The sequence below is a fragment of the Salvelinus namaycush genome, chromosome 1 (assembly GCF_016432855.1).
Source record: "Salvelinus namaycush isolate Seneca chromosome 1, SaNama_1.0, whole genome shotgun sequence".
Lineage (NCBI taxonomy): Eukaryota > Metazoa > Chordata > Actinopteri > Salmoniformes > Salmonidae > Salvelinus > Salvelinus namaycush.
This window is the reverse complement of record NC_052307.1, coordinates 44,981,651-45,053,739: the sequence shown is the minus strand read 5'-3', so window position 1 is coordinate 45,053,739 and position 72,089 is coordinate 44,981,651. Positions and strand designations below refer to the sequence as shown.

General features: G+C 40.8%; 3 protein-coding genes across 9 annotated transcripts; 2 read left to right on the top strand and 1 right to left on the bottom strand.

Annotated features, from left to right (window-relative positions):
* Positions 1–20,113: 20,113 nt before the first annotated feature.
* LOC120044651 (endothelial differentiation-related factor 1 homolog) lies at positions 20,114–24,209 on the top strand. Of its 2 annotated transcripts, none has more exons than XM_038989336.1 (6): positions 20,114–20,310; positions 21,047–21,138; positions 21,594–21,645; positions 22,621–22,781; positions 22,952–23,045; positions 23,264–24,209. In XM_038989336.1, exons 2-6 carry the CDS (start codon positions 21,061–21,063, stop codon positions 23,323–23,325), a joined length of 447 nt encoding a protein of 148 aa, XP_038845264.1. In that variant the 5' UTR covers positions 20,114–20,310; positions 21,047–21,060; the 3' UTR covers positions 23,326–24,209. The 2 variants fall into 2 exon arrangements, with proteins under 2 accessions (XP_038845264.1, XP_038845257.1); XM_038989329.1 differs by lacking the exon at positions 20,114–20,310 and adding an exon at positions 20,640–20,927.
* Positions 24,210–25,202: 993 nt separating this feature from the next.
* Positions 25,203–26,500, top strand: LOC120055584 (putative uncharacterized protein BRD3OS). Its single transcript, XM_039003468.1, has one exon. The coding sequence runs from the start codon at positions 25,950–25,952 to the stop codon at positions 26,208–26,210; it is 261 nt and encodes an 86-aa protein (XP_038859396.1). The 5' UTR covers positions 25,203–25,949; the 3' UTR covers positions 26,211–26,500.
* A 3,805-nt stretch (positions 26,501–30,305) lies between these two features.
* LOC120044610 (bromodomain-containing protein 3-like) lies at positions 30,306–70,080 on the bottom strand. Of its 6 annotated transcripts, none has more exons than XM_038989299.1 (12): positions 69,952–70,080; positions 67,402–67,728; positions 63,996–64,133; positions 63,508–63,655; positions 63,209–63,399; positions 57,409–57,780; positions 57,020–57,148; positions 56,740–56,937; positions 56,293–56,361; positions 52,478–52,689; positions 51,879–52,168; positions 30,306–31,705 (listed from the first exon to the last, which is right to left on the bottom strand). In XM_038989299.1, the coding sequence occupies exons 2-12, from the start codon at positions 67,591–67,593 to the stop codon at positions 31,587–31,589; spliced, it is 2,058 nt and encodes a 685-aa protein (XP_038845227.1). In that variant the 5' UTR covers positions 67,594–67,728; positions 69,952–70,080; the 3' UTR covers positions 30,306–31,586. The 6 variants fall into 6 exon arrangements, with proteins under 6 accessions (XP_038845227.1, XP_038845212.1, XP_038845233.1 ...); XM_038989284.1 differs by having other exon boundaries at positions 69,895–70,077; XM_038989305.1 differs by having other exon boundaries at positions 56,755–56,937; positions 69,895–70,077.
* Between the last annotated feature and the right edge of the window lie 2,009 nt (positions 70,081–72,089).

Below are 72,089 nucleotides of genomic sequence, written 5' to 3'. Positions count from 1 at the left end.
GTAGTCTATGACAAGAGATTGCTTTTACCTGATGGGACCACCTTGCCCTTTGGTTACTCACTTATGTTACAGGCCCCGTGTGTCTTAATTTCTCTAGGGTAGGGGGCAGCATTCGGAATTTTGGATGAAAAGCATGCCCAAATTAAACTGCCTGCTACTCGGGCCCAGAAGATCTGATATGCATATAACTATTTGGATAGAAAACACTCTAAAGTTTCTAAAACTGTTTGAATGATGTCTGTGAGTATAACAGAACTCATATGGCAGGCGAAAACCTGAGAAAAATTCAACCAGGAAGTGGGAAATCTGAGGTTTGTAGTTTTTCAACTCATTGCCTATCCAATATACAGTGTCTATGGGGTCATGTTGCACTTCCTAAGGCTTCCACTAGATGTCAACAGTCTTTAGAACCTTGTTTCAGGCTTTTACTGTGAAGGGGGAGCGAATAAGAGCTGTTTCAATCATGTGTCTGGCAGAAGGCCATGAGCTGGTCATGCGCGTGGCTGTGAGAGCGACCTGCGTTCCATTACATTTCTAAAGACAAAGGAATTGTCCGCTTGAAACATTATTGAAGATTTATGATAAAAACATCCTAAAGATTGATATTATACATCGTTTGACATGTTTCTACGAACTGTAATATAACTTTTTGGACTTTTCATCTGGACTTAGTGCTCGCGCCTTGTGCATTTGGATTACTGGACTAAACGCGCAAACTTAAAGGAGGTATTTGGACATAATGCAGTTTATCATAGTGCCATCCGTTTTGTTACTAAAACACATTATACCACCCACCACTGCGACCTGTATGCTCTAGTCGGCTGGCCCTCGCTACATATTCGTCGCCAGACCCACTGGCGCTCCAGGTCATCTATAAGTCCATGCTAGGTAAAGCTCCGCCATATCTCAGTTCACTGGTCACGATAACAACACCCACCCGTAGCACGCGCTCCAGCAGGTATATCTCACTGATCATCCCAAAAGCCAACACCTCATTTGGCCGCCTTTCCTTCCAGTTCTCTGCTGCCTGTGACTGGAACGAATTGCAAAAATCGCTGAAGTTGGAGACTTTTATTTCCCTCACCAACTTTAAACATTTGCTATCTGAGCAGCTAACCGATCGCTGCAGCTGTACATAGTCCATCTGTAAACAGCCCACCCAATTTACCTACCTCATCCCCTTACTGTTTTTATTTATTTACTTTTCTGCTCTTTTGCACACCAGTATCTCTACTTGCACATAATCATCTGATGATTTATCACTCCAGTGTTAATCTGCTAAATTGTAATTATTCGCTCCTATGGCCTATTTATTGCCTACCTCCTCATGCCTTTTGCACACAATGTATATAGACTCATTTTTTTCCTACTGTGTTATTGACTTGTTTATTGTTTACTCCATGTGTAACTCTGTGTTGTCTGTTCACACTGCTATGCTTTATCTTAGCCAGGTCGCAGTTGTAAATGAGAACTTGTTCTCAACTAGCCTACCTGGTAAGGTGAAATAAAAAAATAAAAAAAATAAAAAAAATGAGTAGCAGGCTGTTTACTCTGGGCACGCTTTTCATCCGAACGTGAAAATAGCGCCTCCAGCCATAAGAAGTTAAGGTTAAAATTAACCAGGGCCAAGGATGAGTTTTGTCTGATGTTTTCCCAAGACGGTAACTTTAGTTTAAAAGTTTTTTTTTTTTTTTTACCTCTATTGGGATCGGTGTCCCCCCATGGCACGCTTGAGCTAACGTAAGCTTATGTGATTAGCATGAGGTTGTAAGTAACCCCAAACTTTGCAGATACACTGCTGCCATCTAGTGGCCAACATCTAAATTGCTCCTGGGCTGGAATAATACATTATGACCTTTCACTTGCATTTCAAAGATGATGGTACACAAAATCTAATGTGTTATATTCTCCTACATTAATTTCACATTTCCACAAATTTCAAAGTGTTTCTTTTCAAATGGTATCAAGAATATGCATATCCTTGCTTCAGGTCCTGAGCTACAGGCAGTTAGATTTGGGTATGTCATTTTAGGCAAAAAATTGAAAAAAAGGGTTGGATCCTTAAGAGGTTTTTAAGCTACCCTCAACCCCTTCCATCTATCTCTGAAGACCATCCAGTTTTGATTTCTAATTGCCATATATTTTTCCACTGTCCTGTGATGTTTAATAAAAGTTCTGAACCTTTCTAGTCTGGAGGCGTTTGAGGTGGAAGAAGCATGGCATATTTATTATATATTCGTTTTAAATCAACTTACTTAAATTTCCATGTGTCAATCCATCGTATTGCTTCCCGAAGGAAATTCAGTTTGAAGCTGTTCTCTTGTCTGAGAGCCCTCCTCCATGGACTTATTTCCCTGCAAGATCTAGAAGTAAAAAGCTTGTGTTGGTTTGATAGTGATGTATATGTGCAAGGTTTTCTACGGTGTAATACACCCTGTACTGATTGCATTTACATTTGATTAAACATACCTGGAGTTCAGAACGTGAAAATAACTTGTTCATTTTTAGGCAGTTTTCCTAGCTGCATCATAGTTTGAATTCCTTGAGTAAGTAAAGTATTCATTAGTATTAATACATCATTTTTACTACATTATGTTTTATGATGTTCCATCTTTTCATGCCAACATTTATTAATATTTGTATAGTTGTGTGGTAATCTTTTCAAGCCATAAAAGGTTAGTGTAGTGTCTTGAATGTATAATGTGTATGAATTTGTAAACTATTGTCGATATTTTCAGATTGTTACGTTCCCTAGTTTCTGTGTTGTTGTGGGTTTGTATGTATGTGTATGTATTTCAGGAAATGGCTCCCTGGATTCCCCCAAGCAGCTGATTGGTCGGCCCCATTGCAGATTGGAGCTGACCCCGCCCTCTCGTCAGGGGATACAGCTGTCTGCAATTACAGAGTCCTTCTCCAGCTGTATAAAAGCCAGTGTTCCTTTTCTCAGAGAGAGAGCTTATTGGTATGTCCTGTGTTGGTTGTTGCTCAGAGGGTGCGTATTGGTATGTCCTGTGTTGGTTGTTGCTCAGAGGGTGCTTATTGGTATGTCCTGTGTTGGTTGTTGCTCAGAGGGAGCTTATTGGTATGTCCTGTGTTGGTTGTTGCTCAGACAGTTTTTGTGAAGTATTTTGTAGCTGGTCCTGCTGAGGTATGTTTTTGTCACAAGGACTGTGTTTTGATTATTGAAATTGTTCACGTTACATTAGTATTCTGTTTTTTGTTCCCGAAGGGGAAGGCACCTTGGGAGTGCTTAGGCAAAAGGCCTGCGGGCATACATATACCCGTAGTATGTACTGTCTATGCACACTGGGTAAGACCTGGGCGGACCATCCCCTGTGTTTTGGTTAGTGCACCAGGTGGTGTTAGTAAGGTAGGAGAGGGGGCTCTTTAACTTTAACTTTCTTTGCTTTGGTTCCGTCCAGTACACATTTCTTTCTGTTGTGCTCATATTTCTGACCAGCAGTTCTGTTCTCGATGACAGTCAATGAATCTGGGCTTCAAAATATTAATTAATACGGTATTTTAGATCTCTTCTGAAAACATGCAGTCCAACAAATGAATTCTCTTGTAAGAGCAAAATGCAATATTTATTCTTACAGAAAATAAACCAATGGTGGGGGCAAGGTAGGGATGAAGGGTACTTATGGATGGCAGGATATTTTTGTTTCTGTGGTGGTACAGCTGAATTCCAAGTTGTTTTATCTCAACAGAGAACCTCCGCCCTCTTATTTCTCTACACACTGCCCTGTAGTTTGAAGAAGTTCTTTAGATGTGGAGTTAGCGACTCCATGGCCTCCAACATTATCTTTAGTTCTACAAATTATAAAGAGGATAGATGCATGATGATAAAATCACTATATAATTAATCCTAATGTCTATTAGAAGTCAACGTGTTATTCCAATCTATAAGACGTTGACATACTTGGTTTTGATGGCGTTCCGTCTTGTGGTAGGCCTTGTTTGTGTGACTGACAGCTTATTTTGCAGGAACGGTATTCTCTGAAAAGTAACATCTGTATGAAATTTGTAATAAGGTGATAAAAACATTTTTTATTCCAATGTGTGCGCAATCACTCACTGTGGGTGTATTGTTATTATACTATAGACCTCTTTCAATTGGATGATGGCCTCCTCCTGCATGACACCTGTGCTACATGCTGCTTCCTCTGACACCTGAGCTTCCTGAATGCTCGTGAGGATGCCTCCTTCTGCCACCGCTGTCACTTGAGCCTCCTCCTGTATGCTTATGAGGATGCCTCCTGCCACCTCTGTTACCTGACAGACCTGCATCTCCTCCTGCAGACCACCTGAACTACATTTTTAAAATTTAACCTTAGCTGACTTGTCGAGTTAAATAAAGAACAAATTCTTATTTACAATGACGGCCGACCAGAAGGCAAAATTCCTCCTACGGGGATGGGGGCTGGGATAATAAATAATATATATTTATATATAGAACAAAACACACATGACAGGACAACAACAGCATGGCAGCAACATATGAAAACACAGCATGGTAGCAACACAACATGACAACAGCATGGTAATGACACAACATGGTACAAACATTATTGAGCACAGAGAACAGCACAAAGGGCAAGAAGATATAGACAACAATACATCACGCGAAGCAGCCACAACTGTCAGTAAGTGTCCATGATTGAGTTTGAATGAAGACTGTTTTTTGCAGCTCGTTCCAGACGCTAGCTGCAGCGAACTGAAAAGAGGAACGACCCAGGGATGTGTGTGCTTTGGGGACCTTTAACAGAATGTGACTGGCAGAACGGGTGTTGTATGTGGAGGATGAGGGCTGCAGTAGATATCGCAGATAGGCTGGAATGAGGCCTAAGAGGGTTTTATAAATAAGCATCAACCAGTGGATCTTGCGACAGGTATACAGAAATGAGCAGTTCACAGAGTAGTACAGTGATGTGTCCTATAAGGAGCATTGGTGGTAAATCTGATGGACGAATGGTAAAGAACATCTAGCTGCTCGAGAGCACCCTTACCTGCCAATCTATAAATTACGTCTCCGTAATCTAACATGGGTAGGATGGTCATTTGAATAAGGGTTAGTTTGACAGCTGTGGTGAAAGAGGAGCGATTACGATAGAGGAAACCAAGTCTAGATTTAACCTTAGCCTAAAGCTTTGATATGTGCTGAGAGAAGGACAGTGTACCGTCTAGCCATGCTCCCAGGTACTTGTATGAGGTGACTACCTCAAGCTCTAAACCCTCAGAGGTAGTAATCACACCGGTGGGGAGAGGGGCATTGTTCTTACCAAACCACATGACATTTGTTTTGGAAGGTGTTCAGAACAAGGTTAAGGGCAGATAAAGCTCAGGGGAGGGGCCAGCTGAGTATGAGACTGTATCATCTACATATAAACGGATGAGAGAGCTTCCTACTGCTTGAGCTATGTTGTTGATGTAAATTGAGAAAAGTGTGGGGACTAGGATCGAGCCTTGGGGTACTCCCTTGGTGACAGGCAGTGGCTGAGACAGCAGATGTTTTGACTTTATACACTGCACTCTTTGAAAGAGGTAGTTAGCAATCCAGGCCAAAGACCCCTCAGAGACACCAATACTACTTGGCCGGCCCACAAGAATGGAATGGTCTACCGTATCAAAAGCTTTGGCCAAGTCAATAAAAATAGCAGCACAACATTGCTTAGAATCAGGGGCAATGGTGACATCATTTAAGGCCTTTAAGGTTGCAGTGACACATCCATAACCTGAGCGGAAATCAGATTGCGTACCCGAGAGAATACTATAGACATCAAGAAAGCCAGTCAGTTGATTATTGACAAGTTTTTCCAACACTTTGATAAACAGGGCAAAATAGAAATTGGCCTATAACAGTTAGGATCAGTTTGATCTCCCCCTTTAAATAAAGGACATACTGCCTTCCAAGCAATGGGAACCTCCCCAGAGAGGAGAGACAGGTTAAAAAGGTCAGAGATGGGGCAGCATCATTAAAGAAGAAAGGGTCTAAACTATCTGACCCAGATGTTTTTTGGGGTCAAGTTTAATGAGCTCCTTTAACACCTCGGACTCAGTGACTGCCTTCAGGGAGAAACTTTGTAGCGGGGGAAAAATAGGAAGGAGCATCGGGGATAGTCGCATTAGAAGTGGTGGGAGATTAGGAAATGTTGGACAGGCAAGGAGGCATGGCTGAGTCAAATAGGAATCCTGACTTAATGAAGTGGTGATTAAAGAGCTCAGCCATGTGCTACTTGTCAGTAACAACCACATCATCAACATTGAGGGACATGGGCAGCTGTGAGGAGGAGGGTTTAATCTCCAGGTCTTGAACCGTTTTCCAGAACTTCTTGGGGTTAGACCCACAGAGAGAGAACTGCTCCTTACAGTAACTAACTTTGGCCTTCCGGATAGCCTGAGTGAACTTATTTCTAATTTGCCTGAGTATGCATGTGCCGAGTGATTTGCCAAATGGAATTCATGAGGTGGAGTAATAATCTGAGCCAGATCAGTCGAACCAGAGGCTAATTCTGTTTTTAATTCAAATTTTCTTTATGGACGTGTATTTGTTAACGATACCATGAATATTTCAAAAACGAAGGTCCAAGCATCTTCGACAGAGGGGATCAAGCTGATTCTATACCAATTTATAGAGGCCAGGTCATGAAGGAAGGCTTGATCATTAAAGTGTTTTTGCAGGCGTCTATGACAAATCAGGACGGGTCGTTTCACTGAGCAGCCGTTACGAACACAGGCTGTGAAAGAGTGATCACTAAGGTCATTACAGAAAACACCAGACTGATACCTATCAGAATTATTTATAAGGATAACATCAAGGAGAGTAGCCTTTTCTGGGTGTTTGAAGTCATATCTTGTGGGATTGGTAATAATCTGAGAAAGATTTAAGGAGTCCCATTGCTTTTGGACTTGGTCAGGTGGTTTAAGCATGTCCCAGTTTAGGTCACCTAGCAGGACAAATTCAGACTTAGTGTGAGGGGCCAGGAGAGAGCTTAGGGCATTTAGGGTACAGGCCGGTGCTGATGGTAGCCGATAACACCCAGCAACAGTAAACAAAGAGTTATTTGAATGTTTAATGCGTAAAACCAGCAAATCAAATTGTTTGGGGACAGACTTGATGGAGACAACCGAGCACTGAAGGTGTTCCTTGGTAAAGATTGTCACTCCACCACCTTTGGAAGATCTGTCTTGCCGAAAAAGGTTCAAAACATTCTTTCTTAACCACGTCTCAGTAATGACCAACACATCTGGATTGGAGCTGTGAAGCCACACTTTCAATTGATCAATTTTAGGTAATAAGCTTCTAGTGTTAATGTGCAGAAAACCCAGGCTTTTACGAGAGCAGAAATCAGTGAAGCAGATATCAGAGCACAAATCAGAATTGGGGCTAGCAACAGTAGATGGGCCTGGATGATGTTATCCTTACTGCTGATTATATCTGGAAATGTGCATGTACACCCTGGCCCATCTACTGTTGCTAGCCCCAAGAGAGCTAATATTAATAATATGCATGTCAGTCTCTCAAAGTGGAGGAGAGCTTGACTTCATCACTGCTTGTATTTGCAAGAGGTATTGGCATGTTGAATGATAAGCTGTCTGTTTGAACTACTGGTTTGGAAATTGCTCCCAGGGATGAACCAGACTTGTGGAGGTCTACAATTTTTCTGAGGTCTTGGCTGCTTTCTTTTGATTTTCCCATAATGTCAAGCAAAGAGGCACTGAGTTTGAAGGTAGGCCTTGAAATACATCAACAGGTACACCTCCAATTGACTAAAATGATGTCAATTAGCCTATCAGAAGCTTCTAAAGCCATGACATCATGTTCTGGAATTGTCCAAGCTGTTTAAAGGCACAGTCAATTTTGTGTATGTAAACTTCTGACCCACTGGAATTGTGATACAGTGAATTATAAGTGAAATAATCTGTCTATAAACAATTGTTGGAAAAATTACTTGTGTCATGCACAAAGTAGATGTCCTAACCGACTTGCCAAAACTATAGTTTGTTAACAAGAAATTTGTGGAGTGGTTGAAAAACGATTTTTAATGACTCCAACCTAAGTGTATGTAAACTTTTGACTTCAACTGTATGTGTTAGTGGTGGAGTAGGGGCCTGAGGGCACACAGTTTGTGAATGTATTGTAATGTTTTTAAAATTGTATAAACTGCCTTAATTTTCCTGGACCCCAGGAAGAGTAGTTGCTGCCTTGGCAGCAGTTAATGGGGATCCGTAATAAGTACTACAGTCCCTGGTTCGAATCCAGGCTGTATCACATCCGGCTGTAATTAGGAGTCCCATAGGGTGGTGCACAATTGGCCCAGCGTCATCCGGGTTTGGCCGGGTTAGGCCGTCATTGTAAATAAGAATTTGTTCTTAACTGACTTGCCTAGTTAAATAAAGGTAAAAATAACTAAAACAATTATAATAATACAATCAGGGCACAGCAGAGGAGAGGGAGAACTCTGCAGTGTTGATTTATAACATTTGAATGTGCATTAGATGACAACAAGATCATATTGTACAGGTAACATGAATACAAAGCCGGCGAGAGGTGAGTAGAATAGAATGGGAGGCCAAGAGTCCGTGTAACCAATAGAGAGTAAGTGTCCCGAGTGTGGGAACACACACAGACTGTCCCACGGTTGGGTAAACAAGCAAGTTAATTGTCAACAAAGCACACAGGAATCATGAGGCAAATGGCATAAAGCACAAGAGAAAAATATATCAACTTGGGGCTAGCCATTGTTAGTTCAGAGTCACTTGCCCCAACAGTGCACATGTGCTGGAGGCGAGCGAACGCTCGGGAGCGAGGGGGGAGTGTGACGGGGTACCTGAACCAGACAGGGGGAGACAGGCCAGGGCAGACGGTGAACAGATCGCCAGGTGGGATCAAAGCTGCAGTGGGAGCAGGCAACGGGAGTAGGTGTCACACCCACTTGGGATAAGCTTTTTTCGGGAGGCAGATTCCTTGTAGAACGTCCCAGCTAGCTAGCTAACATAGCTAGTAAGTCTCTATCCATCTTTTCCACGTGGAAAAGGAGGTCGTTAGCAGCTATATCTTTTCAGTGTCGAGGAGGATATCTTTCAGTTTTGTGTTGGATGATATTTTGAGGTTACGCTGTGTTTCTTCTGCAGGTTTTGGCTTGTTAGAAGTTTTTTATTGATCATCCGTGGTAGCAATAGTCCATTCAGGTAATTTTGTCCAAAATCAAAGTTGTAGGTATGAAATTGTAATTTGGATTGAAGGTTTTGATGTTGAGGTTAGTGTCATGTATAAATCCTTGCAAAAAAATGCAGGTTTATCTGCTGCTTCCTCTGCTGGAGCTTGGTCCACGCTCTCTTTCACTCTCCTATTCTCTCTCTATTTCTCACCTAAATCTCCAACATCTGCTTCCCTGTCTTCTCCTTCAAAAATAGACAATTCAAGACTTTAAACCTGTTGTATTGATATAAAACAATAACAATGACTCTTTAATTGCTAATCTACAACCTTTATAGTTGGCTTACTTATTTTTCTACTACATATGTTGCAGATCCAGAGGGTGGATTCCTGCAATGTATTCTGGTAGGTATTGCCTCGGAGGACAGTGTCTTCCATGAACCCTGTTGAAAGAGACACATTTTCAACAGAAAAGTTTCAGATATGACTGAAATTCATTTTTATTGACAAAGATAGTAGCTCTACATAATCAGAATAAAACACTCTTCAAAGTGCTCCTCGCACACAGCATAACCCCCTTTCTTCAGGTCATCGAAGGACTTCTGCAGACTGATGTCCCTACGTCTGATGTTCGACAGCCATATCTTCCTCCTGAGTAATTGAAAAGTGTGTAAAGTTTAATATCACATTTATTGAATTCACAGCAGAGGTGTGTCTGAACACACACTGACTGAGATCCTTATTTGAATGTGTTAAATTAAGTGATTTGTGTGTAGCAAGCACATTTATATGTGAAGCTTGTCTTACTTCAATGTTCTACCTTCTATTAGTATTCATTAGTTGAATATTTCAGAGGCATGTTGTTGATGCATGCTATGTTCCTCATTGGTAGTGTTTGGTAGGACTGGTTGACGTAATCTTTCTCTTTCTAAAACTTGTGTAATTACGGTCTTTATGTTTTCCATTTTATGGAAATATGACTGGCTAATGTGTTCTCTTTCTCTCGTACGACTAGAGCAGCTTATATCCTTTCCAGGAGCAGAAGAGGCCTCTCAAGTTTCTGGTGTTAGGTTCTAAATATCAGAGTAAGAACTCGACGGACACTATGAAAGCTTAAACCAAGTTTATTCATCCCAAAGGATCGAACAGCTAAACAGAAAAATACATATTCACACAAGCACTGATATTTAACCCTTTCTCCTATGCTGAGTCTCCTCCTACACATCTGAACAGCCAATGCATCTCTGTTGCTAGACAGAACCTTAGTGATATCTGTTCTTCCTCACTTCATCTGACCTGACCTCTGTCCCAACGCGCTCACTCCTCTCCAACTCACAGCGGTCATGGTGACTGGTACCAGACTGCGTCACTTCTCCTCCCATAGGATCCCTGATGGCTAAAAATAACATATCCTGACGTAATGTAAACATTATACATTCCCCTCTCTCCCTCAATGACATGAATAAGTACATTTTATGATTTCATAAGTCAAGAAATCAGAACCCATCACTGGGAATCACCAGTTGTTTTTAAACCTCTTCTCTGGGACCCCCAGTCATTGTGTGTATATAGGCCAGTACCAGTGTTTTTTGTTTAATTAAAGTTCATGGTTTATGGTTGTGTTCTAGATCCTTGTTCTTCTATTCTTCTACACAATACACTGAAGTTTAAGAAGTCCTTTAGATGTTTGTGAGCCTAAGGACACCTCCTTTTTACATTTACATTTTAGTATTTTAGCAGACGCTCTTATCCGCTCCTTCTGCCACCTGAACCTGCTGCAGACCACCTGCAGACCACCTGAACTACATTTGGCATCATCTGCTGGAGTTGGGTCTATGCTCATGGTCTCCTGCGCTCTCCTGCTCTCTTTCTCACCTCTACTCTAGTTTCTGCTGGATGTTGGTATATGCTTAAGGTCTCCTGTTTATAGTTCATTTAGTAGTGTAGTTATTGTTATAACATCTGTGGTAGTATATATTGTAGTTTGTAGATAATAGTTTATGGTTATGTCCTCTATCCCTGTTATTCACCCTGATTTTATAAAATAGTACTCCACAGTTAATTTAACCTCTCTGGGATATGTGGGACACAAGCGTCCCACATGTCCAACATCCAGTGAAAATGCAGAGCACCAAATTCAAATAAATTACTATAAAAAAATTAAACTTTCATGAAATCACACATGCAATACAACAAATTAAAGCTACACTTGTTGTGAATCCAGCCAACGTGTCAGATTTCAAAAAGGCTTTACGACGAAAGCACACCAAACGATTATGTTAGGTCAGTACATAGTCACAGAAAAACACAGCCATTTTTCCAGCCAAAGAGAGGAGTCACAAAAAGCAGAAATAGAGATATAATTAATCACTAACCTTTGATGATCTTCAGATGACACTCATAGGACTTCATGTTACACAATACATGTATGTCTTGTTCGATAAAGTTCATATTTATATCCAAAAATCTCAGTTTACATTGGCGCGTTACGTTCAGCAATGTTTTCCTTCCAAAACATCCGGTGATTTTGCAGAGAACCACATCAATTTACAGAAATACTCATCATAAACGTTGATGAAAATACAAGTGTTATGCATGGAACTTTAGAAAAACTTCTCCTTAATGCAACCGCTGTGTCAGATTTCAAAAAAGCTTTACCGAAAAAGCACACCATGCAATAATCTGAGTACAGCGCTCAGACAACAAAACAAGCAATACAGATATCCGCCATGTTGTGGAGTCAACAAAGTCAGAAATAGCATTATAAATATTCACTTACCTTTGATGATCTTCATCACAATGCACTCCCAGGAATCCCAGTTCCACAATAAATGTTTGATTTGTTCGATAAAGTCCATCATTTATGTCCAAATACCTCCTTTTTGTTCACGTGTTTAGTACACAATCCAAACTCACGACGCGCGGGCAGGTCCAGGCGAAAGTTCAGACGAAACGTCATATTACAGTTCGTAGAAACATGTCAAACGAAGTATAGAATCAATCTTTAGGATGTTTTTATCATAAATCTTCAATAATGTTCCAATCGGAGAATTCCTTTGTCTGTAGAAATGCAATGGAACACAGGTCGCTCTCACGTGAGCGCGCATGACCAGCTCATGGCACTCTGCCAGACTCCTGACTCAAAGAGCCCTCATTCCCCCCTCCTTCACAGTAGAAGCATCAAACAAGGTTCTAAAGACTGTTGACATCTAGTGGAAGCCTTAGGAAGTGCAATATGACCCCATTGACACTGTATATTCGATAGGCAATGACCTGAAAAACTACAAACCTCAGATTTCCCACTTCCTGGTTGGATTTTTTCTCGGGTTTTTGCCTGCCATATGAGTTCTGTTATACTCACAGACATCATTCAAACAGTTTTAGAAACGTCAGAGTGTTTTCTATCCAAATCTACTAATAATATGCATATATTAGCAACTGGGCCTGAGTAGCAGGTAGTTTACTCTGGGCACCTTATTCATCCAAGCTACTCAATACTGCCCCCCAGTCCCAAAGAAGTTAAACAGCAGCCATGTAGTTTTTCTCTATATGTATAAGAGGAGTATGACGTAGACCACAGAAGTCAGCAGAAAGGCAGCCATACTTGCTACTCTTTTGACCCAGTACCCAAATGAGGACCTTACAGTCTTTACTGATCGTGTCCTGCCATAGTTAGTTGTGTACAGTGCGTTCGGAAAGTATTCAGACCCCTTGACTTGTTCCACATTTTGTTGCATTACAGCCTTATTCTAAAATCGATTAAATAGTTTTTTCCCCCTAATCAATTTACACAATTTATACCCCATAATGACAAATCAAAAACAGGTTTTTAGACATTTTTGCTCATTTATAAAAAATAAAAAACTGAAATATTACATTTACATAAGAATTCAGACCCTTCACTCAGTACTTTGTTGAAGTACCTTCGGCAGTGATTACAGCCTTGAGTCTTCTTGGGTATGACGCTACAAGCTTTGCACACCAGTATTCTTCTCTGCAGATCCTCTCAAGCTAGGTCAGGATGAATTGGGAGCGTCGCTGCACAGCTATTTTCAGGTCTCTCCCGAGATATTCGATTGGGTTGAAGTCCGGGCTCTGGCTGGGCCACTCAAGGACATTCAGAGACTTGTCCCGAGGCCAATCCTGCGTTGTCTTGGCTGGGTGCTTAGGCTCGTTGTCCTGTAGCAAGGTGAACCTTCGCCCCAGTCTGAGGTCCTGAGCTCCGGTTTTTATCCAGGACCTCTCTGTACTTTTCTCCGTTCATCTTTCCCTCAATCCTGACTAGTCTCCCAGTCCCTGCCGCTGAAAACATCCCCACAGCATGATGCTGCTACCACCATGCTTCACCGTAGGGATGGTGCCAGGTTTCCTCCAGACTTGACGCTTGGCATTTAGGCCAAAGAGTTCAATCTTGATTTCATCAGACCAGAGAATCTTGTTTCTCATGGTCTGAGAATCCTTTAGGTGCCTTTTGGCAAACTCCAAGCAGACTGTTGTCTTTTACTGAGAAGTGGCTTCCGTCTGGCCACTCTACCATAAAGTCCTGATTGGTGGTATGCTGCAGAGACGGTTGTCGTTCTGGAAGGTGTCTCCTATCTCCACAGAGGAACTCTGGAGCTCTGTCAGAGTAACCATCGGGTTCTTGGTCACCTCCCTAACCAAGGCCCTTCGCCCCCGATTGCTCAGTTTGTCCGGGCGGCCAGGTCAAGGAAGAGTCTTGGTGGTTCCAAACTTCTTCCATTTAAGAATGATGGAGGCCACTGTGTTCTTGGGGACCTTCAATGCTGCAGACATTTTTTGGTACCCTTCCCTAGATCTTTGCCTCGACACAATCCTGTCTCTGAGCTCTACGGATAATTATTTCAAACTCATGACTTGGTTTTTGCTCTGACATGCACTGTCAACTGTGGGACCTTACATAGACAGGTGTGTGCCTTTCCAAATCATGTCCAATCAATTGAATTTACCACCAGTGGACTCCAATCAAGTTGTAGAAACATCACATGGATGATCAATGGAAAAAGGATGTACCTGAGCTCAATTTGTAGTCTCATAGCAATACTTCTGTAAATAAGGCATTTCTGTTTATTATTTTTAAGAAATTTGCAAAAAAGTATGAACCTGTTTTCACTTTGTCATTATGGGGTATTGTGTGTGATTTTGTATTTAATAAATTTTATAATAACATGCAGACCAGACCGCACACACACGTGCGTCCGTGTGCACAATAGCGCGCATGTTGATATTTAAAATAAAATAAAATGTTATTTGGCACATGCGCCGAATACAACAGGTGTAGACCTTACAGTGAAATGCTTACTTATAAGTTACACAACAATGACGTTTTAATAAAACACCCAAATTGTATTAATTTTTTCTAGTAGAGATAAGAATAACAAATAATTAAAGAGTAGCAGTAAATAACAATATCGGGGCTATATACAGGGGGTACCGGTAGAGTCGAAGTGCGGGGGCACCGGTGTCAAGGTAATTGAGGTAATATGTACATGTAGGTATAGTTATTAAAGTGACTATGAATAGATAATAATAGCGAGTAGCAGCAGCGCAGAAGCAAATAGTCTGGGTAGCCATTTGATTAGCTGTTCAGGAGTCTTATGGCTTAGGGGTAGAAGCTGTTTAGAAGCCTCTTGGACATAGACTTGGCACTCCGGTACCGCTCCGGTACCCTTATTTTACCAGGTAAATTAACTAAGAACACATTCTCATTTACAGCAATGACCTGAGGAATAAACTCAGCAAAAAAAGAAACGTCCTCTCACTGTCAACTGCGTTTATTTTCAGCAAACTTAACATGTGTAAATATTTGTATGAACATAACAAGATTCAACAACTGAAACATAAACTGAACAAGTTCCACAGACATGTGACTAACAGAAATGGAAGAATGTGTCCCAGAACAAAGGGGGGTCAAAATCAAAAGTAACAGTCAGTATCTGATGTGGCCACCAGGTGCATTAAGTACTGCAGTGCATCTCCTCCTCATGGAAGGCACCAGATGTGCCAGTTCTTGCTGTGAGATGTTACCCCACTCTTCCACCAAGACACCTGCAAGTTCCCGAACATTTCTGGGGGGAATGGCCCTAGCCCTCACCCTCCGATCCAACAGGTCCTAGAAGTGCTCAATGGGATTGAGATCCGGGCTCTTCGCTGGCCATGGCAGAACACTGACATTCCTGTCTTGCAGGAAATCATGCACAGAACGAGCAGTATGGATGGTGGCATTGTCATGCTGGAGGGTCATGTCAGGTTGCAGGAAGGGTACCACATGAGGGAGGAGGATGTTTTCCCTGTAACGCACAGCATTGGGATTGCCTGCAATGACAACAAGCTCAGTCCGATGATGCTGTGACACACCGCCCCAGACCATGATGGACCCTCCACCTCCAAATCGTTCCCACTCCAGAGTACAGGCCTCGGTGTAACGCTCAATCCTTCGACGATAAACGCGAATCCGACCATCACCCCTGGTGAGACAAAACCGCGATTCGTCAGTGAAGAGCACTTTTTGCCAGTCCAGTGACGGTGGGTTTGTGCCCATAGGCAACGTTGTTGCCGGTGACGTCTGGTGAGAACCTGCTTTACAACAGGCCTACAAGCCCTCAGTCCAGCCTCTCTCAGCCTATTGTGGACAGTCTGAGCACTGATGGAGGGTTTGTGCGTTCCTGGTGTAACTCAGGCAGTTGTTGTTGCCTGTACCTGTCCCACAAGTGTGATGTTTGGATGTACCGATTCTGTGCAGGTGTTGTTACACGTGATCTGCCACTGCGAGGACAATCAGCTGTCCGTCATGTCTCCCTGTAGCGCTATCTTCGGCGTCTCACAGTACGGACATTGCAATTTATTGCCCTGGCCACATCTGCAGTCCTCATGCCTCCTTGCAGCATGCCTAAGGCACATTCACACAGATGAGCAGGGACCATGGGCATCTTTATTTTGGTGTTTTTCAGAGTTAGTAGAAATGCCTCTTTAGTGTCCTAAGTTTTCATAACTGTGACCTTAATTGCCTACCGTCTGTAAGCTGTTAGTTGTCTTAACGACCGTTCCACAGGTGCATGTTCATTGATTGTTTATGGTTCATTGAACAAGCATGGGAAAGTGTTAAAACCCTTTACAATGAAGATCCGTGAAGTTAATTGGATTTTTACGAATTATCTTTGAAAGACAGGGTCCTGAAAAAGAGACCTTTCTTTTTTTGCTGAGTTTAGTTACAGGGGAGAGGAGGGGGATGAATAAGCCAATTGTAAACTGGAGATGATTAGGTGACCGTGATGGTATGAGGGCCAGATTGGTAATTTAGCCAGGACACCAGGGTTAATAAATATTAATTTGTGGACAGGTAAAAAAGCATTAAACATATATGGCATTTTAGCTAGCTAGCTTGCTGTTGCTAGATCATTTGTCCTGGGATATAATCATTGGGTTATTTGACCTGAAATCCACAAGTTCCTTTACTCAGACAATTAATCCACAGATAAAAGGGTAAACTGAGTTTGTTTCTAGTAATCTCTCCTCCTTCAGGCTTCTTCTTCTTCTATGGACTTTATATGGTGGTTGGCAACCAACTTTAAGGTGAATTACCACCACCAACTGGACTGGAGCGTGGACTTCAGTTCATCTTTCAATCACCGATGTGGTATATGCTCCTAAAAACCAAAGAGGAGATGGGAGAGGAGCCAAGTTCTATTTTAGCGCTAAGCTACAAAGATTCTCGTTGACGCGAGTAGTGTGGGTGCAATGATTGAATAACCTGTATGTGTACATTTATTTTGCAACGCTCGCGCACGTGACGCAGGTGGTGTGGCCAGCGCGTAAGGCTGTAACTTAACAAAATGTAGAAAAAGGGAAGGGGTCTGAATACTTTCCGAATGCAATGTATATGGACTCTATCCCTGTAGTCTTCTGACTTCTGGGGGTCTACATCACACTCCTTATCTTCAATCAAAACTAACACATTCCTCTCTGTGAGATACCACCATAACAACCATTGCCTGATTAGAACAGATTCTAGAACGAAGATCCACACTTTAGCTTATCCTATGAAACATTTTCAGTTGCTGCCTTCTTGAACCTCCTGATTGCTCTTTTGAAGCGATGCTCTAATTCTACACATGGTGTATGTCTTTCTTTTTTGCATCATGTTCCTATTGAGAGGGGATGCATGCTCAATGTGTTCTTCCAGGTTGTGATCAAATGCTCTTTATTTTCATGGTTTCTATATGTTCTATATTTTTCACAACATTAACTGGCCTTTCATAAATGTCTGTTAAATGTACAACCTTTTGAGTTTTGTCTATTTTCTGAAGATGCATATAATTATAGTGTTTTATGGTATTCTGAACTAATCTGATCATAGGGCAACAGAACTGAAGTTGTTGCCTATACAATGTCTTACAGACATCAACCATAACTTAAGAGGTACTTAATGGTGTTCTACAGCTGGATAGATTGCTTTGCAATGACCCAGTGTCACAAATTATGGCTCCTATTGATTGTGCAGCATACCCTGGGATACCCTTGGATGTAATATAGCTGGGCACATTAGTCAACTAACGTTAGCTAGCCATTCTGCCTCATCATCATTATACTCAGCTATTGTTTCATTACTGGTAGCATGTTTTATCTATCTGTGATCACCAGTGATCATTGCTTAAGTGATTGATTAGATGGGTAGTCATGGATACAGCACACTATTGATTACAGCGAAAGACATGTGCCTCACCATGCAATAATTAATCCAAATGCATCTTCTCTTTATTTATTATATACCTTTCAACGTCTGTTGGAAATTGGAAAACTGATTTTCCTCCCTTTCTCTGGACAGTATTGCAGCAGATTGCTGCACATAGCCTCATCTTTCTATCTCGTAATAATTGCAGTAGTTATTGGGATATTTGACAAACACATGAGATTCCAGCTCAACAATTTCATAATCAAGCGAGAAATTAGGTTTGCGTAATGATTTGTTTTTTAAAATGTTGCTTCCCCTCCCCCTAAACAAAATCATAGAGAACATTTTACATTTATTGATGACGTATGTGTCTTATCGTGAATTTTTATTTTATTTTCCGAGACGGAGGACTAGTAGTGGAAAAACGTACAAAGACATCGATTTCTAGCTGTTTAAGCCAAGTAAGTTTTTTGTTGTTGTTATTTGTGAGTTGAGAATTAGCTAGCTATCACCAAGAAGAGGACAAGTACCATTTGTGCGCTACTGAATATGCATGACATTTTTAATTAGGAAAACGCCCAGTACGTAGTGCACTCGTCCTAAACAAAGTAATCTCTATAAACAATTAGGTAAGTCTACCAACCTTAGTGCACTCTGTTTGATACAGATTTTAGTTTTGGAAACAGAAAACTGTATGTAGATCAAATGTTTAATTGATTAGAAAATTAGCAGAATGTCAGCCAAAATCCATCTTGTTCCAGTTTCTCCCACTGTGGCCAATGGGCTTCCTTACATCACCATATTTGGTAGTGAGTGGAAACGCCAACCGGATGCTTCACATTTATACATCCGGTGAAATCGGTATCCTTGTTCTATCTGTGAGATTATGGGTGTGTTCGTAAATTCACTCGGAAGTGCCAGAAGGCGTTTGTAAATTCAGAGTGTAGTCAGATTGTCAAAATCAAATCAAATCAAATGTTTTTGGTCACATACACATGGTTAACAGATGTTATTGCTAGTGTAGCGAAATGCTTATGCTTCTAGATCCGACAGTGCAGCAGTATCTAACAGGTAATATCTAACAATTCCACAACAAAACCTAATATCTAACAAATTCCACAACAAAACCTAATACACACAATCTAGTAAAGGAATGGGATAAGAATATATAAAATATATGGATGAGCAGTGACAGAGCGGCTAAGATGCCATAGATAGTATAGAATAGATAGTGTAGGATACAGTATATCACAAAAGTGAGTACACCCCTCACATTTTTGTAAATATTTGAGTATATCTTTTCATGTGACAACACTGAAGAAATGACACTTTGCTACAATGTAAAGTAGTGAGTGTACAGCTTGTATAACAGTGTAAATGTAGGACATTTTCACAAAATGTTGGACATTTTCACTTAGGGGTGTACTCACTTTTGTTGCCAGCGGTTTAGACATTAATGGCTGTGTGTTGAGTTATTTTGAGGGGACAGCAAATTTACACTGTTATTTCTTCAGTGTTGTCACATGAAAAGATATACTCAAATATTTACAAAAATGTGAGGGGTGTACTCACTTTTGTGATATACTGTACATATGAGATAAGTAATGCGAGATATGTAAACATTCTTAAAGTGGCATTATTAAAGTGACTAGTGTTCCATTTATTAAAGTGGACAATGATATCAAGTCTGTAGGTAGGCAGCCACCTCTCTGGGCTAGTTAAGGCTGTTTAACAAATCTGATGGCCTTGAGAAAGAAGCTGTTTTTCAATCTCTCTGTCCCAGCTTTGATGCACCTGTACTGACCTCGCCTTCTGGATGGAAGCGGGGTGAACAGGCAGTGGCTCGGTTGGTGGTTATTGTCCTTGATGATCTTTTTTGCTTCCTGTGGAATCGGGTGTTGTAGGTGTCCTGGAGGGCAGGTAGTTTGCTCCCGGGGATGCGTTGTGCAGACCGCACCACCCTCTGGAGAGCCCTGCGGTTGTGGGCGGTACAGTTACCGAACCAGGCAGTGATACAGCATGACAGGATGCTCTCGATTGTGCACCTGTAAAAGTTAGTGAGGGTTTTCGGTGACAAGGCACTGCTGCGCCTTCTTCTCCAACCTGTCTGTGTGCGTAGACCATTTCAGTTTGTCTGTGATATGTACACCGAGATGGCGTTTCCTACATTCACCACCTGGGGGCGGCCTGTCAGGAAGTCCAGGACCCAGTTGCGCAGGGCGGGGTCGAGACCCAGGGACTCAAGCTTTATGATGAGTTTGAAGGGTACTATGGTGTTGAATGCTGAGCTGTAGTCAATGAACAGCACTCTTACATAGGTAGTCAGTTTGTAAATTCTCTGGGAGTGTTCAGTGCGCACACTGGACGCTCTGGCCAAGGAGTAGCGTTGATCTGAACTTTCTGACCTCACAATGGCAGTCAAGTACCCAAGCTAACTGGGTAAAGTTAGCTAGCCACTTCTGTAAGTAAATGAGCGAACACCCCACTCTGACCATTTTTCTCGCCCTAGCAGAGCTGGTTAGGCTGTTTTAATGTTATCTAGACTAGAGCGTTGGTAACTAACTGTGCTGCTGAAATCAAATTAATTACGTTTTTTTTGCCGACGTTTACTGACACTGGTCATATTCAACAGGTGTTTCACGTTCGTAAATCCACCAGTGCAGTCTGGCACACTCAGACAACAGCGCTCTGATATCGAATAGATAGCCAGAGTGAATTTCGGAACGTTGAAAACAACGTTCGGCCATCTTGGAGGCTATCTCTAGTTCATATGCCGCGTTCAAAACAACAGGGAGCTCGGTCCGACGTCTGAGCGTTCAAACTATTGGGAACTCGGGAAAAAAAACTAAATCCGACTGGGAAAAATCGATTTGAACGGCCATCCAACACGGAATTCCTACTCGGGAACTCTGGCCTCTTTCTAGAGCTCCGACCTGAAAATCACTGACTTCTTGATTTGACATCGTATTTTTCCGAGTTCCTAGTTGTTTTGAATGCGGCATTAGTATTGCTCAATGCGTAAATGACGGTATGTGACGTCATTATAGAACTCCTGTGAACGGCGGGGTCGACTATTCGGTAGAGTACGGTACTTTCATAGTTACCACGTTATATTAGCGAGCGCTAAAGTTATCGTATAGCTTACTGCCTTTACATTTGTATCTAAACCAACCTGTTTATACGTTGTTTCCATCAAGGTAAACTCAAAAACATGGCAGAAAGTGACTGGGATACCGTGACCATACTGAGGAAGAAGGGACCAACTGTCGCACAGTCGAAGTCGAAACAGGTAGTTAACGTTAGTTAGGTAGAGGCAGGCTTGTCTAATGCGTTTGCGAACGTTAGCTGATTACTAGCGTAGTCTGGCTAGCCAGCGTCTGAACACGCATGTCAGTGAACTGGGACCTAGCTGGCTTGGCTATATTTTGCCTTAAACTATTAGCATTTTTTTTCTAGTCTTACTAGCTGTCTACCCTGCTAGCTTATTTGCATTCGAACTAGTAATCAGTTGGCCATAAATGGTTCCAAATGTACATAGCTAGCTAGTAACGTTAGCTAACTAACGTTACTATACTGTAGCAAGTTATGTTAACCAAATATGGTGGTGGTGGTATTATTATTGACTTTCCCTTTAAACGGTGTGTGTCTTGTAATGTGGCTAACGTTTAACAAGTTAAAATGTATGAACTTTCTACACAGTCAGGACACATTGACACAACAATGTGATACGTTATTGTCGTTTAGGCTGTTGCAGCAGCTCAAAGACGTGGAGAAGAACTTGATACCACTAAGAAATGTAAGAACTCCCATACATTTTCTGCTGTCCTTGTATTATCTTTTGGTTTGGTAGGATGTTGTGCCATGTCTGTGGTTATTATTCAATGTTGAGATAAGATGGATAGCTTGCTACACACACCATCTCAATAATGTCATCAAGGTCTTGAGTTTTTACTACATTTTTGTTCTTTCCTGCCAACTAGATTTTCATTATCTCCAATGATGGAATCATGGCAGTATAGAGCAAATGTTTGAATTGTGTACTAAAGGGGAGTAAACTTATTAATATTTAAGCACAAACGCAGACATTTGTCTGCGACATAAGTCTAGAAATCAAGTTATTTAAATCTGCCAATACAGGTTGCTAGAGCCTTTTTGTATATTCATATAGTGCCATTTTGTATGATATGTAACTAAAGGGGCCACCCATTGTCTTTCGACAACTAGGCTACATCAGAGCAGACTGCTGTAAATCTCTGACATAAGACGATGCCAATCTTGATTCTTGGGATCCACAGGGTGTACTTTTTCCAGCCTAGTTGTAACATACAGTAGTTGATTAAACTCAAGTACTTTATGATTAGTTGAGTCAAGTGTGTCTACTGGGCTGAAACAAAAGCCTGCAGACCATGTGGGTCCCCAGGATCAGGAATGAAGAACAGAGGGTGGTCCTTTTTGTTTCAGTCTTGTATCTTAGAATTTATTTAAGATCGTGCAGCATTGGCCTGATAGTCCCAATAATTAGATCTTGTTGTTGAATTTATGTTAGCTTATTACCCAGAGTTTCCCAATCTTGGTCCTCTGGACCCTAATGGGGGCACATTTTGGTTTTTGCCTTAACACTACACAGATGATTCAAATGGTCAAAGCTGGGTGATTAGTTGATTATTTAAATCATCTGTGTAGTGCTAGGGGAAAAAACAAAATGTACACCCCTTGGTCTCGAGCACTGAGTTTGAGAAACCCTGTTATTACCTTTCTCTCCCTCTCTCAGGGGCTGCAGGACAAAACAAACAGCACGTGATCACCAAGAATACAGCAAAGCTTGACAGAGAGACTGAAGAGCTTCAACACCAAAGAGTGTCTCTGGAGGTGGGCAAGGTCATCCAACAAGGCCGGCAAAATCAGGGCCTGACGCAGAAAGACCTGGCCACTGTAAGTACACTCTCCCAAATGTGGATGAAGAGTTTAAAATATAGGAACTCAGTTCATTTTCACTGATGGTTGTTTATTGAAGTGTATTTACCTTGGCTTAGCAGGGCTTGGATCAAATAAATGTTCTATACCAGTCATGGATATGTTGTTGGTGTTATTTTAATTTTTAGAAAATCAATGAAAAACCACAGATAATTGGAGACTACGAATCTGGAAAGGCTATCCCCAATAACCAAGTCATGGGAAAGATTGAAAGAGCAATTGGTGAGTTTTATTTACAGGTCTTTTTTCTGTCATAGCTTCATATCACCCTTTTTGCAACATAGGCCTGTTTGACACCATTATTGGGTTCTTTTTGTACTAACTAGTCTGATTACAATCATATTTGATTATATCAGTATCACTAATGGAACAATTAAGCCCAGGTGTTTAGAGATGGTGTCAACAAAAATCTGAGCGTTTTTCATCCATGTTATCCATAGGACTGAAGTTGCGCGGGAAGGACATTGGGAAACCCTTGGAGGCAGTCCCAAAGAAAAAGTGAAGGCAATGCCTTGAAGCAGCTTAGCCTACTGTACTACCACCACAGCTGACAGCCTTGTCAATTCTCTGGAGAGCTAGCACATCTTAACCAGTTTATTTAATTAACTTGGGCTGCTACTTTCTTTTACTGCCCTGATTCCAGTAATGAATGTCAAGCCTGTGGGACCTGATTTAAACAATATTGCATAACTAGATACAAATTTATTGTGGTTTTGTTTTGCATCTGGCTTTCAGCAAACCACAAGAAGAGAATTGATTTTACTGAATGGTTTTAATGTCTACAAAACTATATTCTATACTCCCTAAGGTCTGTCTCCTCTCCATGCACGTTCTGTGGTCATTCCCTTTCAACTAGACATGGATAAGTTTGGCATTTTGGCTAAAATGTTTTATTGTAGTGTATGGTTTTCAAACATTTATGCAAGAATGCTGCTTTCATGGGCTGGTCTCCTGAAAAAGTGATTTATTAAATCTCAAGGGCCTAAAGTTAAACTAAATAATGAATTATGGTATATGGAACCATTGTGTCTTAATCAATCATTCTACTTAGATTGATTTTTGGACACAATGTTGCCATAAGCAGTACCAAAGACTTTAGCTGTATGTCCACCAGATGCACATTTGTTTTTCCATATGTTGTTTTTGCCGGATGTGTAGCCTGCATTTTCCGTACTAGATGCACATGTGCTTCGCAAGGCTGCAGAACGGTTTGCAGCATGGAGAAGATCATTTTCGCCCTGATCGACCAAAGCAAATGATTATAACAGATTAAAGTTATTCTCCTATTGACCTACTGGTTACATAGGCTGGGTGAGATACTAACAGACTGGTGCGCATTACAACAATTCATCATTACTGAACAAAAATAAACATAACATGAAACAATTTAAGATTTGATTAGTTACACTTCATATGAGGAAATCGGTCAATTGAAGTAAATTCATTAAGCTCTAATCTATACATTTCACATGACTGGAACTACAACATCGACAGCATCTTTTGGTCACAGATACCTTTAATATAAAAGTGGTGTGGATCAGAAAACTAGTTAGGATCTGGTGTGACCACCATTTGCCTCATGCAGCACAACACATCTTTGCATACTGTTGATTGTGGCCTGTGGAATGTTATCCCACTCTTCAATGGCTGTGTGGAGTTGCAGGAATTGGAACACACTGTCGTACACGTCAATCCAGAGCATCCCAAACAAGCTCAATGAGTGACATTTCTGGAGAGTATGCAGGCCATGGAAGAACTGGGACATTTCCAGCTTTCAGAAGTTGTGTACAGATCGTTGCGCCATGCATTATAATGCTGAAACATGAGGTGATGGCGGATGAATGGCACGACAATGGGCCTCAGGATCTCATCACGGTGTCTCTGCATTCAATTGCCATCGATAAAATGCAATTGTGTTTGCGCCTGCTCATACCATAACCCCACAGCCACCATGGGGCATTCTGTTCACATTGACAACAGCAAACCGCTCTCACACAACGCCTTACAACGTGGTCTGCGGGTGTGAGGCCGGTTGGACGTACTGCCAAACTCTAAAACAACGTTGGAGGTGGCTTATGGTAGAGCTTAACATTACATTCTCTGGCAACAGGTCTGGTGGACATTCCTGCAGTCAGCATGCTAATTGCACACTCCATCAAAACTTCCGCCATCTAACAGGGATGTAAAACAATTTGTACACAACATTTGAGAGAAATACTATTGTGTGTATTGGAATGTTTCCAAGATATTTTATTTCAGCTCATGAAACATGGGACCAACACTTCAAATGTGTTTATATTTTTGTTCAGTATAGTTTTCTTGTCTTCTGTCTCTAGCAACATCAATACATTTAACTGGTTCTAATATAGAGTACGGATTTCAAGTCACTAGCTTGCCCTGCATGATGGCATGCTAAATTACACAAGTCCTTCAACCGGTGTCTTCTTGTCTATAACTACAATAGTCATAATTTTGGCCTCTATGGTGACTCTTCCCCATAGGGAACTTTTATGAACTTCTGTTTGTACCACCGCACGGTAATACAAAGTACGAGTTGAAAATATTGAACTCGTGGTACGTACAGCAGCCTAGTGCTGGATCCCAAATTTAGCGTTGCGGACTGCTCCATTGACAATGAATGACTTCCGCCGGAACGCAGTTTGACGCTTCTGGTGGAACTTAAGCGTTGAATTAACTCTGGCAGCAGCGAAAAATACATCTCGGCTCAGCCATGTCTGCTGAATTTGTGCTGTAAAACCTGCGCCAATATTGCAAATCACTACGGAAACGCATTGAACAAACCCAGTTGATAGACGTATATGTATTTTTTTTTAAGGAAGCTGGATCGCTAACAATGACTGTTACGTTAGCAACAAGCTAGCTAACGTTATCTATATCCACAAGTACGTGTAGTCGTCAACGTTTTACACGGTTGGGTGTCACAACAGTATTGTTGGTGACGGTGCCATTTATTAGCTACTGCCAACCAGAAAATGTAGTTAGCTAGCTGCTTAATCTGTCGCGCAACCCGAACCGTTTTCTTCGAGAACTACGACAACGCTACCCCTGCCCATCCAGGCAGTCAGTGGTAACAAAACAAGAGATTGGAGCGATGACGGCAACATCATGTCTGAGAGATATCCTTTAGTCGAGAAAGCCCTCTCGGAGAGCTATGCTCGGTTTAGGTTCAAGGACACGTCACTGCTAATTTGGCAACAGCAGCAAATGGAGCTGGAACAGGGACCACCGAGTAACTACCTCAGTCGGAGTCAAAGTACGTGGTACAGTCAGTATGGAAACCAGGCAGTCGTGGTACGGGACAAACGAACTGTCACAGTGGATCCAACTGCTGACACTGGAAATTCCAGAATATGTTTGATTATGTGACAGTTATAGTGACACATACATTTATTCATATGCCCTAAACTTCAATATTTGTAAACTGTTTGTGCAAAAATATATGGTGCAGACTGAAGTTGAGTATTTGTGTCCTGAAAGACGTCTGCCAGAAACATGTCATGACCATTCACTGGGCAAATATGTGCTGGTCAAAGCAAAGTAAGCCTGTGTATGTACATTGGGGTATGGAAGTGTTAGCTAAGGCTTACATTGGGGCGGCAGGTATCCTAGTGGTTAGGGCGTTGGACTTGTAAACGAAAGGTTGCAAGATCGAATCCCCGAGCTGACAAGGTAAAAATGTCGTTCTGCCCCTGAACAAGGCAGTTAACTCACTGTTCCTAGGCCGTCATTGAAAATTAGAATTTGTTCTTAACTGATTTGCCTAGTTAAAGGTAAAAAATAAATGATCATTTTTGTATTTCAATGCAGTATTGTCAATTTATGCGCTTGTCTCTCAAAAACACTTGTAACAAGACAATTGTTGCAACAGCAAGTGGAGGTTGATTATGTGTATTGTCCTGTAAAATAGAAGTCTGCACTTTCAATTCAATTTCTGTCTGTTACATACCACAAACCTTTAACATAGCTAATGCCCCTGCCAGCTAACAGCTGTGATGTGGATAGTATACAAAGACTCCAGTAGCTGTATGTTTTGTAGTTTATTAATTAAAACAAAGGAACTCAGAAAATAAGGGCTCCCATGTAAATAATTACATCAAATATTCACTTTGTTTGCCCTGTATCCCCATGTAATTTCACCCTTAAAACAACATGAATCTTACATTTCTCAAAGACATGTCTACAGAAGTTACTATACTGTGCTACAAAATATGTAAGTTGCAGCAGGAGGGTATGCAAAAACATTTGTTTTGAAATAAAAATGACCTATGACCAAGAACTAAAAGGAACAAGTCAGTGAAGATGGTGAAAACACTTTAGAAAGTATTCACACCCCTAGACTTTTGCCACATAGGGGTATTCAAATTAATATAATTTAATGTCAACGATCTACATGTCAAAGTGGATTTTTTTGTAAAAAATCTGTAAAAAAAAATACAACTCTTGATTAGGTAAATATTCAACCCCCTGAGTAAATACATGTTATACTGATCAAAAATCAGTATATAAATCTGTTTTCGTTTCATCATGGGGTATTGTGTGTGGATTAGAGGAAAAAAAAGTATATTTAATCAATTTTAGAATATGGCTAACGTAACAAAATGTGGAAAAGGTCAAGGGGTTTGAATACTTTCCGAAGGCATGGTATAGGGTCAGTTCCAATACCATATTGCTCTGGCTCCAACGGGACTCTGGAAACTGCAATATTCTTTGCTTTTCTGAAACATGGCTCTCAGACAAGATACCCCCCATGGCTATCCATCTTGATGGAGTCTCCATTCCCCGCACGGACAGGACAGTGGAGTCAAGGAAATAGAGGGGGGAGGGGTTTGCCTCTACATCAACTGGTGTGCTAACTCCAGTGCGGTGGAAGTGCCGACCCACTATTCACCTGTCTTGGAATACCTGATGGTCAAATGCCAACCCTTCTACCTCCCGAGGGAGTTTTCAGCTGTTATTGTGACTGTTGTATACATTCCACCCCAGGACAAGAAAAATAAGCTGGCACTTAACGAACTGTACAAGGCTATAAACAAGCAAGAAAACCTACATCGATTGTATTGCGGCGTGTGGGCAAGCGGTTTGCTGATGTCACCGTTCTTCCATGGCCTACAATGTCACCCATTGAGCATGTTTGGGATGCTCTGGATCGACGTGTTCGACAGCGTGTTCCAGTTCCTGCCAATATCCATTAACTTCGCACAGCCATTGAAGAGGAGTGGGACAGCATTCCACAGGCCACAATCTCGCTACCAGGAGACAGGCCAGTACAGGCGGAGGTAGCGGTCCTGCTGCTGGGTTAATTGCCCTCCTCCACGTCTCCTGATGTACTGGCCTGTCTCCTGGTAGCGCCTCCATGCTCTGGACACTACGCTGACAGACACAGCAAACCTTCTTGCCACAGCTCGCATTGATGTGCCATCCTGGATGAGCTGCACTACCTGAGCCACTTGTGTGGGTTGTAGACTCCGTCTCATGCTACCACTAGAGTGAAAGCACCGCCAGCATTCAAAAGTGACCAAAACATCAGCCAGGAAGCATAGGAACTGAGAAGTGGTCTGTGGTCACCACCTGCAGAATCACTCCTTTATTGGGGGTGTCTTGCTAATTGCCTATAATTTCCACCTTTTGTCTATTCCATTTGCACAACAGCATGTGACATTTATTGTCAATCAGTGTTGCTTCCTAAGTGGACAGTTTGATTTCACAGAAGTGTGATTGACTTGGAATTACATTGTGTTGTTTAAGTGTTCCCTTTATTTTTTTGAGCAGTGTACTTGTCTCAACTCGTATGACATCACTCAGGCACACCAAGCTGTTTTTAAATGTTTTAATGTACGAGGTTGTCTGAATCAGTCTTAATGAGAATTTAGCTGATAAAAGTAAAACATATCACCACTACTAGCAACTAATTTAATGATCTCAGATTCATGAACTGCCATTGTAAATGATCTCTAATCGATCGAAAATACATTTACCACCTCACATACATAATAGTAAAAACCCAGTCATAACAGGTGTATTTGTAAAAGGGTAAACAAGCAGTTTGAATACATTATTCTGAATTTGGACTACATTGTTTATCAAGACACTTAACTACACTAAACAAAAATATAAACGCAACATGTGAAGTGTTGGTCCCATGTTTCATGAGCTGAAATAAAAGATCCCCAAATTTTTACATATGCACAAAAAGCTTACTTCTCTCAAATGTGTTTACATCCTTGTTAGTGGGTATTTTTCATTTGCCAAGATAATCCATCCACCTGACAGATGTGGAATATTAAGAAGCTGATTAAACAGCATGATCATTACACAGGTGCACCTTGTGCGGGGGACAATAAAACGTCAGTCTAAAATGTGCAGATATCTCAAGTTGAGGGAGCGTGCAATTGGCCTGCTGACTGCAGGAATGTCCACCAGAGCTGTTACCAGAGAATTTAATGTTAATTTCTCTACCAACATTGTTTTAGAGAACTTGGCAGTACGTTCAACCGGCCTTACAACCTTAGACCACGAGGAACCACGCCAGCCCAGGATCTCCACATCAGGCTTCTTCACCTGTGGGATCCTCCAGCCCGCCTGATGAAAATGTGGGTTTGCACAACCGAAGAATTTAGTCAGAAACCGTATAAGGGAAGCTCATCTACGTGCTCGACGTCCTCACCAGGGTCTTGACCTGACTGCAGTTTGGCATCGTATCCGACTTCAGTGGGCAAATGTTCACCTTAGATGGCCATTGGCATGCTGCTGTTCATCCGCCGCCATCACCTCATGTTTCATCATGATAATGCACGGCCCCATTTGGAAGGATCTGTACACAATTCCTTCAAAGCTGAACATGTCCCAATTCTTCCATGGCCTGCAAAATCACCAGACATGTCACCCATTGAGCATGTTTGGGTTGCTCTGAATCGACGTGTACGACAGTGTATTCCAGTTCCCGCCAATATCCAGCAACTTTACACAGCCATTGAAGAGTAATGGGACAACATTCAACAGGCCACAATTAGCAGCCTAATCAACTATGCGAAGGAGATGTTTTGCGCTGCACAAGGCAAATGGTGAACTGACTGGTGTTCTGATCCACGCCCCTCCCTTAAGGTATCTGTGACCAACAGATGCATATTGGTATTCTCATTCATTTGAAATCCATAGATTAGGCTTATATGAACTTTAACTCAGTAAAATCGTTGAAATTGTTGCATGTTGTTTATATTTTTGTTTAGTGTAGCTTTTTTTACAGAGGTCTTTGCAATGCTCAAATGTTAACAAAATAATTTTCTGTCTTGAGTAAACCAATTGAGTTTTTATACATTTGGTGTTTAGTCGATTACCCAGATGAGACGGAGAGCCCATTGCTCTCCACTCTTAAAAGAAACAGGCTATACTGTAAGTGTTAATTCACCTACATTTTGAATATAACCATCATGTTCAATGGAAAGACTAGCCCATACACAGACAAAGGAAATAGTTATTTCATTCAATGATGAAAGTTGTCAGATATGGCACATGCCAAATATACAAACAGGCCAGGAAACAAATCACAAGAGTATGTGATGTGTGTTAAAACATCTTAGGAGGGGAGCATTTAACATTAAACACTGGCTGCATAGAGATACATGTAAAGGACAGTGACAGTAGAAGTGTCAAGAACTATCGAATAAAATTGAGAAAAACATAGAACTCCAAACTCAGTCTTAACTGCTTGATAAAAGAAATCACCTGACAAAATCATCAGGTGAACTCTTTATAAGAAGTAGATGTTAAAGGTATGAGTACATCTAGTAATACATTACTTTGGGAAGTATCAAACCAAACAAGTTAACTTGTATATGCTCCACATTCTTGATGCTAAATATCAAAGCAAAACACTGCTAAGAAAATAAGACACAAAAAATGATAATTAGACAATCAGCAAAAGGTGTTCGAATAGCAACTTTACTTTGCCACAAATGTGTATATAAAATATCCTCAGGAAATACAGATAGGGCCATGATTAAGTCAATGTTCTATTCAACTGCAGTCTAGTGTTAACCCACAACTATATTTCAACAGACCCTTGAGACATAACAGATTTAAATACTGATTGGAGCATGGAAGATTGATAACAAAAATAAATTCTTTGCGATAGATGACTAGTAACCATTTGTTTTACACTGTCAATGGAAATGAGATTTATGATCATAAAAATAACAATTATCTTAATTTCTTCAATATAGCTGTATACATAAAGTAAAAGAAAATGTAATGGAATGTTGTGAGGTGGCAAAGGTCAAACTACAGGCAACAGCCATCCCAGGAAGAGAAAGACTGTATTTGTCCCTTGAGACAATGTTGTCCAAACCAAAATCAATCTTACTGTTTTTAAAGATTTCCTACTGGTATAACAGTCTTTCAAAGTTGATTCAGCTACGAGCACCCATGTAAAGCAGAAATCTTTTTTCTCTTCAATTAAAATAACTAACATGTGGTTCTGGTGATACCAGGCATTTCCCTTTGAGGGCCAGCAAAAACAAACCCTGACTATGTTCAGTCAGCTATATCTTCTTACATGTTTCCTACTTTGTCTCTAAAGGCATTTCTAAATACAAAACATGATCAATATCTTCAGTCATCGAAAGTCTTCATTATCTTATAAAAGTAATCCAGGGGAAGAAAAAAAGAGAGTACTCTACTAGCTAAAAAGGAGGGTAAATTACCTAAGGTGAGAGGGGGACTCAGGGTATGGGGGTCTTTCTCTGATCAATCGGAGTCACTGCTTTCTGAGCTGGAGCCACTGGAGCTGCTGCTGCCAGAGTCAGAGGAGCTGCTGCTGCCGCTCAGCCGAGAGGCGCCCCCTGCTGGCGCCGAGCCTGCCTTCTCTGCAGAGAAGAAGGAAGGAGGTGAGGGTTAATACTGAGGCACACAGTCAAACACAGACAAATCAACTAGAGAAAAGACAACCATCCTTTTCACAGAGAGCGTCAATGGACAACATATATTACACACAGCCCAAAGCGGCATAATTAGTAATAGGCCACATTCAGTCAATACTACTTAAATTGAAGATGCAGTTCTGGTGACATTGTTCAATGACAAACACTTTTGAGGTGCATGGTTAGAGGAGAAATAGAGGTAGCCATCCAAGCAGTCAGAGAGTTTCCTACAGAAATGTCCGAATCTGTTCTATTTCCCTCCATGGCTAAAGCCTAACGCAGAAACACCGAAAACGTGTCCCATTTAGGGCTGTCCCCAACATCAACAAAAATCTTGGTGACCAAGAGTCATCTGTTCTTTCGACCAATCGAATGGTCAACATTTTAAAATGTGTATTTTTCCATATATTGACACATCAGACTCTGTCTTTCCACCCTCAGCCTCTGACGGATTGTCTCCACCTTCCACCACCATGCACCAAATACTCTGACTGTTCACAGCCATAAAGGTATGTGAAAACAGTTATCACTCATAATAACGTATTATTTGTTGAACAACAATTACAGTCCATCCATTCCAGCTGACCCCATTCCTCACTTGAACCCTATGTAAAGTGATGCTCTACAATACGTCTTCTTATTTGTCTCCCTACCAGCAGACTCCGTCTCTCCACCCTCAGCCTCTCTGATGGACTGTCTCCACCTTCCACCACCGTACGCCAAATACTCAAAATGTGAATCTGAAGGCTGGCACCCTGAGCTGGTGTGGCTGTACAGTAAAAGGAGTCGACCTCAAATATGAAAACTGTTCAAGGGTGTGTAGACTCACTAGACACTGTATACCCATTGATTCTTGAAGAAAATAAGTTATAAATACTTGTTGAGCTTAGTTGAACTGTTCTTCCCCATCAGAACCAAACATAGGCCTGTTTAACTTTGGGATAGGGGGCGCTATTTTCACTTTGGGATAAAATCGTGCCCAATTTAAACGGCCTCGTACTCTATTCTAGATCGTACAATATGCATATTATTATTACTATTGGATAGAAAACACTCAAGTTTCTAAAACTGTTTGAATTATATCTGTGAGTAAAACAGAACTCATTTTGCAGCAAACTTCCTGTCAGGAAGTGAAAAATCAGAAATCGAGGCTCTGTTCCAGGGCCTTCCTATTCATTTGTATTCATTTGCTTGAAATCTATGGATATACATGCACTTCATACGCCTTCCACTAGATGTCAACAGGCAGTGAGAGGTGAAATGGGGTGTATAGCTTGATCTGAGGTCAAACGAGAGCTCTTCGAATGACATGACCCCAAATTTCCTTTGTTCAGCAAGACGCGGGAAGGAACCCTGGATTGCGTTCTGAAAAGCTTTCGTTATAGACGGCTAATATCTCCGGCTCTGATTTTATTTGATAAATGTGATAATATCATCGTAAAGTATGTTTTATCAGATTATTGAAAGTTTAAAAATCGGGAGTTTTGGCCTTTTCCGTTCTCTGCGTTTGGTGATGATGGACAGCTTCGCGCCACTTGGCTAGTTTTGGTTGCTAATTCGACAGGAGAAAAGGACATTCTAAAACCAAACAACGATTGTTCTGGACAAAGGACCCCTTGTACAAGATTCTGATGGAAGCTCAGCAAAAGTAGGAACCATTTATGATGTTATTTCGTATTTCTGTGGAAAATGTTTAGTACTATTTTCCGCCCTCATTGCAGGCGCTGTCTCGCTATAACGTAAGCTGTATGTCGTACTAAAGTTATTTTTAGAATTCTAACACGGCGATTGCATTAAGAACTAGTGTATCTTTCATTTGCTATCCAACATGTATTTTTTAGTAAAGTTTATGATGAGTTATTTGGTCAGATTAGGTGAGTGTCAGAAATATATCCGGAGATTCTGGGAAAAAGTTGCTACGTTTTCACAATGTATAACCACGGATTTCAGCTCTAAATATGCACATTTTCGAACAAAGCATAAGTGTATTGTATAACCTGATGTTATAGGACTGTCATCTGATGAAGGTTGTCAAGGTTAGTGAAAAACTATATATCTTTTGCTGTTTTTTTGCGATCGCTAACTTTTGCTGCTGATAAATGGGTTGTGTTTTTGTGGTAAGCTAATATAATGCTATATTGTGTTTTCGCTGTAAAACACTTAAAAAATCTGAAATATTGGCTGGATTCACAAGATGTTTATCTTTCATTTGCTGTACACCATTTATTTTTCAGAAATGTTTTATGATGAGTATTTAGGTATTTCACGTTGGTCTCTGTAATTGTTCTAGCTGCTTCGGTGCTATTTGTGATTGTAGCTGCAATGTAAAACTATGATTTATACCTGAAATATGCAAATTTTTCAAACAAAACATAGATTTATTGTATAACATGTTATAAGACTGTCATCTGATGAAGTTGTTTCTTGGTTAGTGACTAATTCTATCTCTATTTGGTCGGTTTTGTGCAAGCTACCTGTGCTGTGAAAGAAATGTCTGTGCTTTTTTGTATTTGGTGGTGAGCTAACATAAATATACGTGGTGTTTTCGCTGTAAAACATTTTTAAAAATCGGACATGTTGGCTGGATTCACAAGATGTTTATCTTTCATTTGCTGTATTGGACTTGTTATTAATGTGTGAAAGTTAAATATTTCTAAAAAATATTTCTTGAATTTCACGCGCTGCCTTTTCAGTGGAATGTGGGGGGCTAGACAGGTTAACTTCTTATGGCTGCAAGCCCGACGTCGGTACACTTATGACAACAGCCAGCTCAAGTGCAGGGCGCGAAATTCAAAATATATTTTTTAGAAATATTTAACTTTCACACATTAACAAGTCCAATACAGCAAATGAAAGGTACACATCTTGTGAATCCAGCCAACATGTCCGATTTTTAAAATGTTTCACAGCGAAAACAGCACGTATATTTATGTTAGCTCACCACCAAATACAAAAAAGCACTAACATTTTTCACCTTAACCATTTTAAAATGTCAACTTCAATGTCAACTGACCAATAAACAATGTGGGAATGTTCTGACACATAAATGCATATCAAATCAGACACAGATATTTGTATTGTAACCAAACTTGGTACACATGTTCCAAACCCTGTCAAGACTCAACATATGCATGCACATTCAGATTGACCACACAGTGGTGCTACAACAGGCATATATTTATATCTCTTGATCTGTTTTGAAATTGAAAACCTTTGTGGTTATTATGTTGATGTGCTTCCTATTCCTTTTGAGGTCTGGAATCCTAGGATTTTTGTGTGGTGTCAAAATGACTACTTTTGCAATTTTTTTCTGTTATTCAAAGGTGCTGTCATGAGGTGGCTGCAGCTTGCACCAGACAGAGACGGAGGCAGAAAGGAGAGGGCGGATAGACCCAGAGAGACATAGATACACACATACATACATACATACATACATACAATTGAAGTCGGAAGTTCACATACACTTAGGTTGGAGTCATTAAAACTCATTTTTCAACCACTCCGCAAATGTATTGTTAACAAACTATAGTATTGGCAAGTCGGTTAGGACATCTACTTTGTGCATGACACAAGTCATTTTTCCAACAATTGTTTACAGAGATTATTTCACTTAAAATTCACTGTATCAGAATTCCAGTGGGTCAGAAGTTTACATACACTAAGTTGACAGTGCCTTTTAACAGCTTGAAAAATTCCAGAAAATGATGTCATTGCTTTAGAAGCACCCGATAGGCTAATTGACATAATTTGAGTCAATTGGAGGTGTACCTGTGGATATATTTCAAGGCCTACCTTCAAATTCAGTGCCTCTTTGCTTGACATCATGGGAAAATGAAAAGAAGACCTCAGAAAAAAATGTGTAGACTTCCACAAGTCTGGTTCATCCTTGGGAGCATTTTCCAAACACCTGAAGGTACCACGTTCATCTGTACAAACAATAGTACGTAATTATAAACACCATGGGAACACGCAGCCATTATACCATTCAGGAAGGAGACGCGCTCTGTCTCCTAGAGTTGAACGTACTTTGGTGTGAAAAGTACAAATCAATCCCAGAAAAACAGCAAAGGCCCTTGTGAAGATGCTGGAGGAAACAGGTACAAAAGTATTCATATCCACAGTAAAATGAATCCTATGTCGACATAAACTAAAAGGAAGAAGAAGAAGCCACTGCGCCAAAACCGCCATAAAAAAGCCAGACTACGGTTTGCAACTTTACATGGGGACAAATATCGTACTTTTTGGAGAAATGTCCTCTGGTCTGATGAAACAAAAATAGAACTGTTTGGCCATAATGAACATCGTTATGTTTGGAGGAAAAAGGGGGAGGCTTGCAAGCCGAAGAACACCATTCCAACCGTGAAACACGGGGATGGCAGCATCATGTTGTGGGGGTGCTTTGCTGCAGGAGGGACTTATGCACTTAACAAAATAGATGGCTTCATGAGGACGGAAAATTATGTGGATATATTGAAGCAACATCTCAAGACATCAGTCAGGAAGTTAAAGCTTGGTCGCAAATGGGTCTTCCAAATGGACAATGACCCCAAGCATACTTCCAAAGTTGTGGAAAATTGGCTTAAGGACAACAAAGTCAAGATATTGGAGTGGCCATCACAAAGCCTTGACCTCAATCCTATCGAAAATTTGTGGGCGGAACTGAAAAACCATGTGCGAGCAAGGAGGCCTAAAAACCGGACCCAGTTACACCAGCTCTGTCAAGAGAAATGGGCCAAAATTCACCCAACTTAATTGTGGGAAGCTTGTGGAAGGCTACCTGAAACGTTTGACCCAATTAAAGGCAATGCTACCAAATACTAATTGAGTGTATGTAAACTTCTGACCCACTGGGAATGTGATGAAAGAAATAAAAGCTGAAATAAATCATTCTCTCTACTATTATTCTGACATTTCACATTCTTAACATAAGTGGTGATCCTAACTGACCTAAGACAGGGAATTTTTACTAGGATTAAATGTCAGGAATTGTGAAAAACTGAGTTTAAATGTATATGGCTAAGGTGTATGTAAACTTCCGACTTCAACTGTACGTGTAAGGGATAAACACTGATGCTTTGTACATTATCTGGAAATAATGGATGACTTGGTACTGCCCGTTTTTATTAGTTCCAGAAATTGTACAGAGCAGAGGCGTTTATCCCACTTATACCACGGTTGCCAAAGAAAACAAGCACACATTTACTGGTAAAAATTACATGTAAATTCATACTATTTCATCCTTCCACTGGTTGTTAGGTTGCTAGAGAAGCGGACTTGTTGTTCATTCTATTTGTTTGATTGCTATGCAGGCTGGCAATGTTCTTATCCCTTGCTTGCTAGCTAGTCAATTATGGCTAACACAGTCATGTCAAATCTGCAGATAAAATAACAACAAAGTAGCTGCATTTGCATTTGTTTAACCTCTAACACCTCCCAAACCCGGATCCGGGAGCACCCCCCACCACCCCCCACTGACTAGCATAGCTAGCATAGCGTCACAAGTAAATAGTAGCATCTAAATATCATTAAATCACAAGTCCAAGACACCAAATGAAAGATACAGATCTTGTGAATAAAGCCATCATTTCTGATTTTTAAAATGTTTTACAGGGAAGACACAATATGTAAATCTATTAGCTAACCACGTTAGCAAAAGACACCATTTTTCTTACTCCACTATTTTTTCACTCCATCACCAGCTATCACCAATTCGACCAAATAAAGATATAAATAGCCACTAACCAAGAAAAAACTTCATCTGATAACATATTTATTGTATAGCATAGGTTTTGTTAGAAAAATGTGCATATTTCAGGTATAAATCATAGTTTGCCATTGCAGCCACCATCACAAATCTCCCCAAAGCGACTAGAATTACTACAGAGAGCACGTGTATTACCTAATTACTAATCATAAAACATTTCTTAAAAATACACAGCGCACAGCAATGGAAAGACACAGATCTTGTGAATTCAGACAATATTTCAGATTTTCTAAGTGTTTTACAGCGAAAACACAATAAATCGTTATATTAGCATACCACATGTGCAAACGTTACCCGAGCATTGATTCAAGGCAAAAAGAGCGATAGCATTATCACCACCAAAATGTATTAACCTGTCTCGCCCCCCCGTTCCGCTAGCGGAACTCCTCCCACATTCCACTGAAAAGGCAGAGCGCGAAATTCAAAAAATATTTTTTTAGAAATATTTAACTTTCACACATTAACAAGTCCAATACAGCTAATGAAAGATACACATCTTGTGAATCCAGCCAACATGTCCGATTTTTTAAATGTTTTACAGGGAAAACACAATATATATTTATGTTAGCTCACCAACAAATAGAAAAAAGCACAGACATTTTTCACAGCACAGGTAGCAAAATCAAAATCAACCAAACTAACCTAGAACAAACCAAAGAAACAACTTAATCAGATGACAGTCTTATAACATGTTATACAATAAATCTATGTTTTGTTCGAAAAATGTGCATATTTCAGGTATAAATCATAGTTTACATTGCGGCTACAATCAGAAATTGCACCGAAAGCAGCCAGAATAATTACAGACACCAACGTGACATACCGAAATACTCATCATAAAACATTTCTGAAAAATACATGGTGTATAGCAAATTAAAGACAAAGATCTTGTGAATACAGCCAATATTTCAGATTTTCTAAGTGTTTTACAGCGAAAACACAATATAGCATTATATTAGCTTACTACAATAGCCTACCACACAACCGCATTCATTCATCAAGGCACGTTAGCGATAGCAATAGGCACGTTAGCGTTAGCGAATAAACCAGCAAAAGATATTAAATTTCACTAACCTTCATAAACCTTCCTCAGATGACAGTCCTGTAACATCAGGTTATACATACACTTATGTTTTGTTCGAAAATGTGCATATTTAGAGCTGAAATCCGTGGTTATACAACGTAGCATAACGTAGCATAACGTGCTAACGTAGCATCTTTTTCCCAGAATGTGCAGATATTTCTATTAGACTCTCACCTATTCTGACCAAATAGCTATTCATAAACATTACAAAAAAATACATGTTGTATAGGAAACGATAGATCCATTAGTTCTTAATGCAATCGCAGTGTTAGAATTCTAAAAATATCTTCATTACGACATAAGACTTAGTTATGGTAAGGGAATAACCAAAACCTGAGCGCAAAGCTACTATTACACAGTTCGACAGATATATGAAATAGCATCACAAAATGGTTCCTACTTTTGCTGATCTTCTATCAGAATGTTGTACAATGGGTCCTTTGTCCAGAACCGTCTTTGTTTGGATTCAGAACGTTCTTTTTCCCTCTTGAATTAGCAAGCACACTGGCCATGCGGCGCTAAGCTCTCCAACGTCAACAAAGTCAAACAACGCAACACGCCTAACGTCCCGAATAAATTTCAATAATCTAATGAAACTATATTGAAAAAACATACTTTAGGATGATATTGTAACATGTATCAAATAAATTCAAAGCCGGAGCTCATATTCGCCCATAACGACAGGTTTCCAGTAGGCAATAGCAGGTCCCCCCACGCGCCTTGCAGACAACAGAAAATGGGGGACACGGTTTTCCAAGAGGGCTCATTCAACGTCAGACAGAGATAATCAACTCCTTTTTCCTCTCACTTCCTCTTGACATCCAGGGGAAGGTGTATGACGTGCAAGTATAGTCATACGTATCATGCCCATTTATAGGCAGCGACTTGAACACAGCATCGATTTCAGACTTTCCACTTCCTGGTCACAAAGTGTGCTGCCAAATGAGTTGTGTTTGACCCACAGACAAAATTCAAACGGTTTTAGAAACTAGAGAGTGTTTCTATCCAATAGTAATAATAATATGCATATTGTACGAGCAAGAATTGAGTACGAGGCCGTTTAAATTTTGAACGATTTTCCCCAAAAGTGAAAACAGCACCCCCTATCCTCAACAGGTTAACTTCTTGCGAATATAGGGGGTGCTGTTTCGACTTAGCATAAATTGGTCTCCAGATTAAACTGCCTAGTACTCAATTCTTGCTCGTACAATATGCATATTATTATTATTATTGGATAGAAAACACTCTCTAGTTTCTATAACCGTTGGAATTATGTCTCTGAGTGGAACAGAACTAATTCTACAGCACTTTTCCTGACAGGGAGTGAGATTTCAGAAATCTTGGCCTCTGGTCCCAGGTCAGTTTTAATGTCCCTGTGAATGCTATGGGGATACAAACACTGCCTACGCCTTCCTCTAGATGTCAGTAAGTGGTGACAATTTGAATGGAGTCGATTGCGCAATCAGGGCCTGTATAAAAGACCAAAGAGCGGAAGTACATGTCTTTTCTTCCCTGCGCTTGGCGCACGATGGACGTCGGACTGGCCTCTTTCCAAGCTTTGGTTTAGCCAGTAATATATCGCCGGTCATGTTTTTACTCGTTATAGGTGTTAAAAACATCATAAGGTAGTTAATTTAAACCGTTTTATAGCAATTTATATCCGTTTAGTGCGATTTTCTGGCATTTCTTTGTGACGCACTTCCAAGAGCTGGGCACTTTTCTAGTACATGCCGAACGTTAGTGGCCATTTCGACGGGACAAGAGGACATCTTTCGACCAAAAGACGATTAGACCGGAGAAAGGATACATTGCCCAAGATTCTGATGGGAGTTCAGCTCATAGTAAGAACTATTTATGATGATAAATCGTTGTTCTGTAGAAAAATGTTAAACGCATATTCCGCCATTTTCTTTGGGGTAGCTTCGCTTTGGCGCACCCTGTATTGCACAGTAAGGATAATTTAAAAAATGTAATTCAGCGATTGCATTAAGAACTAATTTGTCTTTCAATAGCTGTCCACCCTGTATTTTTTAGTCAAGTTTATGAATATTTATTCATTAGACTAGATCACTGTCCAATATGGCGCCCGACATTTTCAGGCCAGTTTTGCTACTATTCTCATTGTATAACCACGTTTTTTTGTGGCTAAATATGCACATTTTCGAACAAACTCTATATGTATGTTGTAATATGATGTTACAGGAGTGTCATCGGAAGAATTCGGAGAAGGTTAGTGAAAAAATTAAGCTGTTTTCTAGTGACATTTATTTGGGTACATCCATGCTACTGTACATACGTGTAGTGCCCATTGAGGGATGGCACGCACACAAAGTCAATTTCATCTATTTAAATAAAAGTTTTAAAATGAGAAAATGTCATGTATTTTTTTATGTTTATGTTGTTCATATTTTAGTTGATAACTGCAATATAACTACCTACATTTAATATAATATTACTAACTACATTTAACATAAATAAGTTTTAGTGGGGGAAGGGTGGGGTAGAATCGAGTGGATTGGGACATTGCTGGGCCGATTCTGTCCCAAAAATAGCAGCTTTGGCTCAGTTAAAGGCTCCCGAGTGGCGCAGCAGTCTAAGGCACTGCATCTCAGTGCTAAAGGCGTCACTACAGACCCTCGTTTGATTCCAGGCTGTATCACAACCGGCCATGACTGGGAGTCCCATAGGGCGGCACACAATTGGCCTTACGTCGTCTGGCTTAGGGTTTGCGCTGGGTAGGCCATCATTGTAAATAAGAATTTGTTCTTAACTGACTTGCCTAGTTAAATAAAGCTTAAATAAAAAATTAAAACAAAGTTCAGGCTACCAGATCTGGGCCGAATGACTCGGGCCTAGTCTATACTGTCATTCATTTCGGACTCGGGCCGGATACGACTGCAAGCAGTTTTCGATTTGGAATGCTGTTATCAGGCCAGATGTGAGCCAGACATTTTTGCTACCTGGGACAGTGCAATTGCACTTGAGATGCGTTTTAAGGCTATGGATGAGAAAGTTATCATTTCCAAACGTTTACGTCAGTTGTATGCGGCTTTGCGATCTATTAACAGCAAGGGTTGCATTAAATAGGTTAAATATTTTTTACTGATGCATTTGACAATTTTCAGTTCATACGCACAAAAGCATTCACTGTGAAAGTTGATAGGCTACAATTAGGCCATTCATATATAGCTTATGCGCAATTTATTGAATCACTGTTTTCTTGCGCAAACCGTGAGCAACACCTGTCAAACTCAGACATGTCTCAAAACACAGGGATTTCGATTCGCACAGGACTAGTATTATCAGAGGACCTTGGAGTAGGTTATTCTGGATGGAATTGATGCTCTCCTGCAATGTTAAAAATTACTGACATAGTAGATTCGGATGGGACTAGAATTACAGATGTGGTGTTTTGTGTTCGTGCACATACACTACCGTTCAAAAGTTTGAGGTCACTTGGAAATGTCCTTGTTTTTGAAAGAAAAGCGCAATTTTTGTCCATAAAAATAACATCAAATTGATCAGAAATATATAAGTATACATTGTTAATGTTGTAAATGACTATTGTAGCTGGAAATGGCGGATTTTGTTATGGAATATCGACATAGGCGTACAGAGGCCCATTATCAGCAACCATCACTCCTGTGTTCCAATGGCACGTTCTGTTAGCTAATCTAAGTTTCTCATTTTAAAAGGCTAATTGATCATTAGAAAAACATTTTGCAACGATGTTAGCACAGCTGTAAACTGTTGTTGCTGATTAAATAAGCAATAAAACTGGCCTTCTTTAGACTAGTTGAGTATTTGGAGCATCAGTATTTGTGGGTTCGATTACAGGCTCAAAATGGCCAGAAACAAAAATCTTTCTTCTGAAACTCGTCAGTCTATTCTTGTTCTGAGAAATGAAGGATATTCCATGCGAGAAATTGAACAGAAGATCTCGTACACCGGTGTGCACTACTCTCTTCACAGAACAGCACAAACTGATTCTAACAAGAATAGAAAGAGGAGTGGGAGGCCTACCACTGTTGTGCCATTGGAATACATGATGATGGTGTTGGAGTCGTGCCTGGCCATCAGTCATGAGTGAACAGGGAGTACAGGAGGGGACTGAGCATGCACCCCTGAGGATCAGCGTGGCAGATATGTTGTTACCTACCTTTACCACCTGGGGGCGGCCCGTCAGGAAGTCCAGGATCCAGTTGCAGAGGGAGGTGGCCAAAAGTTTTGAGAATGACACAAATATAAAATTTTCACAAAGTCTGCTGCCTCAGTTTGTATGATGGCAATTTGCATATACTCCAGAATGTTATGAAGAGTGATCAGATGAATTGCAATTAATTGCAAAAACTGAATCCCCAAAAAACATTTCCACTGCATTTCAGCCCTGCCACAAAAGGATCAGCTGACATCATGTCAGTGATTCTCTCGTTAACACATGTGTAAGTGTTGACGAGGCTGGAGATCACTCTGTCATGCTGATTGAGTTCGAACAACAGACTGGAAGCTTCAAAAGGAGGGTGGTGCTTGGAATCATTGTTCTTCCTCTGTCAACCATGGTTACCTGCAAGGAAACACGTGCCGTCATCATTGCTTCCACAAAAAAGGGATTCACAGGCAAGGATATTGCTGCCAGTAAGATTGCACCTAAATCAACCATTTATCGGATCATCAATAACTTTAAGGAGAGCGGTTCAATTGTTGTGAAGAAGGCTTCGCGCGCCCAAGAAAGTCCAGCAAGCGCCAGGACCGTCTCTTAAAGCTGATTCAGCTGCGGGATCAGGGCACCACCAGTACAGAGCTTGCTCAGGAATGGCAGTAGGCAGGTGTGAGTGCATCTGCACGCACAGTGAGGCGAAGACTTTTGGAGGATGGCCTGGTGTCAAGAAGGGCAGCAAAGAAGCAGCTTCTCTACAGGAAAAACATCAGGGACAGACTGATATTCTGCAAAAGGTACAGGGATTGGACTGCTGAGGACTGGGGTAAAGTCATTTTCTCTGATGAATCCCCTTTCCGATTGTTTGGGGCATCCGGAAAAAAGCTTGTCCGGAGAAGACAAGGTGAGCGCTACCATCAGTCCTGTGTCATGCCAACAGTAAAGCATCCTGAGACCATTTGTGTGTGGGGTTGCTTCTCAGCCAAGGGACTGGGCTCACTCACAATTTTGTCGAAGAACACAGCCATGAATAAAGAATGGTACCAACACATCCTCCGAGAACAACTTCTCCCAACCATCCAGGAACAGTTTGGTGACGAACAATGCCCTTTCCAGCATGATGGAGCACTTTGCCATAAGGCAAAGTGATAACTAAGTGGCTCGGGGAACAAAACATTGATATTTTGGGTCCATGGCCAGGAAACTCCCCAGACCTTAATCCCATTGAGAACTTGTGGTCAATCCTCAAGAGGCAGGTGGACAAACAAAAAAACACAAATTCTGACAAACTCCAAGCATTGATTATGCAAGAATGGGCTGCCATCAGTCAGGATGTGGCCCAGAAGTTAATTGACAGCATGCCAAGGCGGATTGCAGAGGTCTTGAAAAAGAAGGGTCAACACTGCACATATTGACTCTTTGCATCAACTTCATGTAATTGTCAATAAAAGCCTTTGACACTTATGAAATGCTTGTAATTATACTTCAGTATTCCATAGTAACATCTGACAAAAATATCTAAAGACACTGAGGCAGCAATTAATATTTGTGTCATTCTCAAAACTTTTGGCTTCGACTGTATATTTTAGATTTCAGATTCTTCAAAGTAGCCACCCTTTGCCTTGATGACAGTTTTGCACACTCCTGGCATTCTCTCAACCAGCTTCATAAGGTAGTCACATGGAATGCATTTCAAATAACAGGTGCCCCTTGTTAAACGTTCATTTGTGGAATTTCTTTCTTTCTTAATGCGTTTGAGCCAATTAGTTGTGTTGTGACAATGTATGGGGTGGTATACAGAAGATAGCCCTATTTGGTAAAAGACAAAGTCCATATTATGGCAAGAACAGCTCAAATAAGCAAAGAGAAATGACAGTCCATTACTTTATAACATGAAGGTCATTCAATCCGGAACATTTCAAGAACTTTGAAGGTTTCTTCAAGTGCAGTCGCAAAAACCATCAAGCGCAATGATGACACTGGCTCTCGTGAGGACCACCACAGGAAAGATAGACCTAGAGCTACCTCTGCTGCAGAGGATAAGTTCATTAGAGTTAACTGCACCTCAGAAATTGCAGCCCAAATAAATGCTTCACAGAGTTCAAGTAACAGACACATCTCAACATCAACTGTTCAGAGGAGACTGCGTGAATCAGGCATTCATGGTTGAAATGCTGCAAAGAAACCACTACTAAAGGTCACCAATAAGAAGAAGAGACTTGCTTGGGCCAAGAAACACGAGAAATGGACATTGGACCGGTGGAAATTTGTCATTTGGTCTGATGAGTCCAAATTTGAGATTGTTGGTTCTAAACGGCGTGTCTTTGTGAGACGCAGATGATCGTTAAACTGAAGATCACCAGTCTCAACGTCAACAGTGAAGAGGCGACTCCGGGATGCTGGTCTTCTAGGCAGAGTTGCAACGAAAAAGTCATATCTCAGACTGGCCAATAAAAAGAAAAGATTAAGATGGGAAAAATAACACAGACACTGGACAGAGGAATTCTGCCTAGAAGGCCAGCATCCCAGAGTTGCCTCTCCACTGTTGACGTTGAGACTGGTGTTTTGCGGGTACTATTTAATGAAGCTGCCAGTTGAGAACTTGTGAGGTGTCTGTTTCTCAAACTAGACACTCTAATATACTTGTCCTCTTGCTCAGTTGTGCACCGGGGCCTCCCACTCCTCTTTCTATTATGGTTAGAGACAGTTTGCGCTGTTCTGTGAAGGGAGTAGTACACAGCATTGTACGAGATCTTCAGTTTCTTGGCAATTTCTCACATGGAATAGCCTTCATTTCTCAGAACAAGAATAGACTGACAAGTTTCAGAAGAAAGGTCTTTGTTTCTGGCTATTTTGAGCATGTAATCGAACCCACAAATGCTGATGCTCCAGAATCTCAACTAGTCTAAAGAAGGCCAGTTTTATTGCTTATTTAATCAGCAACAACAGTTTTAAGCTGTGCTAACCTAATTGCAAAAGGGTTTTCTAACGATCAATTAGCCTTTTAAAATGATAAACTTGGATTAGCTAACACAACGTGCCATTGGAACACAGGAGTGATGGTTGCTGATAATGGGCCTCTGTACGCCTGTGTAGATATTCCATAAAAATATCTGCCGTTTCCAGCTACAATAGTCATTTACAACATTAACAATGTCTACACTATATTTCTGATCAATTTGATGTTATTTTAAATGGACAAACAAAATGTGCTTTTCTTTCAAAAACAAGGACATTTCTAAGTGATCCCAAACTTTTGAACGGTAGTGTAATTACATTACTGATCTCCCCCAGTAAAACAAATCCCGTCCGAATAGGGCAAAATAGAGCCTGACCTATAGCATATCATAATCACATCAATCAATTGGTTATAACAAACTGAACACCATAACAGGTGACAGAAAAATGGATGCAGAGGATGTGACAAACTCGAAACGGGGGAATGTTTACTGTTTGCTCAGGACGTAAAGGGAAAGTCATGTGTAGAATAATTTTGACTAGTTGTGAAAAATACTGGAGATCAAGAAAAAGAAGGTAAGGAGCAAGCGCTGCATGCATATTATGTGTGCCAAACAGGTGCTGTTAGATTACAATATCATTTCTGACCGTTTGGAACAATGTAAACACTAAATAAATTATAAGCGTACCAGAGAGTCTGTTGGTACCTTTATTACAGCAAAAACTAAAAACAGTCGCATTCATTCGTGAATGCAATTTGCAAAATGGAACGGTTTATTTACTGTTTAACTTCTCTAGGGTAGGTGAGACGCTAACGTCCCACCAGGCCAACATCCGGTGAAACTGCAGAGCTAACATTTTAAATACACCATTCGTTGTATTAAACATTCTTGTAAATACATGTATCTTACATCATTTAAAAGATGAACGTCTTATTAATCCAGCCGCTGTGTCAGATTTCAAAAAGGTTTACTGCAAAAGCAAACGTGATTTTCTGAGGACGGCGCCCCACACACACAAGTATTACTAGCATTTTCCAACCAGGCATTAGCGTCACGAAAGTCAGAAATAACAATAAAATAAATCGCTTACCATTGAAGATCTTCCTCTGGTGGCAATGCCAAGTGTCCTTACTACACAGTGAATGTTCGTTTTGTTTGATAAAATCCATTTTTATAGCCTAACACGAAACATTTGTAAACCGGTTGCGTCGTTATTTCCGTCTCACACTTTTGTGGTAATTACACACACTAAACAAACGTTTATCCAGTCATGGTTGGTTTCATTGCAATCCTCTGGTTGTTACTAACACAACCATACATGATGGCTCTTTTCCCGGGACGTATTGACCGAAACAAAACGATTTGAAGACACCAATCAATGACCTCATTGCGCACCAATGGTAGGACCGGTCTATCGTTGATTGACTGTATTTTGGCCCAATGACCACTGATCTTGAAATTTAGCTCAGCCAATGAGCTGAGGTAAACGGCAATATGTAATGGTTATACGTTTGAAGACCAGCCTTTGTCGTAAACTCTGGCGTAAAAGAGGTTCATTCACCATTGCAAATCCTACTTGACGGAGCCACGAGTGTTACGCATAGCAGTAACATATTCAATAGCATTTTCAACAAGTTTATATATTTAAATTATGGCGAATAAATCAGGAAAAGCTAAAACAAAGTCTAGATATACAGATTTAACCCAAATTATAGAGGAAATTGATAGAGACAGCCCCCCATCTCACAGCTAGCCTTCAGGGAGCTGCTCATCCAGGAGCTTGCTAGCTACAGCAAGTCCACTGCAGCACCTTCTGCTCAGTCAACCAGTGGTGTTCACCTGCCCAGATTCATCTCTGCAGGCATGAATGTGCCTCAGGGCAAAGAGGTCACAGTGGGGAGGAGACGTTGTGCCCTTTGTCACAGGAAATGCCCCATCACCTGCACCACCTGTTCAGTAAGCCTCTGCTTTACAGCAGAAAGAGGGCCATGGCACCAGCAGCACAATATTGTGTAGAGGACTGAGGGTCTTCACAATATTTATCTATTTATTTCTTTATAAAATATACAATATTGTAAATAGAAAATGTGTAAATAGTTACCCTTGTTATTTGTTTGTTTATTTTTTTTTTTTTTTTTTCCATATATATATTTATTTTGGGGGGGTGTGTTAGAATAGCATTTATGTATTTTGTATGTAGTTCTTTCCTTGAAAATGTATCACTGTACCAATTCGGCCACTTGGGTACATTTGGGTACATTTGTGTGGGACACCTGGGTGACTTCATGCTCAATGTCATGTAGCTCGCTCATTTTTGAAGTTATCTGTCTAAAACTTTGCTCAGCTATTGTTGCCATCTTATGTTCTTCATTCAAATCATCCACAGCATCCTATCTGTATGTTTGGCTGTTCTTGGTCATTTGAAAGACGATGCAGCAACAATAAAAAACAGAAAACATATGTTTATTTCCTTGTATTTTCTTCTACCAGATCTATTCTGTTATATTCTCCGACATTCAATTCACATTTCCACAAAATTCAGAGTGTTTCCTTTCAAATGATACCAAGAATATGCATATCCTTGCTTCTGGGTCTGAGCTACAGGCAGTTAGATTAGGGTATGTCTTTAGGCGGAAATTGAGAAGAAGGGGGGGTACCCCAAAGAAGTTAAGCTAATTATTCAAGCCTCACTTTATTTTATCTTAAAACTAAAATGCTTGATTGCATTTCAAATTATGAATGACTCGTATGTGTAATAACATGAACAAATTAATTATTGATTGATACAGTAGCCTATATAAGTATTGAAATATAGGCCTAAGTAAGGTACAGTATTAAGACTAAACAGGAAGCGCTCTTTGGCTGCTATACTAAGCTTACTAATGATAATGACATTACTTATGATCATAATAGTAATAATAACAATAAGGAGATCAAGAAAAAGCAGCGATATTATTATTATAAATATAATTTTTCTGACAATTTGGAAGACTAAATAAATTATAAATAATACCAGAGGCTGTTCTAACAAAATAAAGTGTAAGGACTTTATTACAGCAAAGATTAAAAACAGCCTAATTGTTTACTTGACATGTCATTGCGGGAGGCTTTTGCTCGCGAAATCAGTAGGCTATTAAACAAACACTCAAACAGGCAACAGAAGCAGGATCTTATTCCTGTAGATATATTGATGATTTATAAAGCCAGACAAATGTAACAGGCTACTGATTATAGACCTAATTAAGTTAGAGTTTCCTTTCCTCACTTTTCTTAGAAAATAAGGCAAGGGCTGTTTTCCTCCGCTGCATTGTTCTCAACACCAATATGCTTGTTAAATGTGCTTATATGCACATAGCAACATGGTCTAGGAAAAGGCGCCAATTCAACAGCACACTGATGTGTTTCTGAACTGCGGACAGCGGCCACTATCCAATGCAGGAGGAAGCGCATTTTATATCAAATAAGGTTATTTTTATTAGTGTTGCACCATTGTTCTCATGTAATATAACCATATACAATTTCAGTAGCACGTCTTAGACTGATGGACTGTGTCATCCCCACGGCCTCCTCAATGAATCAGTTCACTCAGACAGGTGTTGCGAACACAATGAAATAAAAAATAAAAAAGGTTTTTGCTACTGCTCGAATTAAGAAATCTCGGTCGGTCAACAGCCTATCGACCAAACAATCGACGAGTCGACTAACTGGGGTCAGCCCTAGTCCCATTCCATGTTTGTATTATTTCTATTGATTGTCTATCACTATGTGCCATCAGGGTGATTGCCCACGAAACTCGAACAAAAGAGGACCATGATTCTTTTGATTTTCACAGATTTTATCCATAAAAGGATCCTTTGGAAGAAGGTGTGATTACGTTATTTGACATTTGTATCTTAAAGCACAATTGAGAAATAATTAATTGAAGCTTTGGCCTTACATTTTGGCCTTACTCAGGCCTACTTTAGAAACCATAATATTTCATCTGTCATATGAAGCTTTACCACTTGCTCTGTAATATGAGTAGTATTTAGATTTATTTTTTAAAACGATTTTCTTGCATTCATTTATGAATAAAGATACATTTAAACATGAATATTGAAAAACATTTTCCAATATGTTGTTGATCATAATATAAATCTACAGCAGGGGTTCTTAAACATTTCTAGCTCGAGACCCAAATGAGAAATGAATGGTCACCTCCTGTGACCCAAATCGTCCTCCAAACGACCCAAATGAATTATAGATGTGATTATAGATGTATTCTCATAACTCGCGATCCACCTCTTACATGCCCAGGGTCCACTTTGGGTCCTAACCAATAGTTTAAGAAAGAAAACCTGATCTACAGGCATATATATCAAAGTTCCAGAGTGGGATCTCACCTAGTTTTAGAGTTATGATAAAAAATTGTAGCATTATGATCCAATTCCCTTGTAGCACATACAGATGAAACATTATGGAGTCTTAAAGGAGGCCTGGGTCAAAATGTCACAAATGTTCCAACTTCAATTAAAGGAATAATCCACCCAAAACCACAAATTCGTAAGATTTACAGTGTTAAATAACACTAACATGTGGGAACAAGGTTATAACAAGGTTCATAGCAGCATGTGAAAATCTGTTGCAGCACAAGTCGACTACAAAACCCATAATTCAAAGCTATCAATTTAGGAGTCTACAATCTCATCATGTTCAACTTGCAGTTCATCTCAGTCTGCCTCAATGTGCAGAGTGCAGACGTTGCTAGCTATGACAACGGCCCTTTCCTACAAACACACAGGGAGCATTGTGTGATACAGTTTAATAATTTGGTACACTGTTTAGATTGAGCATATCTAACTGAAATATATACTTTGTCATGACAATATAAACGGATGATTTGGTGATCTGGAGTGCAAGTAATTGTTTTAAAAGCGTTATGAAATGTTATATTGTGTTTTTCTCCCATCTCCAGTGATGAGTACCGTATATGTATGACGCGTTCCTACATGATTTCCTGATTTCACAGACAGATCACTTAAAAGTTAAAACATGGTGAAGATAGTTATTTTACCCACTCATAAAACATTCAAAAAATTGACAGGAGTTTAAAGAGTTTATTTCTGGGGGTGGATTATCCCTTTAATTATTTCTCAGTTACACTTTCAGACACAAATGTCAAATATCTGTCAACAATCCTTCTTCCAAAGGACCCTTCTATGGATGCGATTTCACAAAAATCCCCCAAATCATGGTCCTGTCCTAGTTCGGTGAGGAATCACTCATCATAATGCTACTGGACAGTGACGACTCAAGTAGGTCTATGCCACTTCCTGACATGAGGACCTCCATGCCTAGACAGTCGCTAGGTCGGGGGGGGGGGGGGTAACTGATCCTTGAAACTAGAGAAACATCTCCTAATTCTACAAAGCAACAACAAAACTGCCATCAAGGCCTCAAGTTTTCACTGGCCTAGTTTTCACTTGCCCATCTCTTGCCTAAACTATTCTAGACCATTTGGCAGGCTGTTGCACAGTGTGAGCTCTGAAACACAGGCGGTTTCTTGTGGTTCAGTTGTTCACTCACATCCCGTAGTCTCTTTTCTAACTCTTTCTTCTTTTCCTGAACCAGTTCTTCCTTAGAATTGGCACTGTTTTCCTCAATGCCCGCTGCGAGAGACACACAGTGCCATGCAATAAGTTCCCACATGCTGTACCTTGCTGATGTGGCAACAAGCTGCACATCTTGGCCTCTCTAACATCTAGTTTTTTTCTGTGTTTTGGTGGTGGTAATGAGTCCACTTAAAATTCTATTGGACCAAAACAATAGTTCCAGTTCAAGTGAGTTTTGCTCTCTTGAATTAGGATATATTTCTGTTGTCGCATTCAACACAGAAGTACTGTACGTGAATTGCCAAACTGCTCTGCATACGAGAGACAATTTTATCTGAACTGAAGGCCAATTTTCAATGAACCACTAAAACCAGACATGCAAAGGGTGGGAGGGTAAGTAACCTCAGTTCAAAAGGAGGGGAGGAACAAATGCAAGGGAGCTTTAAAGCATTTAGGCAACAGACAGAGAAAGGAGAGGTTTATCCCTGATGAAGCCGTAACCATTAGTGACTGGAGAAGGGCATCTGTGAAAACACCAAGAAAGAGGAATAGTTCACAACTTACGTAAAAGTTTCCGCTGCTTTTTCTGCAAACAGGACTTGACGTATCGTTCGAGCTCACGAAGGGTTGAGGGTTTGAGTGTCTCAAAGTCTATCTCTATCTCGTCTGGATTGGAGTCACGCAACGATGGCTCCCGGGACTGGATGATGTGGACCACCCTGCCCAACTTCTCACCCGGAAGACGGTTGATGTCAAGGCTGAGCTGGCGCTTCTCGTCGTACGACATGGGAAGGGACGGCTCCTCTTCTGACTCATTGTTCGCCACCACCCCCTTGGACCCTTTCTTCGGTTGCCTGAAATTGTTTTGGTCAGATATTTGTTAGGCCTACAGCTTTTGCCTCTCTGAGGATGTTCAGCTTAGCACTGAGAGAAGTTCAAAGAAAATATGATTTGTGACAGACTGACATGTCTGGATCAGGCTACATGGGGATACGAGTTAAAGTGTAACACAGCAGTGCGTAACACTGTTGCAACAAGAGGCATAGTAACAATGATTCATCCAAAAGCAAAAGTTACTGGCAGTTTTGAGCAAATTACTTGTGATGCTCAGGACAGTGTGATGAATTACGAAACACAGATATGAAAAGACTGGGCAGTAGTACCTGGTAGTCACCACCATGCTGTTTGGTTTCCGGACTGGAGCCTTCTTCTGATTAGCTGGCTTGGCTTGGGGTGCCGACTTGGGTTTCTTCTTGTCATCAGCCTTCCCCTTGTCCTTCTCTTTCTTCTTATCTTTTTCCCTTTTCTCCCTTTTCTTTGGTTTACTTACTGGGGCCTGTGACAGAACAGCCAGCTGTTCGTGAACGGCCTTCAGCTGAGGAGAAAAGCAAAGTCAAGAGTCACCCATGAGTCCAGATGTTGGTGTATGTAGGGTGAAGCTTATGCAGGGACTGGGGCAAGATACTTGGAGTGATGGCAAAATACAGGCATCGATGGTTAGCTTAATGTGTGATGTTGGCACGTGTAACTTGTTGCACGCCACAATTATGACAGTGATATTAGTTATATATTAGCCCTGGGAGGGACATTTTCTTTTCCCTTTGAAGGAGTCTCATTTTATCGCCAATTCATGCATTTGCTTGATTGACTTGGCTTTTGTGGCATCTTAAATCATCCTCAAGTTATATTATTCATGTATTGTTATGTGCATTAATTAATGGACTATTCAGTACTCGTGTTTCTGCATATCTTCTCAAATGAAAGCTGAAAATGTTAAGAGGAAACAATCAAGTGTGTGATGTGTATAATGTACATTGATTTATCGCAGAAAAACAGTAGGATACTGGCATGCAAATGAGGTGTCTCAATAAATAATTTCCCATTGGCCTGGGAAAAAAGCGGTAGGAAAAGCACACCGGGGCCACCCAGCCTGTACTGCAGCTATCGAACACTTTAAAACAAGAAGCACATGCTGACTCCCCATGTGACCCATTGACTGATTGCTTTTTGAAGAAACAAATATGTAATATAGAACAAAAAAACAAACAATATAATAACTTAATTAAACACCCTAATAACACTGACATTTCCTTGTCTTCAGCACGAAAACATTGGTCTTTTTTATTCCACTTGAAAAAAGGAGGAAATATTTTAAGTGAAGCTACAATGCGGAAAAAGCATTTGAAATCATTGCTAGAATCATAAAAAAATACTGCTAACACTATCACCATTCGCCACCAGCCAACACTGTCACAAAGTTTTATTAGTCGTATTTACAGAATACACATGGTTTACATCGTCCAACGAAATGCTTACCACCATGAAAACTAACATTTCCTTTAAAAAACACTAAAATAATGCAACGATGGAGGGAAAAAGTAACTATCAACTTACAAAAAATCTTAGAAAGGACTATCTAGGCCTACATGACAAAGAGCAAGCTGACTACTGAGGGAAAGACCATCTGCTAGGGATGGATAATAGTATTCGAATACTTTAACACGGAAAATTGTATTGAAATATCCATGTAACATTGTAACATACTACAAAGATATACCATTACATTTCAAATTATTAATTTAATAAAACAAACTTTTCAATGTAGTTTTTATGACATGAGCCCCCATAAAAAGACTGGAGGCCGACCGGTAGCATTCACGTGTGTAGCTTGTTTTTTATGTTGGCCAATCAGTGGCAAAAAGGCTCAATGTAATTAAAAGTTAGAGATATGAGAAGGAGTAGGCTACAACGAGAAACCAACAGGTAGGCTGTTTAATCTTAATGGGGTTGGGTAGAAAGCGCAGCATGTACAGTGCATTCAGAATACATTCAGACACCTTCCCCTTTTCCACATTTTGCTACGTTACAGCTTTATTCAGAAATTGTTTAAATATATATATTTTTTTACATCTATCTACACACAATACCCCATAACAACAAAGCAAAAACAGTTTTTTTGTAATTTCAGCAAATTTCTAAAACTTAAAAAAACTAAATATTTACATACGTATTCAGACCCTTTGCAATGAGACTCAATAGAGCTCAGGTGCATCCTGTTTCCATTGATCATCCTTGAGATGTTTCTACAACTTGATTCGAGTCCACCAACTGTCTATATAAGGTCCCACAAGCCTTGAGGTCGAAGGAATTGTCTGTAGAGCTCCGAGACAGGATTGTGTCGAGGCGCAGATCTGGGGAAGGGTACCAAAAAAATTCTGCAGCATTGAAGGTCCCCAAAAACACAGTGGCCTCCCTCATTCTTAAATGGAAGAAGTTTGAAACCACCAAGACTCTTCCTAGAGCTGGCCGCCTGGCCAAACTGAACAATCGGGGGAGAAGGGCCTTGTTCGGGGAGGTGACTAAGAACCTGATGGTCACTCTGACAGAGCTCCAGAGTTCCTCTGTGGAGATGGAAGAACCTTCCAGAAGGATAACCATCTCTGCAGCACTCCACCAATCAGGCCTTTATGGTAGAGCGGCCAGACGGAAGCCACTCTTTAGTAAAAGGCAGAGTTTGCCAAAAGGCACGTAAAGGACTGTCAGACCATGAGAAAGAAGATTCTCTGGTCTGATGAAACCAAGATTGATATTTTTGGCCTGAATGCCAAGTGTCATGTCTAGAGGAAATCGGGCACCAACCCCTATGGTGAAGCATGGCGGTGGCAGCATCATGCTGTGGGGATGTTTTTCAGCGGCAGGGACTGGGAGACTAGTCAGGATCGAGGGAAAGATGAAAGGAGCAAAGTACAGAGAGATCCTTGATGAAAGCCTGCTCTAGAGCGCTAAGGATCTCAGACTGGGGTGAAGGTTCCCCTTCCAACAGGGCAACAACCCTAAGCACACAGCCAAGACAACGCAAAGTCTCTGAATATCCTTGAGTGGCCCAGCCAGAGCCTGGACTTGAACCTGATCGAACATCTCTGGAGACCTGAAAATAGCTGTGCAGTGACGCTCCCCATCCAACCTGACAGAGTTTAAGAGGATCTGCAGAGAAGAATGGGAGTAACTCCCCAAATACAGGTGTGCCAAGCTTGTAGCGTCATACCCAAGAAGACTCAAGGCTGTAATCACTGCCAAAGGTGCTTCAACAAAGTACTGAGTAAAGGGTCTGAATATTTACATAAATGTGATTTCAGTTTTTACTTTTTTTTGTATAAATGTGCAAAAATGTCTAAAAACAAGGTTTTTGCTTTTCATTATGGGGTTGTGTGTGGAGATTGATGATAAAAAAAATGTTTTCATCAATTTTAGAATAAGGCTGTAACGTAACAAAATGTGGAAAAAGTCATGCGGTCTGAATACTTTCCGAATGCACTGCAGCCTCAATTAGCCTAGCTAGCTGTAGCTGAATAGCTCAGCTAGCTAGCTAGCTTGTCTGGGCTAATCCAGTCAAGAAAGGCACTGTTATATCATAGGAGGCGCTATAGGAGGACAGGCTCATTGTAATGGCTGGAATGGAGTCAAATATGTTTCCATGTGTTTGATGCATTTGGTACCATTGCATTTATTCCATTCCAGCCATTACAATGAGCCCATCATCCTATATCGCCCCCCACCAGCCTCCTCTGTGTTTTATGGGATGTTAAATAACATTGGGGCTGCTACAAGTTAGCTAGTCTTGGCTGTAGCCGAGTTGCCTTGGCTAAAGTTACTTCATTTCTCTCTCCCCTCCGTCTGCTCGGCTTGCTCCCATCTCACACACAACGGCCCCTCCGCAGCTGCAGCAATAGCGTGCCAATGCCTCTCCCTCACGCAGCAGTGCTCAGATTAAAACAATTTTTTTTAAAACACATGTATTTCGAATATCCGGATATCCAACATTTGATTTCAAACCCCCATCCCTACCATCTACCAAGCACACTTACAATCCGTTTCAGAGTGCTGGTCCCCACCTGTAACCCTCTACCGCTCTTTCAACAAGGTGCAATACAAAAATATAAATAGTTTTGTGGGGACGGGGAAGTAAGAGATAAATCACCTGAAAACGTTTGGCACACCCGTTTTTTTCCCCCGCCCTGTTACCATTGGGGTGCTCCACAGTGATTTGCTGGTAAGAAAGCCAAAGGGGAAATCAGTGGACAAAGATAGAAAACTCCAAAGATCATGTTAACATCCTAGCAGCACAACAAACTATTTCATCATCAGAGCTAAATACTGTCACCATTGGTATGAATGAAATGTAAAACATTGCTCTAAATGTGAGCTCTACAGTTACAGTATGCAAGCCATGATACCAAGATATTCTAACAGTTTGCGGCGGTAGAGGGTTAACTATGTCACTTTTACTGTGAATCTCTGAACATCATGTAGTGGCTTTGATTTTTAAGTGGTAGCGGTCTAACTCTGAAGTGGGGGACGAAGGGGGCATCTCCCTGTTCATCCATCCATGGGTTTTGGATCTTGGTCCTTGGTTGTGAGAACCCACCTGTTCCGAACCCACCTGTTCCTGTAGTTCGGCGAGCCGCGTGGCCCGCTCCTCCTCTGAGTCCGAGCTCTCCGAGCTGGAGGTGTTGCCGCTGCTCTCACTGCTCTCTGTACTCTTGCTTACCACCGGCATGGTGGAGGGCTGGGTGGCGTCAATGGGCTCGTCCGGCATCTTGGCAAATCGCATCTCAAACACGTCCTGAGAAACAAGAAGACAAGGGGCAGTTCAACCGACAGTGCTCTAATGAGGTGATTTAAAAATCTGATAAACTTTATCCTACCTGTAGCTTCCTGGCCATGGCTACAACCTCGTGGTCGGGGGGGTTGTACTTGTAGCAATTTGAGAACATTAACCGGACGTCCGTCGCAAAGCTTTGGGCATCTTGGTAATCTTGACTGTCAATTTTTTTCTGTGGATACAGCGCAAACAGTCAGAGTCTTATTACTGAGAAAGCTATCTCTTCAAAACTCAAAAGCAAATCTACTAGTAAAACAAATGTAATCATCCTCCCCTTAGATGTTACGGTGTCGACTGTCGTTCAGGGACAGTTTTAACCACAAAATAAATAAACAGGGTCAAATTATTTTCTTCCACCAAGTAAACAGCCAGGCTTTGGAGGGCAATTTAGAAGAGTTAGGAGTGGGTCGAGGGAGTGAATAGGGGACCTACTTTGACAGTGCTGAGGTCCATGGGGTGCTTGATGATCTCATGGTAGTCATGCAGTTCTAGCGCCTCCGCATCTACAGGCTTATAGAAAGGCCAAGCGTAGGCTGCGTGCTTCTTGGAGAGCATCTCCTTCAGGATGAAGTCGCAGTGCTTGAGCTGCTCGCCGAGCTTGCCTTTCTTGCCACCGAGCAGTGGCACCTCTCCGTCCTCGGTGCCCTTCTTGGGGGGCTTGACGGGTCGCACCGTGCTCTCCCGCCTGGATGAGACTTTCCCCTGTTGGGATTCCAGGAGCTGGGTAGGGGAGTCACTTCTACTGGCCGAGATTGCTGAGGTTGTGGGAGTTGTTGTGTCTGCTTTCCGCTTCACCCCCTTTTTCTGTGAAAATGACGATGGCCAAACAAAAAAACATCAGTGGCTTGCTTCTCTTTATCAAGACATGGCATATTCAACATTTTATCTGATTTCTAATAGATTACATCCTAAGACAACATTTTGAGGAGCAGAATTGTAAAATACGTTCCCCACACGAAATCTCATTAGACTGTAGAAATAAATAAAAAGACCCGAGAGAGGGGTCTTTCTGGACTTAACATTAATTTTTTATATAATTTAAAAAAATTACATACACACATACATACATACAGACATACATACATACAGTTGAAGTCGGAAGTTTACATACACCTTTGCCAAGTACATTTAAACTCAGTTTTCACAATTCCTGACATATAATCCTAGTAAAAATTCCCTGTCTTAGGTCAGTTAGGATCACCACTATTTTAAGAATGTGAAATGTCAGAATAATAGTAGAGAGAATTATTTATTTCAGCTTGTATTTCTATCATTACATTCCCAGTGGGTCAGAAGTCTGCATACACTCAATTAGTATTTGGTAGCATTGCCATTAAATTGTTTAACTTGGGTCAAACGTTTCGGGTAGCCTTCCACAAGCTTCCCACAATAAGTTGGGTGAATTTTGGCCCATTCCTCCTGACAGAGCAGGCGTAACTGAGTCAGGTTTGTAGGCCTCCTTGCTCACACATCATTTTTCAGTTCTGCCCAAAAAATGTCTATAGGATTGAGGTCAGGGGTTTGATGTTGTCCTTAAGCCATTTTGCCACAACTTTGGAAGTATGCTTGGGGTCCTTGTCCATTTAGAAGACCCATTTGCGACCAAGCTTTAACTTCCCGACTGATGTCTTGAGGTGTTGCTTCAATATATCCACATAATTTTCCCTACTCGTGATGGAATCTATTTTGTGAAGTGCACCAGTCCCTCCTGCAGCAAAGCACCCCCACAACATGATGCTGCCACCCCCGTGCTTCACGGATGGGATGGTGTTCTTTGGCTTGCAAGCCTCCCCCTTTTCCCTCCAAACATAGCTATGGTCATTATGGCCAAATAGATTTATTTTTGTTTCATCAGACTAGAGGACATTTCTCCGAAAAGTATGATCTTTGTCCCCATGTGCAGTTGCAAACCGTAGTCTGGATTTTTTATGGTGGTTTTGGAGAAATGGCTTTTTCCTTGCTGAGCAGCCTTTCAGGATATGTCAATATAGGACTCGTTTTACTGTGGATATAGATACTTTTGTACCTGTTTCCTCCAGCATCTTCACAGCGTCCTTTGCTGTTGTTCTGGGATTGATTTGCACTTTTAGCACCAAAGTACGTTCATCTCTAGGAGACAGAACACGTCTCCTTCCTGAGCGGTACGACGGCTGCGTGGTCCCATGGTGTTTATAATTGCCTACTATTGTTTGTACAGATGAACGTGGTACCTTCAGGCGTTTGGAAAATGCTCCCAAGGATGAACCAGACTTGTGGAAGTCTGCAAAAAAATAATTCTGCGGTCTTTGCTGATTTCTTTTGATTTTCCCATGATGTCAAGCAAAGAGGCACTGAGTTTGAAGGTAGGCCTTGAAATACATCCACAGGTACACCTTCAATTGACTCAAATGATGTCAATTAGCCTATCAGGAGCTTCTAAAGCCATGACATCATTTTCGAGAATTTTCCAAGCTGTTTAAAGGCACAGTCAACTTAGTGTATGTAAACTTCTGACCCACTGGAATTGTGATACAGTGAATTATAAGTGAAATAATCTGTCTGTAAACAATTGTTGGAAAAATTACTTGTGTCATGCACAAAGTAGATGTCCTATTTGACTTACCAAAACTATAGTTTGTAAATATTATATATATATATAATAATAAATATTGATAATTCTCTCTTGAGTAGGGGGCAGTATTTTCACATCAGGATGAAAAGCGTGCCCAAAGTAAACAGCCTGAGTCAGGCCCAGAAGCTAGGATATGCATATAATAGTAGATTTGGATAGAAAACACTCTAAAGTTTCTAAAACGGTTAAAATAATGTCTGTGAGTATAACAATACTGATATGGCAGGCGAAACCCCGAGGACAAACCACCCCCCCCCCAAAAAAAAATTCAGCCTACCACTATTTTCAATGGCTGTCACTTTTATTATAAGGTGAAGTCCTCCCAGATTGCAGTTCCTAGGGCTTCCACTAGATGTCAGTCTTTAGAAAGAGTTTCAGGCTGGTTTTTGGAAAAATTAGCCAGAAATTGTAGTTTTTCTAGGTGGCTCCCATTTTGTCTTGTTTCCAAGCGCGTGAATGAGAGCGCGTTCTTTGGTATTTTTCTCCGGTAAAGACAATAACGATTCTCCGTCTTAAATTTGATCGTTTATTTACATGTTAGGGTACCTAAGGTTTGACTATAAACGTTGTTTGACTTGTTTGGAAAAGTTTATTAGTAACGTTTGGGATTCATTTTGTATGCATTTTGATGGAAGGAAACTGGGTGGATTATTGACTGAAGCACGCCAGTTAAACTGAGTTTTTATGGATATAAAGAAGGACATTATTGAACAAAAGGACCATTTGTGATGTAACTGGGACAGTTTGGAGTGCCAACAGAAGAAGATCAAAGGTAAGGCATTTTTATATCGCTATTTCTGACTTTTGTGTCGCACCTGCCTGGTTGAAATATGTTTTCGATGGTTTTGTATGCGGGGCGCTGTCTTCAGATAATCGCATGGTGTGCTTTCGCCGTAAAGCTTTTTTGAAATCTGACACAGCGGCTGGATTAACAAGAAGTTAAGCTTTATTTTGATATATTACACTTGTGATTTTATGAAAGATAAATATTGATAATTCTGTAGTTTGAATTTCGCGCTCTGCAATTCCACCGGATGTTGGCCAGGTGGGACGCTATCGTCCCACCTGCCCATAAGACGTTTTAACAAGAAATTTGTGGAGTGGTTGAAAAACGAGTTTTAATGACTCCAACCAAGTGTATGTAAACTTCCGACTGTACATACATAGACAAAAACAATAAACAAATTAACATTTACAGTGGCTTACGAAAGTATTCACCCCCTTGGCATTTTTCCTATTTTGTTGCCTTACAACCTCGAATTAAAATAGATTTTTGGGGGGTTTGTATCATTTGATTTACACAACATGCGTACCACTTTGAAGATGCAAAATATGTTTTATTGTGAAACAAACAAGAAATAAAAAACAAAAAAACTTTAAACTTGAGCGTTCATAACTATTCACCCCCCCAAAGTCAATACTTTGTAGAGCCACCTTTTGCAGCAATTACAGCTGCAAGTCTCTTGGGGTATGTCTCTATAAGCTTGGCACATCTAGCCATTGGGATTTTTTCCCATTCTTCAAGGCAAAACTGCTCCAGCTTCTTCAAGTTGGATGGGTTCCGCTGGTGTACAGCAATCTTTAAGTCATACCACAGATTCTCAATTGGATTGAGGTCTGGGCTTTGAATAGGCCATTCCAAGACATTTAAATGTTTCCCCTTAAACCACTCAAGTGTTGCTTTAGCAGTATGCTTACAGTCATTGTCCTGCTGGAAGGTGAACCTCTGTCCCAGCCTCAAATCTCTGGAAGACTGAAACAGGTTTCCCTCAAGAATTTCCCTGTATTTAGCCCCATCCACCATTCCTTCAATTCTGACCAGTTTCAAAGTTGCTGCCACCACCATGCTTCACTGTGGGGATGGTGTTCTTGGGGCGATGAGCGGTATTGGGTTTGCGCCAGACATAGTGTTTTCCTTGATGGCCAAAAAGCTAAATCTGACCAGAGTACCTTCTTCCATATGTTTGGGGAGTCTCCCACTTGCTCCATGGGATGTTCAAAGTTGTGGATATTTTTTTAGAACCCAACCCTGATCTGTACTTCTCCACAACTTTGTCCCTGACCTGTTTGGAGACCTCATTGGTCTTCATGGTGCCGCTTGCTTGGTGGTGCCCCTTGCTTAGTGGTGTTGCCGACTCTGGGGCCTTTCAGAACAGGTGTATATATACTGAGATCATGTGAAATCATGTGACACTTAGATTGTACACAGGTGGACTTTATTGAACTAATTGTGACTTTTGAAGGTAATTGGTTGCACCAGATCTTATTTAGGGGCTTCATAGAAAAGGGGGTGAATACATATGCATGCACCACTTTAACTTCTCTAGGGTAGGGGGCAGCATTCAGAATTTTGGATGAAAAGCATGCCCAAATTAAACTGCCTGCTACTCGGGCCCAGAAGATATGATATGCATATAACTGGTAGATTTGGATAGAAAACACTCTAAAGTTTCCAAAACTGTTAAAATAGTGTCTGTGAGTATAACAGAACTGATTTGGCAGGCAAAAACCTGAGAAAAATCCATTCAGGAAGTAGTTTATTTTTTGGTTTTGTAGTTTTCTATTCAATGCCATTACAGTATCTATTGACTTAGGACTCAAATTGCAGTTCCTATGCCTTCCACTAGATGTCAACAGTCTTTAGAAATGGTTTCAGGCTTGTATTCTGAAAAATGAGGAAGTAAGAGCAGTCTGAATGAGTGGACCCTAAAGCGTCACAGAGCTTTTTCATGCGTGCGACCCAGAGAGTACCTTTCTTGTTTACCTTTTATATTGACGACGTTATTGTCCGGTTGAAATATTATCGATTATTTAGGCTAAAAACAACCTGAGGATTGAATATAAACATCGTTTGACATGTTTCTATGAACTTTACAGATACAATTTAGATTTTTTGTCTGCCTGTTTTGACTGCGTTTGAGCCTGTGGATTACTGAACGCGTGAACAAAACAGAGGTTTTTGGGTATATAAAGAGACTTTATCGAACAAAAGGAACATTTATTGAGTAAATGAATGTCTGCTGAGTGCAACCATATGAAGATCATCAAAGGTAAGGGATTAATTTTATCTCTATTTCTGATTTGTGTAACTCTTCTACTTGGCTGGTTACTGTTTGTAATGATTTGTCTGCTGGGCTATGTTCTCAAATAATCGTAAGGTATGCTTTCGCCGTAAAGCATTATTTTATTTTTTTAATCTGACACCGTGGTTGGATTCACAAGAAGTTAATCTTTGAACCTATGTAAAATATGTTTTGTTTTCTGAATTTTTATAATGAGTATTTCTGTATTTGAATATGGCGCCCTGCAGTTTCACTGGCTGTTGAAGAGGTGGGACGCTACCGTCTCAAGTACCCTAGAGAAGTTAAACAAGTTATTTTTTTCATTTCACTTCACCAATTTGGACTATTTTGTGTATGTCCATTACATGAAATCCAAATGAAAATACATTTCAATTACAGGTTGTAATGCAACAAAATAGGAAAAACGCCAAGGGGGATAAATACTTTTGCAAGGCACTGTATATGCATTTTCACAAACACTAATGACATCACACTTGCTCAGGCCCACATATCCACACCCAACGTTGTTTCCAATACCTGAAAGACTTTCTGGACTTACTTTGATGACTGGCTGTGCTGTGGGAACCACAGCCATTATGGAGGCAGCGGGAGACACAGCTTGGACAGGGATAACAGAGATGATGGTTGGCACTGGCGTGGCTGCTATGACAGGAGTCTGACACACAGGTGGAGGGGAGCTGGGATAAGTGGATGGGGGTGAATCTGTTGGCTCAGCCTCTGCTTGGCTGCCTGAAAGAAAGACGCAGGAAGCAAACTTTTGTAAATGATAGACATTTCCCCTCAAACAACTTTTCCTCAGCACACGAGTTCCTCCCAACTGCGAAAGGATGGAGTTACCTGCACTAATAGGCCCTCCTGGTTTGTGGGCAGCTTTAACTTTGGGGGCCGGTGGTAGCAGCTCCACCTCCTCCTGAGGCATTTGAGCCACTTTCTGTAAGAAGATTTTCTCCAGAGCTTGGGCCATCAGCACAATGTCATCTGTAGGCTGTGGGAATACAAGAGGGCATGAGTTATGGGTCAAGATGAAGGCGAAGGTCTGATCAAAATGATCACAGTTACAGTATCAATAATACCTAGAAAGGTGATGGGGCGCCTCTAGCCAGAGTAGAGAAAGTGTAAATACATTCAAATCACAATCCTCATCTTGATGAGTCAAAATACAGTTCACAAGTTAAAATCAATGTCACTGGAAAACTATCTGTGTGTGTAAATGTCAGTGTATGTGATCCTGTGAAAAAACGGCAAAAGGAAGTATGCTCTTTGAACTACTTGTTATTGCTGTTTTTTGTATTTGGATTTGGAATTAATGGTAAAGGAGAATTTACCTTGTTGTAGATGTAACAGTTGGTAAACATTGTGTTGAAGTCCTGCATGCACTCGCTGGCGCTCCAATAGTAGTTATTCTCTAGCCTCTTCTTTATTGTTCCCATGTCCATTGGGCTCTTGATAACTTTATGATAGTCCTATATGACAGCATCAATTGGAAAGAACCATTCAATATGAGGGAGCAATAAAATAAATGTCCAGGAAATAAACAACATGTTTTAAGATGATGAATGTTGAACAATGAGGGGTTCATCCTTTCACACATCGTAATGTTACTACTACTTAGGAACCACACAAAAATGTACATACATCCAACACAGAGTATTTACATTCAAATATAAGAGCCTACTTCTACCCAGAGCCAAATGTAGCGTTAAAGCTAGAATCCTTAGCTATTACATCCATTTCTGGACTTATACATGAATGACATATACCCATTGATTCTTTGAGAATATAACTTATACATGCCTCATGAGCTTAGTTAAACTGTAATACCCTATTAGAACCCAAAAAATAAGCTTGTTTTACTCCAATGTTTGTAAAAGTAAAATCTAAACAAACACTATATAGCCTCAAAACATGGTTTAAGGTCCAATGCAGACGTTTTTATATCAAAATCAAATCATTTCTGGGTAACAACTAAGTACCTTACTGTGATTGTTTTCAATGAAAATGGTCAAAAAGAAACAAAAATAGCTTCTTAGCAAAGTGGCAATTCTCAAGAAGTTTGCTCGGACTGTCTGGGAGTGGTCTGAGTGGGGAGGGGAGAACTGAAAATGAGCTGTCATTGGCGGAGAGGTTTGGAACTCTCTTTCTTATGGGTCTGGCACCAGGCAGGCCAAGACTTTATCCCACCAAAACAGGCTGAAATTTCAGCGGTCTATTCAAACAGTCCTTTCAGTACAAGGGAATTATCATAATTTTCACAGCATTTTTACAGATTCTAGCATTCAGTCTGTTGGTCAACCGAGATTGTTTTAGTCGAGCAGTAACAAATAATATAAACTCAGCAACAAAAGAAACAGCCCTTTTTCAGGACCCTGTCTTTCAAATATAATTTGTAAAAATCCAAAGAACTTCACAGATCTTCATTGTAAAGGGTTTAAACACCGTTTCCCATGCTTGTTCAATGAACCATAAACAATTAATGCACCTGTGGAACAGTCGTTAAGATACTAACAGCTTACAGACGGTAGGGAATTAAGGTCAGTTATGAAAAATTAGGACACTAAAGAGGTCTTTCTACTGACTCTGAAAAACACCAAAAGAAAGATGCCCAGGGTCCCTGCTCATCTGTGTGAACGTGCCTTAGGCATGCTGCGAGGAGGCATGAGGACTGCAGATGTGGCCAGGGCAATACATTGCAATGTCCGTACTGTGAGACGGCTAAGACAGCGCTACAGGGAGACAGGACGGACAGCTGATCGTCCTCGCAGTGGCAGACCACGTGTAACAACACCTGCACAGGATCGGTACATCCGAACATCACACCTGCGGGACAGGTAACAACAACTGCCCGAGTTACACCAGGAATGCACAATCCCTCCATCAGTGCTCAGACTGTCCACAATAGGCTGAGAGAGGCTGGACTGAGGGCTTGTAGGCCTGTTGTAAGGCAGGTCCTCACCAGACGTCACCGGCAACAACGTTGCCTATAGGCACAAACCCACCTTTGCTGGACCAGACAGGAATGGCAAAAAGTGCTCTTCACTGACGAGTCGCGGTTTTGTATCACCAGGGGTGAAGGTCGGATTCGCGTTTATCGCAGAAGGAATGAGCGTTACACCGAGGTCTGTACTCTGGAGCGATTTGGAGGTGGAGGGTCTGTCATGGTCTGGGACGGTGTGTCACAGCATCATCGGACTGAGCTTGTTGTCATTGCAGGCAATCTCAATGCTGTGTGTTACAGGGAAGACATCCTCCTCCCTCATGTGGTACCCTTCCTGCAGGCTCATCCTGACATGACAATGCCATCAGACATACTGCTCATTCTGTGCATGATTTCCTGCAAGACAGGAATGTCAGTGTTCTGCCATGGCCAGCGAAGAGCCCAGATCTCAATCCCATTGCGCACATCTGGAACCTGTTGGATCGGAGGGTGAGGGCTAGGGCCATTCCCCCCAGAAATGTCCGGGAACTTGCAGGTGCCTTGGTGGAAGAGTGGGGTAACATCTCACAGCAAGAACTGGCAAATCTGGTGCAGTCCATGAGGAGGAGATGGACTGCAGTACTTAATGCAGCTGGTGGCCACACCAGATACTGACTGTTACTTTTGATTTTGACCCCCCCTTTGTTCAGGGACACATTATTCAATTTCTGTTAGTCACGTCTGTGGAACTTGTTCAGTTTATGTCTCAGTTGTTGAATCTTGTTTTGTTCATACAAATATTTACACATGTTAAGTTTGCTGAAAATAAACGCAGTTGACAGTGAGAGGACGTTTCTTTTTTAGCTGAGTTTAGATATTCCATTAAAAAATCTGCTGTTTCCAGCTACAATAGTCATTTACAACATTAACAATGTCTACACTGTATTTCTGATCAATTTGATGTTATTTTAATGCCACGCAGCCAAGTCAATCAAGGTGTGGATGGAGGACCACCAGATCAAGACCCTGTCATGGCCAGCCCAATCTCCAGACCTGAATCCCATTGAAAACCTCTGGAATGTGATCAAGAGGAAGATGGAAGGTTACAAGCCATCAAACAAAGCCGAGCTGCTTGAATTTCTGCTCCAGAAGTGGCATAAAGTCACCCAACATCAATGTGAGACTGGTGGAGAGCATGCCAAGACGCATGAAAGCTGTGTTTGAAAATCAGGGTTATTCCACCAAATATTGATTTCTGAACTCTTCCTAAGTTAAAACATTAGTATTGTGTTTAAAAATTCATATGAACTTATTTCTTTGCATTATTCAAGGTCTGACAACACTGCATCTTTTTTGTTATTTTGACCAGTTGTCATTTTCTGAAAATAAATGCTCTAAATGACAATATTTTTTATTTGGAATTTGGGAGAAATGTTGTCAGTAATTTATAGAAAAAAACAATGAGTAATGGCAGAATCTACGAAAGCCAGCAGGAGAGGGAGGAGAATAGTAGGGTCAGGTTACGTTTTTTAAAATTCTGGTTATCTAGATCTATGGCGCACTCTTGCGGCATTTGTCTTATTTTATCAAACCGTAAGCTTAAAGCATCAGACAAGCTCAATGCATATATTTGATGTTATATGGAAAAATACACTTTAAAAATGTTGACCAGTCGATTGGTCGAAAGAACAGACAACTTTCGGTGGACCAAGATTTTTTTCTGTTGGGGACAGCCCTACTAGCTTAAAGGATCTGCTTCTACCTATTACTAACTACCAATAACAAAGAGAAAACTACAGAGTGTGGACTCGACTTACAGCAAGACATAATTTGATGGTATCCACAGGCGTATAAAAGGGCCACGCAAACTGATGTTTCCATAGAGTCTTCACCACAACATTCTGCATGTACTGTAGTTGGTTAGTTTTCCTGCCAGGCTTGTTGGGGTTGAAGAACTCTGGTGGCGGAGGATTAACAAGCGTCGGGACGGCCGCAGGAACAGCCGACATACTGGCAACAGGAGAACACTTCTTCCCAGTTCTGCAAAACGTCTGAGTGTTTTCAACGGATACTTTGCTCCTCTTTCAGCTCCTTATTCCTCCAGCAGTACACACATCCCATCTCATGACCTGAGTGTCCGTGCCCTGCAAAACAAAATAAACAAATATTGGAATTAGAAAATGAAGGGAGCTGCAGTTCAGAAAATATGACACTCAGAGTTCAAGATAGCATCCTCGCAGACAGTAAAGTTTACTTGAGTCAATGAGGCTAACATTTTATGACAAAGACTTTGAGCTCTCAGTGGTAGCTAAATAATAAACAAAAAATGTAATTAATAAAAAATGTGAGTACACATTACATCTAGCCTAAGTAATATAGCCTGCACAGACACCTGATCACTTAGAATGTGTAAAATGGGCAAAGAATTTAGCATTTAACTGGGCAACAGCTAGCTAGATTGTTAAACCAGATAATTTCCCCCCCAAAATTGGTATCCATTACTGGGAGTTACAGGTTAGGTAGTGTTTGTTTGCTATACAAAGGGTGGGTCTAATCGTGAATGCTGGTTGGTTAAAAACGCATTCCAGCCGGTGTCTATTCCACAAATTACCACCTGCTAAATCTATGACGTAAAAATGCCTATTTACTCTGTACCATCTGACTGCCCACTGTCTCATCAGCTGATATAAACTTGATCTCCACATTATCTCACATTTAAATTAGACTAACATTTAGTTTTTTAACAGTGGAGATTTGTATAAACCTTACTGTCTGTCTCTGCAAAATTGTTTCAATATTCAAATTCTATCTCCAACTGTCCCATAACAATGAACGTGTAGGGTTCGGGAGGAGAGAGGCAGGCAGCGTTTCTCATCCTGTCGAAATCACGAATCAGCTGCCATAATTTTTATGGATATATAAAGAAATGTCAATTGAAAAAAGATATAACGAAACTTAGTGCATCTAGTTTGCAGTCTTTCAGACAATACCCGTGCCAATATATCCTCCAAACACCGGCTTCTCGGGCATTATCACTTACTGTAAGTGTAGCAGAGAATTTTCGACCGACCTTAACAATACTTTCTTCATTCTCAATTCGCCCAAAATGTATCTTCTAAAATGTCCGTGTCCAGTTGAAGGTGGAGCGTTTGAATTAAGAAAATGCTCCATTATTAAAATAAATGTTTTGCTCCATGAAGTCATCCAGCAATGTGTACGCTGCCATCTTGTCTATTTCAAATATTCTCCCATTAATCGAGACAGATGGGTGTCCACCCCAAAGTGCTGCATGTCATGACAGCCCTGTCTCCATCAATGAGAGAACACTTGAAATAGACAAGATGGCAGTGTATACACATTGTTGGATTACTTCATGGAGCAAAAATATATTTTATTTTAATAACGGAGCATTTTCAAAATTCAAACGGACCCCCTGAAACTCATTTTATGGGACTCCCGTTTCCACAAATCAAGAACGAAGATTGTATAGCCAATACCAGTTTAGCATAAAGTTATCTTGCAGCTTCTGTACAGGCAAACCTGTAATTACATGATATGGTGTTACAATCTGTAGCTACACCAAACAGTACCAAACCTGTAATTACATTATATGGTGTTACAATCTGTAGCTACACCAAACAGTACCAAACCTGTAACTCCCAGTAATGGATACCAACAATATTTGGTTAAATCACATCTGTAGCTAGGCAACATCAATGATGCAGAGATAAAACATTCCCAAAAGCACATCCCCCCCCCCCCATGTTACGTCCAAGATCTGACACGCTTAGCAATTAAAATGCATATTGCTAAATGTACACAACTACTTATCCACTCTTTATCTCACAAAATAGTAGTTATTTTACATGTAGCGATTGTGTGCATGTTTACGTATCATCACATCTATTCCTTTAAAAAGATGGCGGGCAGGGCAACGCAATGCTAGCTTGCTAACTAGCCTCTCAATCGGCAAAATCCTAAATGTGCACGCCATGCAAAGAGCTAGCTAGCAACGTACATACTCCACTAGTTCGCGTGTAGCTACACCTAAAATGTTAAGTAGTGTGTTATAGAAGTGTTGAACATGATATAATTAGATAGCTAGCTTCCCATTTAAACTTCGCATATGATAAATGTAGCGTTAGCTACTAGCCTAACAAATCCTAGCTGCTTTGTAGCTATGCATTGTTTCAAGGCGCCGAGCGGGCCGGCCGAATCAGAAAACAACCTAGATTGAGTGTATTTGAGAAACACTTAGATATGTATCCTGTCCTTTAAATTACACAAACCAGAACAAAATAACATTTTACTTTATTACTTTCTCCTCAAATGGCTCCAGTGGTGGTTCGCTTGCAGTTTTCAGGTACCTTTTATTTCAGCGAAGTAGCTAGCATATTAGATGAGTTATCAGCATAGAGCTAGATAGAGGACAAATATTTTTTTTATCTGTGCCATTATAGCGTCTGTGGTAGCGCCATTAGACTATCTCCAATGTGAAGAGGTCAATTTTCTTCTTCACGATTGGCTGATCACTTATGAGGACCCGGTTGGACATGACTACAACAGGGTCACCAGGAGGGATCAGCCAATAAAATTGAAGTCCCACCCAGTTGACCACATTAAAATGGTGGAAGCGCTCATTGGCGCTAATAAAGTATTTTGGCCATTAGATGCTGCTATCATTCTTTATGGTCATCAGCTGTCTGCAATATACATGCGCAATTTCGAGCAGCATCATGGTCCTTGTTGTGTTTTGATGGTTAAAGCATTTAGAATTGGAGGTATGTCCCTAAATTACCTACTACATATCCCAAGATGCACCTCCTTATTGCACAAGCCATGTTTTGGCCAAACATGTCGTCATGAAGGGAAACGTATTGTTCGAAGCTATCAATTGGCTTTGATACAACATTATTAAATATAGAATCAGATATTACCTACAATAATACATCACTTATAGGAACAATGGATTTAAAGGTAAATGTGTCCGATAGAATGCTGTAATTGCACAACTCCCTGCATTCCCAGCTAACAAGTCTAGGGAGAGAACGTGTTTCTAATGTTACCTGTAATGTTCCCCTAATGTTTTAGTGTCCCGTTTTTCATTAGTAAAGGGAATATTTTCATCTACACTGAACAAAAAATAAACTCAACATGTAAAGTGTTGGTCCCATGTTTCATGAGCTTAAATAAGCAATCCCAGACATTTTCCATATGCACAAAAAGCTTATTTCTCTAAAATGTTTTGCACACATTTGTGTCCTGTTAGTGAGCATTTTTCTTTTGCCAAGATAATCCATCCACCTGACAGGTGTGGCATATAAAGAAGCTGATTAAACAGCATGATCATTACACAGGTGCACCTTGTGCTGGGGACAATAAAAGGCTACTCTAAAATATGCAGTTTTGTCACACAACAGAATGCCACAGATGTCTCAAGTTTTGAGGGAGCGTGCAACTGGCTTGCTGACTGGAGGAATATCCACAAGAGCTGTTACAAGATAATGTTACGTTTATTTCTCTACCATAAACTGCATCCAATGTCGCAGCCCATGTGTAACCACGCAAGTCCAGGACATCCACATCCGGCTTCTTCATCTGCGGGATCATTTGAGGCCAATCACTCGGACAGCTGATGAAACTGTGGGTTTGCACAACTGAAGAATTTCTGCAGAAACTGTCTCAGGGAAGCTTGTCGTCCTCACCAGGGACTTGACCTGACTGCAGTTTGGCATCGTAACCAACTTCAGTGGGCAAATGTTCATCTTTGATGGCCACTGGCACTCTGGAGAAGTGTGCTCTTCACTGATTAATCCCGGTTTCAACTGTACCGGGGCAGAAGGCAGATAGTGTGTATGGCGTCATGTGGATGAGCGGTTTGCTGATGTCAATGTTGTGAACAGAGATAAGCTGTCGTTATGGACGACTAATATCTCCGGCTTTGATTTTATTTGATACATGTGACAATATCATCGTAAAGTATGTTTTTTCAATATAGTTTAATCAGATTATTGAAATTTTTTCGGGAGTTTTGCCGTGTTCCGTTCTCTGAGTTTGTTGACGATGGAGAGATTCGCGCCACTTGGCAAGTGTGCTTGCTAAATCGAGAGGGAAAAAGGCCGTTCTAAAACCAAACAACGATTGTTCTGGACAAAGGACCCCTTGTACAACATTCTGATGGAAGATCAGCAAAAGTAGGACCCATTTTATGATGTTATTTCATATATTTGTCGTACATGTGAACTAGTAGTTTGCTGCCAGGTTTTGGGCACGCTCTCGCCATAACGTAAACTGCATATCGTAATGAAGTTATTTTTAGAATTCTAACACGGCGATTGCATTAAGAACTAGTGTATCTATCATTTCCGATACAACATGTATTTTTTAGTTATGTTTATGAATAGTTATTTGGTCAGAATATGTGTGTCAGAAAAAGTGTCAGAAAAATATCCGGACGTTGTGGGAAAAAGATGCTACGTTAGCACAATGTATAACCACTGATTTC

Excerpts from the sequence above, each read along its gene's own strand:
- LOC120044651 (XM_038989336.1), top strand. The coding sequence starts at position 21,061 with ATGGCAGAAAGTGACTGGGATACCGTGACCATACTGAGGAAGAAGGGA. Across the intron at positions 21,139-21,593 it reads CACAGTCGAAGTCGAAACAG|GCTGTTGCAGCAGCTCAAAG; the intron begins GTAGTTAACGTT and ends ATTGTCGTTTAG. Across the intron at positions 23,046-23,263 it reads AAAGATTGAAAGAGCAATTG|GACTGAAGTTGCGCGGGAAG; the intron begins GTGAGTTTTATT and ends TGTTATCCATAG.
- LOC120055584 (XM_039003468.1), top strand. The coding sequence starts at position 25,950 with ATGTCTGAGAGATATCCTTTAGTCGAGAAAGCCCTCTCGGAGAGCTAT.
- LOC120044610 (XM_038989299.1), bottom strand. The coding sequence starts at position 67,593 with ATGTCGGCTGTTCCTGCGGCCGTCCCGACGCTTGTTAATCCTCCGCCA. Across the intron at positions 56,938-57,019 it reads CCATGGCCAGGAAGCTACAG|GACGTGTTTGAGATGCGATT; the intron begins GTAGGATAAAGT and ends CTTGTTTCTCAG. Across the intron at positions 52,169-52,477 it reads AGCATGGTGGTGACTACCAG|GCAACCGAAGAAAGGGTCCA; the intron begins GTACTACTGCCC and ends AAACAATTTCAG.